Raw genomic sequence first — 72089 nt, 5'->3', positions numbered from 1 at the left:
TCACCCCAGTGAAATCTTTGAAGGGCACTTTTTCTTTTCTTTTTTTTTCTTTTTTTTAAGCCTATGCTGCAGCGGCCATGAGAGATCAAATTTACTGCAACTTAAAAAACCCCAGCAAGTTGAAAAATGCTGCAACAGCACACAAAACGCAATAGAAGTTGAATAAAACACGACGGAAATGGGGGGAAAAAATCACAAAGCAAAATGTAAGTGTTTCTGGCGACACAATCCGGTCTTTAAGTCTGACGTCATTGACCATGTCTGGGCCCAAACTCCGCTGCAGGTCTCTAAGTCAACGTCAACGTCCAGGCATCCATGAAAACAGAAAACGGTTACATCGTAAGGGTTTAAAAACTGAACTTTAAAATTATTAGCGGTAATAAAAACCGAGAGAAGCCGACAGTGATCACTAGGGGCTTGTTGAGATTAAATAGAACAAGATACAAAGCATTAAAACATGTTAAAAACACAACAGACTACTTTGGGCCCGGAAGCAGAATTTGTCACGTCATCACATAAAGACCGGATAAGTTGAGGGACCAGCTACGGAACCAATGACTGTAGAAAACAGTCAAAAAACTGACAGAAACAAAGTCATGCAAAGGATTGTGCTGAGCTCAAAAGAAGCAGCGTAGTCATCCGTGTTGTGAGGGAGAAAAATAATTAATTAATGTGCGTTTTGATTGCAGTTTCATATAATGCTGGTGATTCATGTTAGCTATTAGCTGTTTACTGTTAGCTTGTCACTTCCGCAATCATTCCATTGTGTTGTCGTCTCACCAAAAACACGCCTGTTTTCTGGGATTTTTTAAAATTTCTTTTATTTTGTTCTGTTTCTGGTGTTCTTTTCCCCATTTCTGTTGCGTTGTGTGTTTTTTGTGTTCTTTTGCAGCATTTTTCTATTTGCTGTTTTTTTTTTTTTTTTTCTAAAGTTGCAGTCCAATTGACCTCTCAGGGCAACCAGCCTATACTAATGCTGCAGTTTAAATGTTGTTGTTGTTTTTTGTTGTTTTTATCAAATTGAAGGATGCAAAGTAGTTCAGACTGGCAGCACAATCAGACAGCACAGTCCAATGACATAATTTGACCGCTTGCTCACAGCACAGCTTGTGTAATGATATTTTTGCTGTGCTCCTTGATATTCGGTGGCCCAGCTAGTCGAATCAGCCCTTGGCCTCTACCTTGTATTGTATTGTTTCCTCATTAGCTAGCATACATGTTATGAGTAAATGTCTTTGCTGTCTTGTGGTGTTGTTTATGTGCTTGTCAGTATGTGTAAGGTGCCAGCTATGTCATTGTTCTGCTGCTGATCTAATTGTTGCATCTAAATTTCGATCACGCATTTGATAGTATTTAAATACAAAATAATGGATTTATTTGACAGATCTCTGCACTATTCTCCAGCCTGTTGTTTAATCTAAACTGCCTAGCTCCCGTTTCAGTTTACTGTGCACTTTTGCGCCAGTATACTCAGCTGTACTCACCCGCTGCCAACCTAAAGCTTGTATCCCCCACGCTGATGTCATCTGCTGCGTATCAACGCGACATGAAGCAACACGAGATGAAAGTGTCTCTTCCAAGCCATGAGGTTTTGCAGATTTCACATGCATAAGTTAATAATTATCTGCTGGATAGCTGACTCCATAAGTTAGGTAGGGATTCAACAGAAACATGGGCTCGCTGTGCTCTGCTAAACACAAGTCAGCATTTCGTCACTTTAAACGCTAAAATTGATCATAAACTGGAAAGTTGGAAAATGAAGGTAATATCAGGATTTCAGCCCTCGGTAAAAGGTTTCTGTTCTCCTTTGAAGCAGCATAAAGGAAAAACAGACAGATACTGGAGGTTGAATGTGGATATTTTAAAATATATTTAAAAGATTTTGTATTCTTCAATGCAGTTTTGCAGTCGTGCATTGTGTGAACATTTGTACGTTTTATCTGGCAGCTGCTCCAAGTAAGTAGAAGATAAAATATGAATTGCTAGAGTTGTAAAATTCTCAAGGGTGTTGAGTGTTTATATTGTTTGATAAACACATTGCATTCTGTGAAAGAGTACTTAAATGCACAATTGTACTAAATTCAGTAATCACATTACAGTTACAATAATGTCATTACTTGTGGTTCAAAACCTTTTCGTTCTGCCCACTTGTGCTGCAGTTAGCTTCAGTTCGTGTGCAGGGAGGAGGACAATGCTGGAGCAGTCGACGACATTTGACGAGTGTGGATTTGGACATTACTTTTATTTTTATTGCACAAAAGAACAAGAGCGTGATGGTAAAGTGCAAACTGAAAGGAAAGAAACAACTGCTTTATTCTAGTTACACAAAATCAGCACTTTGCAAGCATCTGCAATGAAAAATGCTAACGGAAAACTAATCAGGATCCTAGAGTGACATTAAAGCTGAGCCACGGCTGAGCAGACGAGGCCTGATTTTCGACAGGTAGCAAAGTCATTGATGAGCAGTCAGGCTTGTAGCCTCCAATTCTACCTTCACCTGTTTTTGTTTTGTTTACAGTAGAATCAGTGGCGATCACTTTGAAGTCTCATGGGCTGGTTTTCAGCTTCATACTGTCGGCTTCGTGTTCAAACGTAAAGGTTTATATTGCTACACTGAAATGTGACAGTGTATTTCAGGCCACGTTACAGAGTAATGCAAAAGTAATGTAATGAGTGGTGTTTCTCCAAATTACTGTAACATATAATGTGTAATGCATTCTGTTTTTAGATTAACAACCTCAACACTGTTGATCAGCCTCCATGGGTACGATGAGTTTTTAAAATCTTCTTTTTTAAATATTGTAACTCTTGTCTGGTAATTCTGGTAAAGCTAAATCATTCAGGTCAAATCATTATTATTCAGCTCTTGAGTTAACTGCTTTTGTCAAATCAAGATTGTTTGACAAATAAAAAATCTGCCACACAGCAAGTCCAACAATCTTAAAGTCTAAGTGAGAGTGGCATCAAGTCATAAAAGCGAGTTCCAGTTTATTTAAACAGCATGTCCTGGGGGAACTGACTGTGTTTTATATGGATTAATTCATCATCAGTAGCCTAGAACTCAACATGTCCTTGAATAAAGAAGCCCCGACTTTTCACAAACATTTTTGAAGAGTTTTAGTCTGTTTTATTTGTATATGCTGCTTATGTTTAAGTTCAGTTGTTGAACAGCTTCATGTCTGCATGAAATGACACTTCCGAAGTAACGTGATTGATATTTTTCCTTCCTTAATTGGTGTACATGCTTATATGTATGCTCAGCCCTTTGCATGTGCAAAAAGCTGTGAATGTGCATCTATGTGTTGTTAGATGTGTATGTTTGTGTGAGAGAGTGTGTGTGTGGGCGCGGGGCTGAAATTAAAGAGGCCCCGGGATGAATATGTAGAGCAGATGTAGCAGCCAAGCTCAAAGGCTCACGCCTGGAGCCTATTTGACGCTGTAGGAAATGTTGTCTCTGACAGAAGGAAAAGAGACTGCTGGGTCACCAGGTTGAACTAATAACTGGGATCTTCAAAATGATATAAACATATACAGAAGTATAAATGCTTGACCCTTCCAGAGGAGCGTTTCTTTTTAACAGTATAATGGAGGCTGTTGCCATAAGTCTGGGAGTGCACTTTTACGACTTCCCCATTTAATTTCTGCTCCTAACATAAAGGCATTTGTAATATAATAAATGCCAGCAACTTCTAGGGGGAAAATCTATAATTCACTCCAGTTGGGTAATTTATTCCATTTGTTTAGTCACAAAGGGCTTTGGTCAAGATCAGAGACAACTGTCTTTCGAAAGCGAGCAGACTGGCCGGTGATCAGTCAGTTCCTCCGGAGCAAGAACGAGGCAAACGTTTCTCTGTAGTCTCAACAACGCCTCCAAACTCACGGGCCATTTCTGCATCATGAGGAAACTGTATGTCAGCATTTCATCTCAGGACTCCCACTCTCTCTTTTTCTCTCAACTCTCCATCTTTCTGTGGCTCCTTCCTTCTTGGATTCTTCTCTCTCAACTCTCAAAAAATACTCACACATGCCCATGAACAAGCTGGAAAAGAAACATCCACTAAAAAGTCTGTGAAATTAAACCTCAACACCACAACATATGCTAAGCAGCAAGAAAGACATGTTTGATTTAGCAGTTATGCATGCAGACAGTATAGCAGGAAACTGGTGGCTGTAGCCTAAAGGTTAGAAAAGCTGATTTGTGACCAGAAAGTTGCTGAAAGGCTGGAATGGCTGTCGGGCTGTCTCGTACCTTGTGTTTAACCCTCAACCAATCCAGCAGAGCTGCTTTGTGGCCAGCAGTTGATGACTTTGGATATTTTTGCAGCTTCTAGGTGTGAATGTGTGTAACTGTATAAATGAGAAACTGCTGCTGAAAAGCGCACGTGTGGCGCGTTGACTTTCAAAAATTAGACAAAGTCCGTCAACGGCGACAATGAAGGAAAGCGGAACAGAAGGTGCGCTAGCTAATAAACGCTAATTATAATGTCGATGATGGCCGGCGGTGCAGATTAACCAGTTAACAGCTAATATGATCCGATGGAACATAAAATATACTTTAACACGACATCTCACTGAAAAGCCTACTTGTACAATTATGTAGCCATGATTGGTAAAACAGTGTCCACCGCTACCCAGAAATATCTCAAGCAGCTGATGTAGCTGCTTTAGTTGTTACGTTAAAAGCAGCAGCTGTCAACTGTCAAGCTTGTAAATCTTTCCCCAGATGTTTTCTAAATTAAAAGTTTGGATTTAATGTTGTCCAGAGTTTTAGCTGTCTGTCTGAACCATAACCTAGACTGTGATTAGTGTTTTTTGGCAAACGAGCAGTAATGCAGCTTGAGCTCAGGTAGCTGCAAAAATACAGTGTTCAAGAACAAAGGTGTAAAAAAAGAAAAAAAGCTTATGTAATGAGAACAGCACCTGTGACTATGATAAACAATATGGAGTCAGTGGTAGCTTTTCTATGCCAAGAATAAATCAAGCGTAGTGTCAGATCAGGTAGTGGAGTTCCCAGTACCAGTCATCATCAGCTGATGGCTTAGTCTTCGCCTTTTGTACGCATCCACATGGTAAATTGTTAGCACTGTTGGCGCTATCTAATCTGTGTTAGCCCATTTGCAGTTCTGCAAGCCACTTTGTAATATGCACCTGCTGAAATTAATGACTGCTTTGTTGTCTATGGGGGATTTTGTTGCTGCCTTATCCCCAGACCATGACGGGGCCTCCACTGTGTTTCACAGATGAGTATAGGTACTCTCTGTTGTACCTCTTTCCTGACCTCCTCTGTACACACTGACAATAATTTCAACCAAAAATGTCAAATTTAGATTCATCACTTTACTTCACTCCCAGTTATTGTGTCTTTTCTCCTTCTTTAAAAATGGCTTCTTGACAGCCGCACTTCCACATTTCTGATGATGCTTCAATGAACAGCAGATCGTTGGCGTTTTTCATACATTCAGCTAAAGAAATGGGGACAAATTATGTGTGTTCTTTTTTTTCCAAGAGGCTTCCAGTAACAAAGTGCCTAAAGATACATTTTAAAATTGGTTCTTGGCTAAGTTGTTTGTTATGTGTGGACACAGCACTGATTCATCCTTTGAGTTAGGTGTCTTTTTTTCTGCTTAAATGATTCATGGGTCAGCGTTCAGTAGCTTACCAAACAAAAAACATTCCTCTGAAAATGGTCAGGTACAAGGACTGGCCTGAAAATGAGTGAAAAGGAGCCCATGTCTAAAGAAAAACTTTGAAAGACCTTCAGAAACCTTGGGAAACTCTTGCTGGAGACCACTTTTAAAAATTACAAGAAAGGCTGGCTCCTTGGTAACAAAATATGAATAAATGAGAGATACCTCAAGACTTTTGCACAGTATTGTAAAGTGCTGTTGTGAACACTATTAACTATTATTTGACCTCAGCTGTCTCCTGTTAGCTCTACACCTGTGTGTGAGGAGGAAAAGGGAGAAACTACTGTGACTGTAAATTACAGCAGTTTGAACTGACATGGAACTGGTCCACATAAATTAGATAAATGACACCAGCAAATTTTAATATTTTTATGTTGTGTGCCAGACCTTCCCAAAGTGTGGGGCCCGCCCCCCAGGGGGGGCGCGGAACCATTGCAGGGGGGGCGCAGGATGAAAAGGGGGGGAAGAAAAAATAAAACGCTTGGACACTGCTAGCACGGGGCGCCCACAGAAATGCAAAGCAGGAGATGAAGCATCGCTGAATATGTTTCCAAACCAACTTAATTCTAAGCCAAAGACTAGAAAATATGGTGAAGCAAATCTTCCCTTTGGTTTCACCTGCACAAGTGCCGAGGTAGGTCTCCCTGCAGAATTGGTTTTCCCTGCGTCTGGAGCAGCGCTGGGCTCTCCAAATCACGGACAAACAGGATCCTACAGCTGTTTATGTTTTTAAACCAAAACCATTTTACACAGAGAGGCATTTTTTGAAAAATGCATTGATAGCAATGTTGAATATTATTACACATACAGTAAAATAATCACACCGTGACGCCTCTGCCTTTCTAAATGGAGGGACAGTAACTGCCTGTGTATATGTAAGTGTGTAAAACCTGCAGATAGTCAGATTAACAGTATTTTGTCTCTATCTGCCATTCTGCAATTCATCTCATGTAAACAATAACGTGGCGCACAGCGTGACGTGAAAAAAGGCACATAACTTTGACGTTGCGTGACGAACTCTGTATTCCTCGTCCACACATAAACGCAAAAAAAAAGAGTTTAAAAAAAAATCTCAGTTTTCGGGGATTCGAAACGCCGTTTACGTGTGGACGAAACAGCTGCGTTTTCAAAAATACCCGTGCAGGTGCGGACGTAGCGTAAAAGAGTTAGTAGTTTATTTCCTTACTACCTGTAATTTATTGCAGATTACTTGTATTTGCTTAATTGTTTACTAAATGTTTGAGGTGCGAAATAAACCGCAATGGAGCAAAATATGGGTGTGTGTGGTTGGAGGATGTGGTTGTGCATGTGCGTGCGCGAGAAGGGGGGGGGGGCGTGAACATTTTTCTTGTAAAACAAAGGGGGGCCTAGCAAAAAAGGGGAACCACTGGATTAGTTGACCAATAAGTACCAAAAATTCAGTAAATTCATATTCTTGGATGTGTCTAATTCTTGCATTTTACGCTACAAAATGAGGAAAGGTGTTTAATTTGAGCCTGATTTTTGTCTTAAAATTTAAAAAAATGATTCCCATTATCTTCCTCAGAGTGAGGAATACAGATTACTAATTTAGGAATTAATCTGATTAATAATTCAGTATCTGTTCAGTAGTTCAGTACTTTCCAGATACCCACAGCTACGGTATTGCTCTGTACTCAAGACTGTTTCTTTTCTCAGCTCTTTTGGACAGTGGCATTGATGCCCCTGTGCTCAGTGACAGAAACTATTTTGAATGTGTCCTCCTGTCTTGATTGACTGTGTTTATTTTTTCAGTGCAAGACTCAAAACAAAGACAATGCAAGGAGATTCAGACTGGGACGTGGCATATTTGCAGAGGCCCTGAAGCACATTGTGGGATAAATTTGTTTGCACCTGTCTGTCTGTGTAGAGAGGGACAGGGACCAGAGCTGGGTGTTTTTCCAGAGTTTGTCACAGTAGGAAAAGTAAAACTTTTCCTGAGTGTAATCTGAATTGCTTTAAAACCTCGCTATAAATACAGCACTGCTCTACTAAAATGAAAGTGAATGGACTCATATGGCATCACTCTGTGTCTGTCTTATATCATGTATTTATCACTGACCAATTCCTTTAGAGCCCGTTTTACATCTTTCTGCAATTTGTAGCGTGGAACTTCAGCTATCTATTGAAACCATGTGTCTCATATTAAACACTTCCCTTCCACTTCAAATAAATCAGCCATAGTTGATGTTCTAACTTTATTGCAGCTGTATTAGGCTGCGTCATCTCTGTAGATATTCTTTTATTTCTTTGTTACGGCTCCTGTTTGGCTACACAGACACCCAAAAAGGTACACCCCTTGATTCTTCTTTATACATTCACCAAACTTTAATCTCCGGTTAAAGATATGTTATGCTTGAGTTGATTAAAAAAGAAAGCCCTTTCATACCCGTCACTGAGCATTGAAATAGTGGAAGGATCTATTTTAAGGAGCACTGTTTAGAAAGGGGCCGCCACAGCCCCAAGTAACCGCACCCTGCCCGTGTCCCATCTTACCCCAGAGTACCTAAGTCCTCCTGCTCTTCAACCTGCCCACCCTCCTCCCCTGCACTCCCGAAGCTCTGCTGATGCTTCTCTGTGATAAAATAATCTCAGAGGCGAGGGTCAGGCTGCAGGAGAGGATGACACGCCTCTGACTCTCCTCATCCATCCATGCCTTTCATTACTAATCCCCATGCAGCTTCATCTTCTGCAAAACCCCAACCTTATAGCCCCAGCCTCAGACTCAACCTCAGCCCAGGGCCCTGCAGCAGCCAGGCAGCCAGACCCCTTAGAGAGGCACAGGGTCTTTGTGTGGCTGCTTGTCTGCTCCCTATTATTCCCCCATTCAAGCTCCAAATCAAAGCCAGCTCACATATGAAATGCTTTTGAGGTTTAAAGCTTAACTATACTGCGAGTGCAACTACTGCAGCTACTATTACCGGCACGGCATGATGGATCAATACACATACATGTGTCCAGCTCTACGGAGCTATAGGGACAGTCATCCTACAGCAACTAATACCTCTAACATTAACACTGTCTTTGTGTTTCCAAAATAACTACCTTCCAGTCATCTAAGCTCTAATGTGGGCTAATATATTTTATTTTAATTAATAACTACTCCATCTTGTGGTGAGCCGTGATTACGCTGTACCTTTTTTTCCACTCTCAGTTTGACAAGTGGTCAGTCAAACGGAGCGCCAGAGGCCTGCAGACTTCAGAGTACAGAGGGACTTTTTGCAGCTCGATCTTTATTTAATCTAGCGCGAGTGGAAATGAAGTGACAGCTGCACCGCGCTCACATACTCCCCTAACAGTGATGATGGATGCTTTTTGATTCCCCTTTTTCTGATGTTCATTTTGCCACGGTGCCCTTTCAATAAATATTTTTAAGCCTGTCAGTTAATTCTGAAATTCCATCGATGAACTATGTTCGGAAAAATAAACAGGCCAGCCACAGCAGTTGGCCTGGATGGGGAAGTGTTATTTTGTTCGGACTATTGGCAGGGACTCTCCACAGAAATATTGCTTATTTTGCTTCATTTCAGATTCAAGCTTCTGACAGTTTATGTGAAAAACTGCAAAGCGGATTGCCATTTAAACACAACTGCTGTGCTCTGTAATTACAAGCTCCATTCACACAGGCTGATTGGGGCAGCCAGCCACAGAATGAGGATTGTTCTTGAGAGGCTTCTCGTTCCTAAGATCTATAACAAATTGTGGTCAAATTGCAATCAGAGGGGGGGTGGGACGGATAATTTTCCTCATTATATTAGTCATCTTATTTGTATCAGTCTCTGCTTGCTTTTCGAGGATTTAAACTAGAAACCTTGGAATTCCCAGGAGGGCAATTTGTTGGATAGAATTTGGGAAAACACTGTGGTGAAATTCAATGTCCGCTCTCTGTCATATTTCTTTATAAAGGATGTTGCGCTGTAGAAATGTTGACACAATCACCTCAAAAATGTCCTGCGTCAAAACTTGCAGCTTCGTAGGCTGGTTTAGACCCAATCATCAGTCTTTGCTTTAAAAGTCAAGAGTGGGCCAGTGGCCGTAGTGGCCCACAACCCACTGAGTGGGCTCAGTCAAAAATAGAATAGTACATTCCTAACCAATATAACAGCGGCACTGCACCATCACAAGACCGCAGTAAATGGCAAAATTATTGTGCATACTTTCTGAGGCACGCCTAAAAAACCCCACTGTGTCCACATGCACTCCCGCTAACATCAGGTAGCACTTAAGTGTCCTTCGCCCTAATGTATGACTAAACATGCTGCCCCTTCACCCAGCTACCCCTGATACGCAGAGAGGGACGCTGACATGTGCCTCACGGCCACCATAAAGATACCCGGGCTTTCAATAACAGGATATGGTCCGCATTTCTCATTTTGAAAATGTGCACAAACAGCCCTTTAAACTAAAACACAGCTTCTGTTTGATTTTAAAAAACAAAACAAAAAAAGGAAAGAGTCGCAAAGCAGCTGCCTTTCTTTTTTTTTTTTCTCGGAAACTTTGGCGTGTCGCTGAAGCCTTTTAAAAGTCTTCTCCACTCTAACACCAGAGTGGGAAAAACTCTTGTGTTGTAAAAATCAGGAATGTCGCTGCTATAATGAAGCAGCTCTCTGAAAAGACAGGACGGGAGAAAATTGAATTAATGTTAATATGGCCATTAGCTTACCACCCAGCAGGAGAAATATGGCAAACCTCAGCCGTTCATGCTACCGCTGTTAATCACTTTGTTACACTCCAAACTTTCATCTGCATAGTTTTGGCCTGCAGCAGGGGGAGAAGGCAAAACCCAGAGCTAAACCAGAGATCTGTCTGCAGCGTAGTCTGTCTTCCAACCACGCACTGAAAGCTCCTGGTGAACACACAAACTCTGCTGTGAGGTATCCTTGAAGAAAATATCCACTTACTTCACAGCAACACACAAAGGTGTGTCTGAAACTGGGCTGAAAAAAAAAAGGCTGACACACGCCATCACTCTAGCTGTGTCAGATATCCCTGCTCTTTCCAGTTCTCATGGGTGAGTGTATCTGGCAGTACTTGTTGACTCTTTGGGCAACAAAAAGGAGCAGTGACTTGGACCAAAGCTGTCAAACGTTTTAATTTAGTCTTGATGGAAAACTTCATCTCATGCAACAAATAAGTATTGCAGATTTTTATGTCGCTCGGGCTCTTATTTGTGAGAGAATTTATGGTCTAAATATTGACTTGAAATTGGTCTTTTAATTACCGTACCAGCCTGAAATAAACAGAAGCAGAAGCAATGAAATCAAGCATTTGGATGCAGTCACTGAGTGGAAGAGATGCAATCTTGTGCTCACATTACACAGATCCGAATCTCCCCGTGCCCTGTCGGCGTATTTGTATATATCCTGTGAATCATCTGTTGTCTTTCAGCTAGATCCACAGATTCATCTGACAATGGGAGTAGCATCAACATCAATGTATTCCAGATCTGGCAACCTGATAGCCTGCTTTTCTTCTCCCTGTAAACAGATCATCTATTCAAAGCTTCTACGTTTTACTTAAGACCAGCCCAGGCTCTGCGTGTCCGCTGACTGGTTCCACGTGTATGCAGGCGGCACTGACTCGTGTGTCTATGTGGTTGTGTATGCTCCAGCTCTGCTGAGAGGGTCATGAGTCACTAGAACACGGGCATGACTGATGCCTTCTCTGAGTCTTAGTCTAATTACTGTGAGGTGTTTGCGATTGCCCCAGTGACAATCCCGAGCTTGGCTGCTGTGTTGTTACAGCCCCGCCATGATGACATTGTCACAAAACCCAAGTCCGTAAGCTGTAATTGTGCAGGCTTCAAAAACACTGCGCTTCTCAGTCACTGCACACCTTGACGTTTGGATGTGCGTAGGTTGTGGCAAACAGCAATCCTGTCAACTGCCGTAGTAATTGCTGCTGAGTAATGTTCTTGCTTTGGCTCGGATCGCGAAAAAGCTCACCAATAAATCTGGAGGCCATTTTAGGACGTTCGGCTTTGAGTTCACATGGGAAAAAAGCAAAAAAAAAAAAAAAGCCCGACTACTATAAGCCAAAGAAATGGCAAAGTTGAAACCATACAACCTTAACAACATCAAATTAAAGCTCCCATCAAAAGTTGGCTCCCGTGGAAAGAGGGCGAGAAGGCACAAAGTTGGCCAACAAAGAAGCACAGTTGGAGGAAATACCCACACCACTGACTGCACAGAAGCACAGCCTCTAGTCATTTCCAATGCTTGCAAAGACAATGGGGATACGCTGAGGCTTAAGTAATAAGCCCAAAATGACTTCCAGAGCAGCAGGGCCTCCTCATTTCAGTGTGGCAGCGATGCGGGGAAATCAGAGCAACGCGAGCTGAGGGTTTCGCGAAGGATCAAAGATCGTGATTAGCCTACACTGTCCATCCACCATTATGGGTAGATCTGCCGCCGATGGCAACCATATGCCGGCCGGATTAACCTCTCCATCACAATCACTACCCAAGGGAGGAGGAGACGAAGACAAGAGAAAAGAACAAGAGATGGAGGGAAAGGGGAAGGAGAGGAAAGCAGAACAGAGAGGTGAGAGGAGCCAGAAGAGACGGGGGAGCGATGAGGAAGTGGAGAGGTAGAAAACATCAAATGTCAGTCATTGATGTGTGGCATAACACATGTGCCCAATATGCAGGAAGGCTTTTGGCAGGTTTCCCTGACCTATATAGTCCGGAAGTTAGAGAAACTGCAGGGCTCAAACAAGTCTTTCAACTTTTAAATGAGTCACAGTGGATGTGCTCTGTACTGCACATTTGGAATTTTAATAAAGCTGATACAACCGAACAGAGAAGCAGATTAATTTCTTAAGCTATTTTAAGGGGGTAGAGTCACCAATTTATTAACTAGTTTAACATTTCATTTAAAACTATACTGAAATGTAACTTCTCATAATCCTTAAAAGTTTTAAGTGAAAGTATTCTGCAGCAATTTATTTTCTGCCATTTTCTGCCTTTATTTCATGCAGAAGAAGACAGAACACAGGAAATGAAGGAGGGGAAAGTATATGAAACAAAGGTCCCAGCCAGATGTAGTTCATGGCCCAGAAGCGAGCCCCTAGGCCAGAGAGGAAAATTTACTTCCAGGGCGCCACACTTTATATTCTTTTATTTCAAAATGAGGTTTAGACTGTTAACAGGCATATACATGGAAAAAGTGGTTGAGCGACAAGCGTGTAAGGGGAGTTATTTATAGTACACAACTAACTGGAGATGGTACAGCCTGAAAAAGAGAGTGAATGGTCCCATTTTCAGTGTTGTGTTCATCCTACTCTTTAAAATTTGGGATTTAGGAGTTATTAGTGTATCAGTTCAGACAGATTGTGGAGATATTCACAGACAGGGTTGTGGTCAGACAGTGACAAAGTTTAATCAGCTGCATTTGCAGAAAAAGAAAATTAAGACCAGCAGTTTTGAAGAGATTGGCCTTGAATATTTTTCCAATAAAAAAGCTTTTATGTAACATTTGATCATTTGCATCTTTTATTTTACAGAACATTAGGACAATGTGAGTCATTAAACTGTTAAACTGAGTGCAACATCATCAGGGAGATGGGTTTTGGCGTTTATTTTTTGGTTTGTTTTTTCCAGGTTGTGGTCAGTTGTTAGGGCTGTGCGATATGACCAAAATCTCATATCCCGATATAAGACCTCTATCGTCCGATAACGATATAAATCACAAGAATTTAACATTTCCTGTAAATTCTGTGAATCTCGGGCAGCTCGACTTGCGGGAAGTGTTTCCAGCTGGGCGTCGTGGACCTGGAGTCGAGTGTTTTAACTGATGCATGAAACGATACATTTTTAGACATAAGTTGTAAAGGCCGCCCTTTTCTTTGTGAGTATTTATTACACAGCTTGCTGCGGGGAAAAGCCTGCTCTAACGTTTGAGTCTAAGGTTTATTTTTTAGCACCTGGCGGCTCTTTCTTAATTCTCATCCGTAAAAATCTGCATCTTTCACGTGATTCAGTTTATTTTGAAAAGTCTCAACAGGATCTTGAGCTTTATTGTGAAAGGTTTATGTGGAACATAAACAAGTGGACACGCAATGCTGTTATCATCGTTGTTGCTAAACACAACGCATAAAAACAGGCGCTTGTCCGTCCGTAGTGTGGTTATATTAAATATAAGAGAAAGAGAGAACTTTAAGAAATGAATATAGCCACTACAGTGACCATCAGAACCATGAACAAATATTGCTGTAAAGAGTTTATTTTGCGACACCACGAAACAAACGATAGCGTAAAATGAGACGATAGACGTTTTTATATCGTCATCCGATATATATCGTTATATCGAACAGCCCTATCAGTTGTTCAATTTTTATGGACTTTCTTGTGTTGATTTCTCAAACTCTTATTACCAGGCTGTGTATGGTTGCTATGTTGTTGCACAAAAGTGGTTTAAGTGATGAAATTTCAACTTTATTTTGTTTCTAAAATCTTTTTTTTTTTCAATCTCCTTAATGAAATAACCTTCCCAGCACTTACAGTGGTTCAACCTGGAAAGATTCTAAATCAGGCATTCCCAAAGTCAAGACTGCTGCGGCCCACTTAAAAACAAAGCCCACCTAGTCTTAAATGTTCAGTCTAATCAAAATACAAGAGGGAGTGATGTAGTTTCTTGAAATTTTTATTCGAAAAAGCATAAACAGCGCAGGTTGTTGGCTACAAGTTATCTATAAATTGCCAAGATCAATACGTGACCCAAGAACAGTACATTTAGGTCAGAATAAAAGTAATATCACTAACCATAAATACTTTTAAATAACTATGTAACTGTACATAATGATGTCATTTCTGTTTTCGACTGCAGCCCCACAGTTTGAGAATCAAAGGTAACAGGAATGGCTCAGAAACACAATTATCTAATGCTTAATGTACAATACTGCGGAGATGAGATTTTAACTAACAAAAACGCACTCCTGTAGAGTCCTCCAAAAACCCATGTTTCTCAATGCGAATGACATTGCGTGTCGATCTAATGCTGATTGGTTGAAAAATGGGGCGAAACAGGGAAGGGATCAACAGCTGAGTTCACCAGAAATGGGAGAAGTGTGAAAAACAAACAAACAAATCAACAAAAAAACATGAATACAGCATAAAAATACAGACAGTGGCTGAAGTGAACACTTTCCATTGCTTTTAACACCCAGTTTCACTTCAGCGCTTTGTAGGGCAATCCCTAGCTGCCAACAGACTGCCAGAACCCTGACCACCTCTGAACCATAATTTCCCCTTAAGTTACAGCTAATCAGTATATTCTTACTCAGTTTATTGACTTTGAGACTCACTGGCTTGTTTTCAAAAGTTTTATCCAGCAACGAATCCAGTGATTTCATCTCGCGTCTCTTGCTTGAAGACATTCCATTAGATTCATAATGAATATTAAGTTAGCTTTCACCAGTGTCCCTGACTGTGTTCACAGAGGAGGAGGCAGCAGTACGTTCAACCAGCTAATCCCTAACCGAACATGCACAGTCAGGTCCTTAATCATTTATTTTTTCACAGTAGATTTTACATCACAGAATCAAGATGTGATTTCAGCTATAATTCCAAGACTTTAAAAAACATGGCATGAACTATAAAGATTGCACCTCTTTGTATACATACAGTGGGGCAAAAAAGTATTTAGTCAGCCACCGATTGTGCAAGTTCCCCCACTTAAAATGATGACAGAGGTCAGTAATTTGCACCAGAGGTACACTTCAACTGTGAGAGACAGAATGTGAAAAAAAAATCCATGAATTCACATGGTAGGATTTGTAAAGAATTTATTCGTAAATTAGGGTGGAAAATAAGTATTTGGTCACCTCAAACAAGGAAAATCTCTGGCTCTCACAGACCTGTAACGTCTTCTGTAAGAAGCTTTTCTGTCCCCCACTCGTTACCTGTATGAATGGCACCTGTTTGAACTCATCATCTGTATAAAAGACACCTGTCCACAGCCTCAAACAGTCAGACTCCAAACTCCGCCATGGCCAAGACCAAAGAGCTTTCGAAGGACACCAGGAAAAGTATTGTAGACCTGCACCAGACTGGGAAGAGTGAATCTACAATAGGCAAGCAGCTTGGTGTGAAAAAATCAACTGTGGGAGCAATCATCAGAAAATGGAAGACATACAAGACCACTGATAATCTCCCTCGATCTGGGGCTCCACGCAAGATCTCATCGCGTGGGGTCAAAATGATCATGAGAACGGTGAGCAAAGATCCCAGAACCACACGGGGGGACCTGGTGAATGACCTGCAGAGAGCTGGGACCAAAGTAACAAAGGTCACCATCAGTAACACACTACAACGGCAGGGAATCAAATCCCGCAGTGCCAGACGTGTTCCGCTGCTGAAGCCAGTGCATGTCCAGGCCCGTCTGAAGTTTGCCAGAGAGCACATGGATGATACAGCAGAGGATTGGGAGAATGTCATGTGGTCAGATGAAACCAAAGTAGAACTTTTTGGTATAAACTCAACTCGTCCTGTTTGGAGGAAGAAGAATACTGAGTTGCATCCCAAGAACACCATACCTACTGTGAAGCATGGGGGTGGAAACATCATGCTATGGGGCTGTTTTTCTGCCAAGGGGACAGGACGACTGATCCGTGTTAAGGACAGAATGAATGGGGCCATGTATCGTGAGATTTTGAGCCAAAACCTCCTTCCATCAGTGAGAACTTTGAAGATGAAACGAGGCTGGGTCTTCCAACATGACAATGATCCAAAACACACCGCCCGGGCAACAAAGGAGTGGCTCCGTAAGAAGCATTTGAAAGTCCTGGAGTGGCCTAGCCAGTCTCCAGACCTCAACCCCATAGAAAATCTGTGGTGGGAGTTGAAAGTCCGTGTTGCTCGGCGACAGCCCCAAAACATCACTGCTCTCGAGAAGATCTGCATGGAGGAATGGGCCAAAATACCAGCTACTGTGTGTGCAAACCTGGTAAAGACCTATAGTAAACGTTTGACCTCTGTTATTGCCAACAAAGGTTATGTTACAAAGTATTGAGTTGTATTTTTGTTATTGACCAAATACTTATTTTCCACCCTGATTTACGAATAAATTCTTTACAAATCCTACCATGTGGATTCATGGATATTTTTTTTCACATTCTGTCTCTCACAGTTGAAGTGTACCTCTGGTGCAAATTACTGACCTCTGTCATCATTTTAGGTGGGGGAACTTGCACAATCGGTGGCTGACTAAATACTTTTTTGCCCCACTGTATAGTCCTGAAGTCCAGAACTCGTGGACCTCACCGAATGCTCTGTCAATCATTTTCTGCAGCCACCTCCAGTTGCTGCTTGTTTGTGGGTCTTTCTGCATTCAGTTTTGTATTTGATAACTGAAAAGTCTGCTTTATTGAACTGGGATCAGGTGACTGATTTAACCATTGAAGAATATCCGATTTATTTGCCTTGACAAACTCTTGGGTTGCATTTCAAGTATGCTTTTAAGCATTATCCATTTACTCTGTGAGTACTGTCCAGTTATGCAGCATGTGGCTGAGTCTGAGCAGGGAGAGTATCCCTGCACACTTCATCCTGCTACTTCTATCAACAGTCACATCATCAATAAACGCTAGTGGCCCGGTTCCACTGGCAACCGTACATGTCCATACAATAACACTGCCTCCACAATGGTTGAAAGATAATTCGGTATGCTTTAGATCGTGAGCCGTTCCTTTCGTTCTCCATACTTTTCTCCTCCCATCATTTTGGCACAAGTTAATCTTGGTTTCATGTGACTGAAGATTTTTTTTATTAATTTTTTTCCACAACTGTGTCCACAAAGTTTTTTTTTTTTGTTGTTTTTTTCTGGCAAAGTCTAATCTGGCCTTCCTGACCAGGAGTATAACCGGTGGTTTGCACCTTGTTGTAAAACCCCCTACATTTACATTCATGAAGGCGACTATTGATTGTAGACCTTCACAATTCATACCTACCTCCTGGAAAGTGTTCTTGACTTGGTTAGATGATTTTGATTTGAATGCTCCTTAGGCTTTTTTGTAATCTTTCTGACCACCTGTATCGACATACCTCATGTTGGGATTTATAGTGAACTGCTACCAAATTCAGGTTCAGCTCTTGGAATCAACTCCAGATCTTTTGTCTGCCTAATTTGTCATGGATTAGCAAAAGAAAAGACCTCACCTGGCCATGATACTGCTTGTCAGTCAGTTGTCTAATTACTTTTGAGCCTCTGAAAATGGAGCTTCAGTGTATGCATGGCTGTAATTGCCAACCAGTTAATTCTGTTATTTTGTCAAACCCTTTGAAAGCTTGTCCTTCAATCACATCATGATTGTTTTTTCTAAAATCCACTGTGGTTGTGTACAAAAGGACACACTCTGGACCTGGTCATCACCCATGGGCTGTCCACCAGCGTGTCCTCTGTTGTTGACTTGGCTGTCTCTGACCACTACTGTGTGTTTTTTAACATCACCGGTTTTATTCAGCGGAAGACCTCAGTGCGAACTGTGAGGAGGCGCTATCTAACCTCTGAAGTGGCTGCAAATTTTACCAGGGTTTTAGTCAAATGCCCCCCTGTGATTCTACCTGCACCCTGCGATTTGATTTTTAGTTATTTTAACAGCAAACTGAAGAAAAGCCTTGACTCCGTTGCTCCACTCACCACCAAAAAGATTAACGTAAAACATGCATCACCCTGGAGAAACGAAGAAGTCAAAAAACTCAAAAGAAATTGCAGGGCAGCAGAAAGGAGATGGAGGAAAAATAAAAATAATATCAACCATCAAATATTTTCCGAGCAACTTAAAATGTACAATAATACATTAAGGAAGTCAAGAAATTCATACTTCGCCAAAATAATCAGTATTAACAAAAATAATCCCAAGGTCCTCTTTTCCACCATAGATCATTTATTTAACCCTGATTTTAAAAGCTCCAAAAGAACCCCCACAGACTCGCTCTGTGAGCAGTTTGCAGACCACTTCAGGGGAAAGATCAGCGCCATCAGATCTGATATTTTATCTAATCGCGATATGATTGTAAACACATCTGAGGGCTCGATTGTACCTGAGGAGACACTGGACAGCTTTGTCCTGGTTAATGCTGAGAACTTTCAGAAGGTTTTCTCCACAGTGAGACCCACCACATGTCTTTTAGATCCAATCCCTTCTTCACTCTTTAAAACACTTTATGGATTTTTTGAGGCTGAGCTTTTATACATGATGAATTGCTCTCTTCAGTTGGGTGTCTTCCCTGCTGCCTTTAAAACGGCGGTGGTGAGGCCCCTTCTGAAGAAGAGCAATTTGGATTGTAATGATTTTAATAACTACAGACCTGTATCCAACTTACCATTTTTAAGTAAAGTCTTAGAAAAACTTGTTTTTACTCAGATTACTGATTTTCTCAATGATAGACAGATCCTGGAGATATTCCAGTCTGGATTTAGGGTGAACCACAGCACAGAGACGGCTCTCCTAAAGGTTTTAAATGATCTTAGATGTAACTGGGACGCCCAAAAGCTCTCAGTCCTGGTGCTACTGGATCTAAGCGCAGCCTTTGATACAGTAGACCACGCTATTCTTTTAAACAGACTAAAACACATGGTGGGCCTCTCTGGTGCTGTACACAACTGGTTCACTTCCTATCTCTCTGACAGATCTTTTATGGTGAGTATGGATACATGCTCCTCTAAGATCCATAAAATGACATGTGGTGTGCCTCAAGGGTCGGTTCTAGGCCCTGTACTTTTTAATTTGTATATGCTCCCTCTCGGCAGTGTCATCAGGAGGCATGGAGTGAACTTTCACAGTTACGCTGATGACACGCAGCTGTACATCTCCGTGTCTCCTGATGACACCAGACCAATGGATGCCCTTTTTAACTGTATCTTGGATATAAGATCTTGGATGGCAGAAAACTTTTTACAGCTTAACCAGGACAAAACTGAAGTTTTAATCGTCGGTCCTGAGGCTCAGAGAGAGAAACTCTTGTCTAAATTACAGGCATTTTCACTATGTCCTTCGCTACAAGTGAAAAACCTGGGTGTTATTTTTGACTCTGAGCTTGGTTTTATCCCACATGTTAAACATGTAACCAAAATTGGATTTTATCATCTAAAAAATATAGCCAGAGTCTGCCCTATTCTCTCTCGGGCCAACACGGAGATGCTGATGCATGCTTTTATTACCAGTCGCATTGATTACTGTAATGCCCTGCTCTCTGGTCTTCCTAAGAAGAATATTTCAACTTTACAACTCTTGCAAAACTCGGCAGCTCGTGTGCTGACGAAGACCAGAGGGCGGGCCCACATTACACCGGTTTTAGAATCGCTGCATTGGCTCCCCGTGTGTTTCAGGATCGATTTTAAAGTTCTTTTATTGGTTTTTAAATGTCTTAATGGTCTTGGGCCTTCTTATCTCTCAGATCTGCTTTTACCATACGAACCCTCGCGGACCCTGAGGTCCTCTGGTACTGGCCTTTTGATTGTCCCTAAAGTCAGGACACATACTCACGGAGAGGCAGCTTTTCAGTGGTATGGTCCTCGTCTGTGGAACAGCCTGCCGGAGGAGCTCAGGGCCGCAGAGAACGTACATGTTTTTAAGAACAGGCTCAAGACCCACCTTTTTAATTTAGCTTTTACTTAGCGTTTATTTATTTTTTTATGCTTATTTATTCTATCCTGTCATTCTATTATTAATTTAGGATTTACCTAATATTTTTAGATTTTATTCTTATTCATTTTTTAATCTTCTTACTCTATTTATATTTATATTGTATCCTGTTCTTATTTATTTTATCATTTTACCCTGTATATATTGTATTGCGTCATATCTCCAGTGTTTCCTCGGAGGGCGCTCTCTGCACCGGGGCTGTTATTGACCGTGGCTGCTGGGTCTCTGGGGTCCTCTCAGCCTGGTTGGGGGGGCTCCTTGGCCTCCCTCCTGCTGTGTGCCCAGCCCGGAGGCTGCGGTCTGTGACCGGCTCCCGGTGCAGACGGCTCTCTGTTATAATGTTTCCTCACTTGGCTCATGCGAGCCCAGCCCAATTTTTACTCTTTAAGTGTGCGCGTGTGTGTATGTGTGTGTGGGTGGGGGTGGGGGGATATATGTGTATTGAGAGTGTGGGGAGTGAGTTGGAGGGTGGGGTGGGCTGCTTTTAACTATGTAAAGCACTTTGTGCTACATTTTTTCTGTATGAAAAGTGCTTTATAAATAAAGATTGATTGATTGATTGATTGATTGAAAATAAGAAAAAGTGTGTCATTGTCCAAAAACAAATGGACTTAATTATATGTGCTGTGAATGTGTGTGCCCAGTAACTAGTCATTAATCCACACTGTTTGTCTGTGGAACTTGTTCTCCTTTGTTTGTACTCTAAATAATTTACATTTATTACTTGGTCTTGGCTCTTTTCACAAAGCACAGTTTCCAACAGTGACTTGTATGTATGTATGTCCAAAGATCAAACCAAATACCCCTCTGTGTACTGCACATTGTTTCCTTAACATACATGCCACCAAAAGTGAAGAAATCCTACATATGTTAGTCAGTTGTTTGTCTCTCTCTATCGTCTGTCTCCCTCACTCACTCGCCTAATTCTGTGCCTGTTCCAAATTACTCAGATGAACCGATGAGTCCTAAGGCTTAATGGGGCTCTGCTCGCTTTCATCAGCAGCGAGCCCAGTCATCACTACTGAGTGGAAAGCCTATGTGAGCTTGACTGCTCAGGGAATAGGAGCAGGATTAAGTGATATCATATTGTTTAGCAGGGGATCTCCCTCCCTTGGCAGCAGCCCTGATATTCAGTCATGCCTTCAATAGGTGGGTAGTCATCGTGCTTTCTGACTCGGCTCTGTATCTCCACTGGTGATATTTTATCTTGCAGCTGTCATGACAGTAAATTGAAATTAAAATGAAGGCGTTTGTTAGAAAGAGATGAGTCACTTGTATATCATACAGGCACATTCATGCAGTTATGTGACACACAATGAGCATCTGCTGTAGTCCATCTTTCTCTCCTCCAGCTGAGAATGAGCCTGGGTGGGACATCCTTATTCCCTGAGGCCTGTTTTTTTATATCTGGTGAAGGCTCTAGTTTATGGTTTATACATTTTCTGTGTTGAAAAAATTACTCTTGTTTGAAGTAATTGCTCCAGTGACTTAAGGGCCCTGTTAAGTTTCTCAACACTGAGATCATGTTTGCACATCAGCTTACAGTGAAACCTAGATGAACTTACTGTTGCACAGAGATGCTTTAGGGAAACCTGGCCCTGGTTATAAGAGCCGGTCAGAGAAGATACCTGCTGCTGCTGCTTTCGAGACTTTATAATAGCGGTTCGCACTTAGCCTCGGATGACTCCCCCGTGGCATTTTTGTACTCGCACCAAAAGATAATGTCAATTTTAGAGCCCTGACACTATGAAACCTGAACTCCCTGCAGCCTTGCAGTAATGTGCAAGATCACGTCTTGCTGAATTAGGTTTTATGCTTAAATAATACAACATATGACATATATCATTCATTTTGAGTTTTCCCCAAAATAAATGAAACGTAGTGATACGGCGCCTGAAACAACACAAAGACATTGCAGTTGTATTAGAGCAATGGATATTTGTGAATGGGGCGGTGGGCTCGTGTGAATGAGCAGACCCTTGTGTCCACCATTCCTCTCTAATTGGGTGCAACAGATTCAATATAAACGTCACGGCCTTCCATATAATCCTGCCCATTAAAATAAGAACCACCATTACTGAACTCTAATGTAATAAATGTTATGAATGCAAACAGTTCTGAATGTCAAATGTCATTTTTCATGGCCACCCAAGTTTCTGCATGTTATGAAACATTTAGGAAGGTTCACAGAGGATTATCAGAATCCCACAGTGCTTTTCTCCATTTTACACACACAGAAATGGTAAGAGTGGAGGTATGGTCGCAGAATTTAAAAAGGGAATGCATTACCAACAACTGGGGTGGTGATGGTGTGTCTTTTAAACTGAAACATGACTTTGCCACAAAAACAAAAAAGTGCTTTGTCTGGTAGAGTCTAACCAATATAGGATTAGGACCAGTATTTGGTTTTGTTTTTTTTTTATATAGATAAAAATAGAAAACAGTGAACATTATTTGCAGCTTGCAGACACCAGTGTGTATTAGAGCAAATGGCATTTTCCATCCCTCTTTTTCAGTGAGCTACTATTAAAGCTAAATCAAAGCACTTCCATAATAATAAAGTAACTCCCTTTTTGGGCACTAAAAAGGACGCTCTCGTTCTCAGACATGTTTGGTCTTCTGTTATTTTGTGTTAGCGAACATCACGTTGCTATAACACTGATATGATGGTACGACACTTTTTGATGAATCACATAGATTTTATACCAGTGCCATTCTGGACTATATGGTATCGTACAGCTCATTTAATATGATGCTGATTTTTATATCAATGACTATTTGAGAATAATGAATTGGTAATTTCATCTTGATGTAACTGTTAAATGCCTGTTCAGGCTACATCTCATGTTTTTTTCCAGTGACACCTGACCTGAATAAAAGAATAAATAAATAGAATAAACATGAATAAAAATATTAAAGATATTGATGACAATTTAAAACATTTCTAAATCAGCTTAGCAATAACAGAATTTAAAATGCCTTATTGAGTGTCGTGAAAACAGCATATGAAATTTCATATGAGATTAAAGTGGTTCAGTATAGTACAGTATGGCGCAAAGTGTAGCAAACAATGCAGTATAGTGGGGGAGGAGGAGGGGGGTATTTGTGTGTTAATTGTTGTGTTAATTGTTGTGTGTGCATGGTTTAAATAAATAGGTTTGTTTTATTTTATTATATTAAAAATGAACAGGTAAATCTAATTAAATGAACAGGGACTATTTTCTAGCACTGAACACATGTATTAATACTTGTTTTAATACTTTTGCATAATGTTCGTCTTAATGGAGAAATTACACTAAGCCAATGTGTGAATGTGTTAAAACCCTTTTTAGAAGTGCATTTATTTGGCCCCCACAGATTGTCTCGTATCAACACCTGAAAATAAAAACTAGCTTTAATGCTTTTTAAACCAAGCCTGACGTGGTAGGTAAGAGTACCACATTTTAGAGTGAAAAAGCAGAACTCATATATATTAATTCATTCTCCTCATGCTGTAACTTTAGTCGTGCCTCGTGGAAATGTCTATTCCTGTGGTTGGTTATCCAAGAGACAACACAAAAAGACACTTTAGATCATTTCATCAAATTTCATGACATGGAGAAAAATACAACAAGACAAATATTATTTTTAAGGTTATGACAGTTGACAGTAACTGTGATATATGAAGTGCGATGTGTGAGTTAGAAACTTCTTCGGTTCTCAAATAGAGCAAGGAGTCTTCCAGAGGAAACAGCTTTAAGGATGAAGTGTTCCTTCAATCTATTTTGAGTGCAAGTTGGTTCATTTAATATGCTGGAAAATCACATTTTCTATGCTGGTCCGCAGCATAAAAGTCAAAGAGAGGAAGCTTTAGAATTCCAAATAAAGACTGAGGTGGATTTTGTCTTTAATGTCTCATTTCTGTTATTTCAGTGGGATCAAATGGTAATATTTCACTAGAGCAGGAGTCGGTAAACATTACAGCAAATATGTACATTGGATAGGCTGGAATGCCTCTTCAAATGTAGGTTTTGGTGAACTTCACAATCTTAAAAGATCTCCTCCAGTAAAGAAAAGCTTATAGTTAATTGTGAGGCAGTGATGTCTGTGCAGACATAAAAATGTTTCTTCCCCACCCCGACTCTTTAGGGAAGACAGCAAGGGGAAAAACTGTAAATCTCTCATATGCAAGACATTCAACAGTTTAGTCACCCTTTGAAATTTGCCTTGATGAGCAGTAATTGCTGTGCAGACCCTTCCATCTTTTGCACACTTTCATGTCCCCTCAGTGGGTCTTGAATCATGGCATCTCGTGGTCTCCTAAACGACCCTTGGAGTGTCTGAAAAGACCACCAAAAGTGCAAAACTTTGGCACCCAAGAAAGTCCTATGGTGTGCCCATTAAATCATCTAACCCTATTCCCATCTCAATATAGCCACGTATTTTGGAACAAGATAAATATTTGACCAATATATACTGTAGGTGTAGCTCTGGGCTCGGGCCAAAAACACCACTGTCAAAACATGAGTGAAAGAGAAGCATTCACAAGTCGCTGATTATTGCAGGTGCTGTGTCTCCGATAAGGCAGGATATTGATTTTATTAGAGTGGCAGAACTCTAATTACCTCCTGAACAAAACAGCCAGCACTGACCTAAAGCCATGAAGTCGGTCTTTGTATTTTGACTGCTTATTGATACAAATTAGGTCCTTACAAATAACATCTAGAAAATATTCCTGGTGTTTGCCTTCTTGAAATCTGCTGGCCGAAGCACTGTTTGCTAATGAAAAAGAAAAATAATTGCAGACTAAATGTCCTTGGTCTCCAAAGAAACGTTGCCTACATTCAGAGCTTTTCCTTCAATTACAAACTATTTCAAATACATCACATATAATGTGGAAAAAATAAACACTGATAATTTGTTGAGAGATAATTTTGAAATGTTTACGGTATCTCAGTTACATAATGCCTTTTGGGTTGAGGTCCAATTGGAGAGACACTGCTGGCTTTCATTAGCAGCAGGCATTTTTCTCCATCATATTGAGCGATGCTGCCAGAAATCTGTGCTTCTGAAAACATTGCAGAGCCCTGCCAACAAGTAACCCCCCCTCACGCCCCCTTCCCATTCCCGGCGCAGCCAGAGCGGGGCCAGTTTGCTGAAAGGCAGCACAGGCAGTGTGGCACTTCTCCAAGCCTGGCCACTTTGGAAATCGCCACACGCAAGTGCTGGCCTCCCTGACGGTGGCGTGATGGGGTCACCTCTGGGGCCTGGGGTGTGTAAACACACATGACCCAAGACAAACTTTCACAATTCCGCCAGGTGTGCAAACAAGAGGCCGCAAAAATACCCGGAAAAGTCTGACCATGCAAAAACAATATAAGTGCCTCTGATGAACTCCTACAAATACAGGGGGAGAGGCAGAAAGGCTGACCGACCCTGGGTGGAACTGTTGTCAGAGCATGTTAGCGCTGCACATACAAATTCGTCACGTATTAGAGAATCAGAGAGTCTGATGGGTTTGACGAAAGGCTTACCTGTCCTGATTGGTCACCAATGTGGAGCTCATCCAGCCCACCCAGTCAGCTGAGAAAACCCTCATCTTCACAGAAAAAGAGAAACAGGAAAAGCATACTTTTTTTTTTTCATTTTTATTCTTTTTTTAGAAGGGTAGATTAAATCTGAGCGCGTCTACTTTTTGCCTCGTCTCTAAAATTCTAGCTCAGTAAACCTCCCCAAGTGGCTAATGGTCTCCTTTAATGCCTTAAGCCTTTATAGTGTTTTTTCTTCCACGGCCTGCACTACAGATCCAATCCACCCTGTCCTGATCCATTGTCTCCTGGGCCGGTGAGTCCTGGAGCTGACCTTTGTGGGGAGTCTTCCAGGCACCACATGTTGGTTTTGTGTTCATATGAACTCTACTCGCTTGAGCTGTTGGGCCTATGGCACCAAGTCTGAAGGACACAGCAAAACAAGGATTTAACTGCAACCAGATGCAGCAATGTCCTCCCATATCATCTGTTATGCTTTGTGTCAGATCTTCCTCAGATAGCCACACTGCCAGTTGAAGGGGACATGTGTTTGTTTGCCAGGGACTATCGAAGCACTGCAGCATATTCCCCAATATGTTTTAATTCTGGCTGCCAGTTAATGCCCGACCGTAAACGTAACATCTGGATTTGGTGAATGTGTTTCTTTTTAATTGGTTATTCCAGAATTATTCATTAACGACACACGGTGTAACGACAAACAGATAATTCTCTTTAAACTGCCGTAAATCTTTGCCATCACAACATGCAATTTGAGCCGACCAATTTCTACTTATAATGATATCATTGTTACAGCTTACCTCCGCTCACCCCTACTGCTAGACATTGAGTGAGCACGTAGCAGCCTGCTGGTTATACTATTAGCAACACAGATGAGAGATGTCTGCATGTCTGTAAAGTCAACCTGTAATTATCATGGCGGTATATCCCCAGGCAAGAGACTAAGTCAGATTTATAGATTTATTCTGTCTTCAAATTAGCATCATGCCTCGGATTCCAGCATTTCATCTCACAGGCTGCAGGAATGTTTTGAGAGTAAGAAAAGGGAGTCATTGTAATTCACAGCTACACATCCCAAAACCACCAACTGCAAAATAGGGCTGTAGAGGCAACATTATGTGAGTGTCGAGTTCAAAGCACACATATTAGAAACCTCATTTAACTGTGGCTGTACCCTTCAAAAGTTTGGATCAGTTTAAGGCTGCGGGGATAAAAAGGGTTTGTAGCTTTGTGCATCGTTTGGAAATAAAGACGGCGCTCTTACAGCAGGCAGAAACGTACGAGGAAAATGAAACTGCATTAGGCTCTTTTTGCCAGTTTAGATCTCATGAATGATTTTTCATGCTGCATGCAAATATGTTGCTACCACAAGGCTCCATTCACAGATGGCACCAACTATCAACATCAAAAACATGCACTGCATGTCACGCTTTGTGTGTTTGTGTTTGAACACGTGCAGATGTTTACTTTGGGTTTTTAATCCTAGATTTGGACAAACCATATCAGTATATTTTTAGATTGACGCCACTGAATTACTAATGACCTTATAAGGTAGTGTTAATAGTAGCAAATTTGTTTCAAACATGAAAAACAAGACATCCTAGTGGTAACTTTTTAACTGTATTTACTCTTGGTACACTGCTACATAATTTAACTTGCAAATCTTATTTGTTTACATATAATATAAAGATTTCCTGTCGCACACTTTGTTGCATGGACTCTTTCTAACTTTCTTGCTGTCGCTTAAAACCTGCTTTGAGTTACAACAAAGCATATTGGAACGTGTTTCGTGCTGTCTATACTGTATGCATTCCTGTGTATTCCACTACGCTCTTAAATAAGCGAAATTCCTACATGTATTATAATCATAACATGATAGGTGCTTTCTGTTTGAAGTGAAGTGTTTTCTCCACGAGGAGTAAATACATTCCTCAGTTGGCTTGTCCTGGATTGATCTCTGCTGACTCAGAAGGAGGATTGCATACCTACCAAACATCTAATAGACAATGCCCCGGGGGTTACCGCTGTGCACGTACAGTCGGCTTTGTGTGGAGAACAATGTTTACAGTTCAGCCCAGTCCTTGGGGTAGAAACACAGACACTCATTTGTACTGGGTTTCAGCAGACTTTAGCATAATACTGTCAGCAAGACGGAAACATTAATCTTACAAGAGATGCAGGTGATAAATATCACCTTTTAAATCCCGAAACCGAAACAGTGCTCATTGTTCTACTGTTTTATTGTTAATAAAATAGGAAAATGTGTACAATCCTAAACACCATGACAGCGTTCTTTTTGTCGTTATAAATCTAGGTTAGCGTGGCTTTGGAGTAGCCCCATATGATTTGAATTTGATATTCTGATATAAATAAGATGTAAGGCCATAAACTATGGTACAGTTGTGTGATTATCCTAAGACAATGCCGCCAGTGAACTCTGGGAGCTGGCCTGTGTGCCTGTGCTCCAGGCTGTATTATGACTGGTTCAAGTCAGCGTCCTGCTCGTACATCTTTCTAAAATTATACACCACAAGGAAGAAAAGCGGCCACTTCTAACAATGTCAAAAATTCAGATTTAGACCTCCCTACGCCTCCCCCCGTTTTTTTTTTTTGTTTTTTTTTATCTTGTTATTGTCTTACACGGGGACTGAAAGACGAGTCACAGCGTTATGAAATCATGTGATGAGGGCAATTATCCATCACAAAAGCCCCACAAAAATAAAAAAGAAAAAAATAACCCACCGGCTGGAGAAGACAACAGAGCCTTTTGTTTGCTGCATTGTCAGTGACACAGCACCGAACTCCTCCTCATAATAGCTTGTTTCTCTAGAGCACTGTCTGCCTTTATCAGGCACACTTTGTTCTCCTCAACAAGTAAACTGAGTTTGTGAGAGTCATAATCGGCAGCTCATCTGAAAGCTCATTCAGGTTGGGATTGGCTGTTGTCACCCCCAGATTTGAGTCACGGCCAGCGCAGAGTTAATTTATTCTTCCTAGCGCACGAGATGAATGACACACAGTCATTTCTGTTATTGACATTTGCCTGGAGTGACGACATCATGTGACCGGGGGCGTCATGTGACTCCCGGGCCTTGTTGCCGTACAGTTGTATCATCGGTGCATTGTAATTATAATGCTGACTTAGCAGTTCAGCCACTTGAACTCTGTCAACCTTGGCCTTAGCAGCAATAGTAAAATCTCTCAGCTGTTGACAACTGACCACACAATGACAGGGTTTCAGGCGGCCGCAACTATACTGTACCGGTCTCAGTGGACGCGGACTGTAGAGAAAATCTGAATAGAGTAGAAGCAGGAGCATCACCAAGGTCCTCAGTCATGGTCTTTGGTCTGAAGAAGCTGCTGTAAGTTTCATTTCAGGCCTCAGCGGCAGGACCTGTCCTCACCTTTAACACAGCATGGCATATATAAACCAGACAGCAGGATTTGTGGAGGACCAGTATGCTTTTCATACAAAAAGCACCATGAAGTTTCACAGAGGTGGAGAAATAGCGGGAGACTGGTATGCACGCCAGAGTAAGGAAGATATATATAAGTCAAACTCCATCTACTTAGCACACAAATTAAACCAACTTGTCAGTGAACATTTAGAAATCATCGCTTGGGTCTCAGCGGGCCTCGCTGTTTGAACTGCAGTGTAGGTAGGCACTGTTTATCCTGGACTGGCCCTTGATTAAAATGAGGAATGGAAGAAGGGGGGAAAAAAAGAAGAAATGGCTCAGTCTCTCGGTGGTCAGCCACAGCCTCCTCATCGCAGCCTCCACCAGTGATCTGACTTTCTCCTTTTTTGCAATTTTATGTAATCACAACTCCAAGAGCTATTTTTAATGTGTGTTTAGGTTGTGCGCGCGCCATTCGATATTAAACATTTCCCCTTATTACTTAAAGGCCGACTTTATTTTCCCTCATAGCTGTGACTCCAAAAACAGCTGTCCAGACACCACAAGAAAGGTCCTTAAGTCACTGGAAGATGTAGATACCGCTGCTGGACTCCAAAAGAAAAATATCTACTTTTCATTAAGATTATACCATACCGTACTTCACCAAACAATTCACAAAGAACATCAACATCCTCTTGGCGAAACGGCGTGATAGATTAAGTTTTTCACTTCCATGAGTTTTGGATCCCGTTGAAGCGAACCTCTGCGTGGCGCTCGCTTTATTCTGTTGCTTCAGGTCACTGTTCTGCCTCAGCAGCAGCGTAAGGGGATATTTACGTTCACACCAGTGGCACGGTGGCCAACAGAAGCTGATTGCAAGTGGTGTTTGTTTCCAACGAAAGCACGTTAATTCGGGCCCGGCCGCAGTGTAAACTACCTTGGCGTTTTACAGATGTCGCCTGTTAAAGTGAATCACTGTACCTGCCTGTTTGCCCGACCGGGCCGTTCTGATGCCTCGCCAGAGAGAGTACACAACACGAGCCAACGGGGCTATTAATAAGCCCTTCCTTTTCTAATACTGTAATCCGTCCGTGTGTGTAATGTCTCGCTCCGGGCTAATTATGTCACGTCATTTTTAGCTTTCGCGACGAGACGAATACAGACAGCCTCTGCCGGAGTTCATTTTAACCCATCTTAGGTATCATTATCCCCCAATATTTTTCAGAAATAATTTTCTTTGAAAACAGTCATCTGCGAAGGTCATCTGCTGTGACAGAGCGAGGAAACAGCAGCACTGCATTACACACATGCTGCGTTAATAGCATGTGTCGTTTTTTAAGCGCGCTCCAACACACGATACCTCTATTATGTGTCTGCGAGAGCTTGTGATAACAAAGCGAGTCCATTTGAAGGTGTGTGGTCCTGAGTGGTAGAAGAGGGAAAGTGCCTGGCAGGGTGGGCCATCAACCACAGTCCTCGGGGCAGACCTTGGCCAGAGCTCAGAGTATGGCCAAGCTCTTCAGCGCCGCACACAAGTATAGCAAGCTTAGTGTACGGCCACCAGTGGAGAACCAGTAATGAATGAAATATTATATTCCACATTATATTTCAGCCTTTAACATTATTACCTGCACATAAAATCTCTCTCTTTTTTTTTTTTTGACAGCAAGATGTACAAATGTTACAGAATAAAGCTTCAAACTGTTAGCACACCCCCAAGCGACGAGGTATAGTTAAGTATTTCCTTTTACTGCATTTATACATTTATACATAGGCCTGGATGTGCAAAATATATAAATATATATATAAAAACAGTGTTTTTATGAGCTCTAAATACCAGCATGGATGGGTTTTGCCGTGTTTGGCTCTTCTCTCGTCAACATAATTTCCAAAGAAAAATTCTTCCAATCAAGCCGACTTAAATCTGAAGAATAGCTTTTCAAGTGAGCTTTGCTGAACTGCACAAAGTTCCAAAAACAATTCTTATACCAACAAAGTCAGAACCTTTCATTTGGATGTCTTCTGGATTTGATCTAGAGGGAGTTAAATCTTCAGATTTGAAGACCAGCAGTTTCAGTGCTGGAAAAGTGCACAGTGGTTTTTCATAAGGTGTGTGAACCTCTGACCTGACAGCGAGATGGGCCGACTTCAACGAATCTTTGCTGCTGTATCGGGGGGGGGCGGGCATCTGCAAAGTTGAAATCTGTGCAGCCCGGACAGAATTCATGCAAGATATCTGACACTACAGCATCATCACAGTTCAGATTTTCGCCATCAAGGTTGTTTATCACATGCCGTGCCACCCAAGAAGTTATGTTTCTTGCCATGTGAGTGGGGCTTGACATTTATGCTTTACTTTTCGTTCCATGTTTTAGATTCAATCACGATATGCAAATTATATCCCCATCAAACTGCATGCAATTTACTGTGGCTCAGCAGCACTCGGTGGTGCTGGACTCTGTCCTAAAGTTTAATACTTCTGACGGAAAAGCATCCATTTGCAGTAACCCTAAAAATGTTTATACATAACCTTAAATATTATTCTTGAAATACTTAAAGTATCGAGCACTAAACTGATCCAGATCTGCAAGCGTCTGTCTTTGCTGCTGCACTGCTGTGATCTGAAACTTAGAACGTCTAACAACTGCAGAAGGCTGCTTCTGGGGGTTTTAAATATTTTCTATTTCGAGTGAATGTAAACTGCACGGATGACACGATCGATTAAATCTCGCCACGGAAACAGGTACTGTCTGTGATAGTCGGTGTGTTTGCAGGATCTGAATGGCCCTTCCCTAAGGATACTGTAACATGCGCTGCAACTCAAGAGGCATGTTCTTGTTTTAGACAGCAAATATTTACAAAGCACCGCGCCAAGGAAAATGTTTCGCTGTACGAAAATAAGGTCGGTGGCAAAGACTTGTGGAAATGCTGTTGTGCCTCTCGGGGAGGGGGAGTGGTGTTATAATTTATGTTTGACATATTAGTAGTAGTATTTGAAACAAAAAGGGCTCAGACTCAATTGCTAGAATATGACAGTATGCTTAGTTTTTACACAGTAGTGTTAATTGATTTGTTGACTGTGTGTTTAGGTCTTTTTTTGAGATACAGTGATACATTTGTTTATTGTGGACTTTGGCTTTGATCTAAATTTTTCATGACTGTTGCTTAAGCATGGTATTTAAATGCTATTTTATGTTTTTTTAAAAACACCCAAATTTTAATGTGCTGTCTATTTTTTATATAGTATTTAAAAGCAGACTGTTAAATAAAAAAAACACTTATTCTAATTTGTTTCTAAAATGTGTATCTGTGTGTATAGAGAGTGATTTTCTCCTGCCAAACCAGGAGCAGTATGGATACATTACAATCGACACATACATTATTAGCAGGGCCTGAATTATATATTATTTTTCTTAAATCACAAGTAGCATGAACAACCCACAGAACCCAGTGTCATTGGATCATTGGAGCTTCTTTGTATCATTTCTATTAAGAAACACCCCCAATAATCTTCACTCACAACAAGAGTATTTTCCATAGTAGCTGGACGTAGTATCTCTTAATATGTTTATTGCTTCTTTTTGTTTCTTTGTAGGTTTAATGAATGAATGTGGTGAGCCACATAAATAAAAGTTGACTGTTCTCCAGTGTGTATTGGCACAGGTAACAATGCCTAGGTAGAATATTAAAAGAAACTGTCACATAAAAGCAAAATTACCTACATGAATGGCTATCATCTCATAAATTATAAGCATTTGATAGGTTTATTCTAACGGCTAATTAAAGGGAGAACGTTTCAACTGGCAAAAACAACTCCTAAGACAGAAAGACAAAAGGCTGAGGAGCTGCTCGACTCTTTGCTGCTTAGTCACACATGCCTGCTGGCAAATGAAAGAATGATTAAGATACTGTTAACACTTTCAACCTGACTGAACTGCCAGCTTCATTCCACACATTCCTCTGCTTCTCCTCTAACACCCCGTCTGCGTTTTTGTGATGTGTTGTAACAAACACCTGTGATCAGGGATCAAAAGACAAACCGTGCTGAGATGTGCGAGGGTGTGGGAATCGGTGTGTGTGTGTGTGTGTGTGGGGAGCGTGTGATGATTCACTGTTAATTGTCGAGACCTGCCTGCTCTGCGCTACAGGTTGGCAGGCCGTTCTTGGCAGGGTGATAGTATGTGTGTCTCCTGTTAGAAGACATCTCTTTTACAGGAAAGACAGGTGGCCATGATCTATGGCCTCTTACGGGAATCGCCCCCCTGACTGCTGCTTCAGTGAGAGCCAATGAAAGCTCAGTATAAGCTTGGATGCATACATGCACATGCACAAACACGGCTATTACGGTAATAACGCGGTGACATAACTACTGTTTGTGACACAGCAACGTGCAAGGAGTGAGAAAGAACAAATTCAGGCTGCACCGAGACGACTCTTCAGAAACGCTCCTCGGTAAATAAGCAGAGCGTCACACCACCTCCGCTTTCCCTTCACACACATGCGCTCGTCCAGCTTTTTCCTCTCTTCCCCAATTCTTTCTGTTGCAGACAAACACACGCGCGTACACACCCAGTCTCACACCACCACCAGCCAGCCAGCCATTCACTCCTCACTCACACCCTCAAATCTTACCAAGCTGAGCTCTCCCTGCTCAGAGGCAGACAGGAGCAGCACGGCAGCCTGCTAAAGGAGTTGAGGGAAGGAGCAGCAGTGTCAGGGAGAGAGAGAGTTTGAGGAGAGAGAGTGAGGAGGGAGGGGGATGAAAGAGTGAAGGGAGACCAACCCAAGAGAGAGCACTGCTCCCCATATGCTGAGGAGGCATGGGCGGTTGAACAAGCTGCCCCCACTGAAGCCTCCTGACTCATGGGAGCGTCAGACCCCGATCCCCAGAGAGCCTGGAAATGCTGCCGAACCACGCGCAAGAGAGGAGGGGAGCCAGAGAGTAGAGGAAAAAAAAGTCCAAGGAGAGGAGAGGGAAGAAAGCCACAACGGTAGGCTGTCCCAACTCAACTGCTGTGCCGTGATGACGTCAGAGGGCATGTGACCCAGGCTCTCCAGTGACGGCACATGGAGGGCAGGAAAGAGACGAGTTTTAAAGCTGGTGCCTTTTGGGTTGTGTGAGGGCTCTGCTCGCCTCCCAAACAACCACAGAACCACAGACGTGCGGCTCGGGGTTGGTGTTTGAGGGCAACCTGGAGTGTAAATGGTTAATCGTCGCGGGCCAGCACCAGTCACAAGGACGGCGCTAAGCGAGTAAGTACGTTCCAACCACACTCGCCAAGCAAGCAAGTCCGACACCATCTGATCTATCCGCAAAGGCGATATTTGTCTCTGCAATTTTTTTTTCCTCTATAAAACCAGACCTGGTTGTTACTTGTGGTCATCCAAATAGTTGATACGTAAAAGCATGTCTTGTGGATGGCTTTTCCATTTTTTTTTCTTCATGACATGCTGCGTGCTCTTGGTTTAGGACGTGTCAAGGGTCAAGGAAACCACAGAAGAACAAAAGTGGGGCTTGCTGCAACCAGAGGCAGCTATGGCATCTAACAGCCTTTTCAGCACAGTGACACCATGTCAGCAAAACTTCTTCTGGGGTGAGTACCACTTTCCTGCTCCCTGTTGTGTCTGGATTGGGTTGGGGGGCTCGGGTCACAGGAAGGACTTGGGGTAAGGTGGTGAGGCTTGGGTGGTGGAATTAATGGGGTTCGAGGAAAGCGGGCGAAGATGTTGGAACTGGTCTGATGTTTTGGGTCCAGACGAGTGGAGGGGATCAGCTGAGGTCATGGAGGACCCCGCTGTCAAGGTCCAAGCTTTTGTGGCGGACAAAACACCCAACTATCATCAAGGCTTTTTCTCTTTTTTCTTTGTGCACCCAAAAAAAAACCAACAAGAAAAGAAAATCTGCCCATAGAGATTCCAGTATTTATTCTATGTGATGTTTATAAATATTTTCCAAAGAGGGAGATGATATGTTTGTGCAACATACCCTTAGATTTACAAAGCGATGCCATTGCGGAACCAAAAACAAAGGCACGGGTGATATTTTTGACAGACGTAAACAGACGCTGCACAAGGGAGTTTACAGTGGAGCATTGGAACAAGATGTGGGGGGATTACTGGGCTGTGTGTGTTGGGCGCCTGTGCTTGCGCATAGAGAAGAAGTATTGATTAGTTTGCCAAGAAAGATCTGTAATCGCTTCCTGAAATTGTTTAGTTGCGCTGCTGTCGTTAATTAATCGGTGTCGATTTCTGCAGGCTCCAGGGAGCATTTACTCGACAGACATAAATCCAGATTGAACACGAAGTTGATCCATGCTGACTTCCTTTCTATGAATTCGGTGCTTAAGTCTGTAATGATTAATGTAAACGTATCACAGTGATTGTGTTTGACTTTATTTACTTCTACACAAACGGATAAAAAGATGAAATGTCTTTCGTGTGTGTAAGAAGCTCTTAATTTGCACTTTTACAACCAAAGAAATAATTACGTTATTCTTAATGTGATGATCTAATATCTAATAATATATATTCTTAATATCATATCTTCCAAATAAATACAAGATTGTGCCTCCTTCCTGAAGTGGATCTATATGGAAGTAGAAGCAAAACAAATCCAAAAACCTGTGAACGGTAGCAGTGACAACCTAATGATTTTCAACTACCTGTGAAGGCCAGCTTGCGTTCTCCAGGCTGCAGCCTGTGTTTTGGGTTTGCTCTATTGTACTGTGACAGCTTCTTTACACAGTCTAATTCAATCAGCAAAATAAATGGTTTACAAGATGAATTTTCAAATTTAAACAAACATTTTCCTTCCCTTGCGACACAAGAAATAGACAGGCTCAGCTTAATAGACGACCTCCTCCTCTCCCCCCCCCCCAACCCGCCGCCCTCCTGCCTCCCGCTCCGGTCCATAGCCTCCCGCTCGTCTTGTCCAAATCAAATGTTTAAAAGATGTTTTTAAGAAGTCGCTCGGTGGTCAGACACAGCTGTTCTTCTGGGCTCCCGCTCCGCACAGAAGCAGGGTGGCTCCTAATACACTCTGAAAGCTGGGAGAGAGTGAGCGTCTTCTACCAATCACCACCACCTATTACCATGTTAACCTCCTGACCTTTCGCCGTGTCTCGGGGGGGGAGGGCGGTGGAGGGGGTCGGAGCGCAGGAGAAGGAGAGGAGAGGAGCAGCAGTGCAGGAAATTGAAAGCACGCCGTGGGAGAGGCAGACGGTGAAGAGAGAAGAGCAGATGTGTGCAGATGCTCAGGTAGAGAAGACACCCCATAAGGATGATAATCCCTGATCAGTTCTCAGACATCAAGGTTTGCTGATTGATGCCGTGCCACGCCTCATTGACTTTGCCCCTGTTTATGAACATCTGGGTAGTAAATCTGTCAGTGCAACCACAAAAAGCCCCCCTGACGGCACGGTGTGATTTTGCAAGACCACCAGTTCTTTCTGTTGTATTTATAATTCTGAATAAATAAATGTAGTGTACTGTGCTGCATCTGAACTGGCAAAAAATTAGGAATGGCACCCTGGATATTTTTTTGCTTTAGCCAAACAAAAAAAGGAAGGGGAAAAAGTAACGTTGAACTCATTTGACTTGCATAAGAACGTAAAACGTGGATTTTGTGGCATAAATATTTACATCTGTAAGCATCCTTATCAGTTCCTGTGAACTTAAAATGCATGAAGTGGATATAAAGAGAGCTGGAGCGTTGACTTTTGTTGATTTTACATATTTTCTTCAAGTCCCCCCGCTCCCGTGTTTCTCCTGGATCATTTTGCCCAGCGTCAGCCGGTTTGCCGAGAGCACAAAATACTGTTTTTGTAGTTAGAAAGCCACATTACTCCATCCGTCTGTATATTTGTGTTCATTAAGGACATTTTTAATTTAGAGTCGAGCCTACATTCCCGTGCAGCGATAAATTGAGCTGACTTGAGGGAACGGGCAAATATTCCAAATTAAAGTAGAGGGGGCTCATTAAAATTTGTCTTGGCATTTACATGAGGCAATTTTAATTTAATTGCTTTGAATACATTTTTTTTATAACTCCTCATACTGGCAGATCAGATGGAGAGGGCAGAATAATCTTCAACATGTGTGGCACCCACTCAGCCACCGTGCCTCTCCGGGGAACATTTAAGTGCCTCTTTTCTCTATTACAAACTTAATTACATATAGACAATTAAGTCATGGGAGCAATTATCGTTCGGCAAAGCCGTGCAGTCGCAGTCGAGAGGGGGGGGAAAAAGGAGTGCTTACACACAGACGGACCCGAATCAACAACATCAAAAGAAAGAAAGCGGGGACGATGTGGGTAAATATCTGAAAACTCCAGGCGGAAAACTTTCCCCCCGAAGAAAATCTCGGATAATTTGCAGGGAAACCGTATATATGTATTTGAGAAAGGGAGCTTCTGTTGCATAAGTGTTGCCTTAGATCTAACCACAGGCCTGCTTCTTGGAGACGTCTTAAAAGTGAACCAGACATCCCACCGCACCACCACCACCACCTCCCACCCGTTCGCCTCACCCCTCCCACCCCCTCATCCACCCGTGGAGAGACGTGAAGCCCACTCATCAATAGGTAATTTGAAAATGCCGGGGGATGGGTCGGGGGAGTGGGGGGAGGACGATGTGAGGGCTTCACTGGCTGCTACTGTGCAGCGGAGACTCTTCCCTTAACTCCAGGCTCAAAGGAACTCTATTTAGCATCGCTTAATTGTACCTCTGAGGCAAACATGCTATTTAATCCCAGCAGGGTCATATTGATGGAGTAAAATAGCGCTGTTTGTGTTTGCGAGCTGCGCCAGCTATTAGAACTTATTAGTGCTGATGGTTTACATTAGCCTACATGATTCCTCGGGGTAATCAGGGAGTGTTAATGTGATCGGGGTTTAATCAAAGATAGATTAATTGGTGTGTAATTCTCTCAAATGTACTGTGAATGTGAGGCTGATTGTGCCCAAAAATAGACTTTAGGCTGTTATTAAAGTCTAAATGAAAGCGTCGTGGGAATAACGTAAGCTGTGATTTTTACGGTCTGAAAATCGAGTGTGATGTGAAAGTTGTGGAGAGTTTTCTGTCATTTTAAAAAATAATAAAGGGTTGATATACTTTACTAAAGGGGAACGAACGTTGAGAAAGCCTCTGCTGCTTTCTGAAATTATAAATGCGGTGTCTTTGCTGTGAATCGCTGTGCTTTGTGATCTCGATGTGGTACAATGTCTGCTTCACTACTTTCAAAATAAAGCAGTGAAATGAGGGAGATTACTCTCATCTCTGTAATATGCAGACTGCAACAACAAATGTAGAACTCAGTGTAAATACTCACAGTGCACTGTATATTATCTCTTGTTCTGTCCTAATATTCAGTCGCTCTGGGGCTAATTACACTATTATGATAAGGTAACCTGCCAGCTGAGTGCTTATCGTAGGGTTCTGCCTATTCAAAGCATTGACATTAGACTCAAAAACAATCTCCTTAAAGGGCCAATAAACATTTGAACGCTTGCTTAAAAAAAGTGCTAACGCCTCGCTTGCTATAAATCAGTGCAAATGTTCAATATCCCGTTGGTGTTTTGGCGAGATGAGAGCCAAATTGGTGCGTATTTTTGGATAGCGTTGCAAACTCATTCTGCACATAGCTATGATTTTTAAATGCACCATAATTACCGGGTAGCTTAATGCCATTGCGTTAACCAGTGAAGCTTTTAAAGCGTCGCTGTGCTATTTTCACACTTAACAAGATCCTGCAGCCACTCATCCATTTCAATAGCATCAAGCTGGGTGAATTACCGTTATCCGATATAAGCCCTCAGAGAGGAAGTAACTACCTAACACTTTGAAAATTTGGTCTATCTTGGAACGGCTTCACCCTAATGAAACATAACACCAGTATTATAAAGCAGTCTGCTCTTTCTTTTCACATCCTCCATTTTTTTCTTCTTGGCATTTATGTTTTATTTTAGTTGTTTAAGTCAGAAGATGACTTAAAGCGGAGCTGATATGGCAAACCACAGGAAAGGCTTGAATAGCAGCGTTTCCCCCGTTGCCCCCCTTTCAAATAGGCCGAGGCGGCCTTGCTTCCACACTCCCGTGTTTCTATAACGGGGAAATATGGAGTGTTGAGCCTCCTGGATGTTTGGGTTCAGCGTGTAACGATGTGAGTGAGAGCGTGGCCACAGCATCTACACAAGGCCTTACCTGTTCTTCCCCGTGCCGGAGAAAAGGGCAGGTTTTTTTGGCTTGTTAGTTTAATCTTAAAGGAATGCGGTATCCCCTCCGACTCAGGCCAGACTCCTAAATATATAACCTTACTTTCCAGCACTAATGCACTGAAGCAATTCTGATTATTTAGTTGGTGTAACCTCTAACGCGTAGGAGTGTCAACACAGACAGTCGGGATTGTGCTCAGTTTTTGAGGAGAAGGTGAAGAAGATGAGCAAAGGAGCATCAAAGAGGGCTGAGCTGACATCAGTGGAGCACCTTGTTACAACGTGTCCAGACATCAGTATCAGCGCTGACTTTCTCTCAAGTATTTTCCTTTTATCGCATAGCACTCTTATAAAAAACATTTAGGGACAAATTTGGTAACTTAAACAGATGTTTGGCATGTAGCAAAGTCGCTGAATAATGGCAGGTGGGTTTTGTAGTTTCTATTGTGCGTGCACATTAAAGGTGTGTGTGTGACAGGAGGATCTGTCTGCTTGATTAATGCTCTCGCTCAAACTGGCACCTGGAACCAATCCCCCCCTTCTGCCGCCCCCATGTGCACCGTGTGTGTGCATTCCACACAGTGGGACTTTAGAGGGACTGAGGGTGGGCGTTGAGCTGGAGGCGCAGATGGGACCGGGGGACTTGGAGCGGAAGAAAAGAAAGGTGTGCAGAGGAGGGAACAATAGACGGACGTGCATTGGAGGGTATAAGGGTGTCATTAATAGTGCACAGGCCCCATCTCCTAATTTGCTCAAATTACCTGCCCACACAGTGGGCCCCCTCTGCCAGTGCTGAGGTGTGAATACAACAGATCAAATACACCTGAAAATCAGAGAGCCCACCCACTCAGCGACGCCCACGCGAGGCTTTTAAGGTGGCCTGACAACTCTCGGTGCCTGTGCGTGGAAGAGAAGGGTCAAATGTTTACTCTTTCACGTTTCAGAAGGGAGTAAAAAGTGAGAAAATTAGAGAGAAAGAAGAAGACATTCGGAGGAAGAAAAAGAGTAAGTGAGACTGGGATATGATACAAAAGGAAGGATCAGTTTGCACTCAAGAGGCAAGTACAAAATTGACTCGTACAAACCACCTCCCATATGGCACTGTGGGGGCGGCTATTTACCCTCATTTACCTTCCTCGCCTCCCTTCATCCCTTCCTCCTTCTGCTTCTCCTTAAGTCGTCCCTTTATCCTTCCCCTCCCACCCACGCTTTCAGGAAAAGGTTGATGACAAACGTGATGGGCGGCGATGCTTTGGTCACCACAGTAATCAGAGTCACCAGCACCGTACCACCTGTGGCACACACAAGCTGGCATGGAGACTTATTCAGATGTGTGCAGAGACACTGAAATTAAATATCCCCCCGAGACACAAAAGGAGGCCCGGAGAGTGTGTGTAGGTGTGTGCAGTGGGCTGCAAGCCTTTGAACTTCGAGTAGTGTGTGTAGCTGATATTGACAAGTCCCCGGGGGGAGACGAGGGAAGCTAGAAAAAGGTAGCTCTCATTTGTAAAGTGGCCTCCAGAGAGAAAGAGAGGAAAAAAAATACTCCTCAGCTCCCCCACCCCCACTGCTAGGATTTATTAGGAGTGTAGTATAGATAATATACTTACGCCTAAGGCAACCTATGAAGTACCTGTTCACTTCCTGTTAATCTGCGTGCACGTTGGAAGCTATTTGCTCGTCACACATCGCTTTGAAACTGATGACTGGTCGCTCGTGGACATTGCAGGCGGCAGTTGCCTAGGTGACCGTTTAATGTATATGTATATGTTATTCAATGGTATTCTTCACTTTTACTGGTAGTCACCTGGAAGTTGAGAAAAGTTTAGCTTGGGTCCTGCCCACCTTCCAGCACCTGTGGGGGGTTTTTCGCCCAAAGTCGCTTCACGTTCGATTCTTTGGTCGCCGCATCGCAACCGACTGCTTTCAGTACTCATGGAGCGTCAGCGCCATTATGCAGAAACTGACCGTAGTTAGAGGGCGCTCGCGAGAGTGTCCTCAACTGACTAGAACAAATGAAGCCAAAATATATATACACCTGCTTTTAAACCAAAAAGCTCCAATTGGATTAAAGTTTTTATAAATACATTTACATTTAAAGTCAGTTTAATGCCTGATTAAGACGTTACAATACTGAATTTTGCCAATATTTTTTTTCCGCATTCTGCTAATATATGCTGATTACCAAGTTAAAACCCACGGGTTCCACCTCCGTTAAACGAACCAGTTTTCAAAGAGTTTCCACAGCGTTTAGTTACATCAGTACACGAACTTGCACAAGGAGCAGCGAGCGTGGCGTTCGAAATCGATGTTACCAGGTGGCTGTTGCTAGAAACTCACTGGCGTCGCTTGTTTTGTGCATGAGATCGAGATTGCAAATTGTTTAATTTTTGTTCTGGTTACAAGTGACAAAAAGTGACTTTTTTTTTTTCCACAATTACCAGTTTTCCCCTTGGAACAGCGATGACCTGTGTAGAAGTACGCGGTGTGTATATATTTGATTTATAAATAATTAAATGATTTAAAGGTCCAAACCAAAATCATGTATAATTACTACATTTCAGCTGGGCATTCAGCAATTCACAGAGTTTGTAAGTTGTATTTAGAAGTAAGAGATAAGAGAAATAAATTAAGTCTCAGATCCAAGTCTCTGTCTAATGATATTTATTACTAAGTGCAAGATCTCATAATCATATATCATAAGTGTATGATCACTTATTACATTTTAATCTTTGTCTCATAAATGCTAAAAATGATAAAGTGGAACTACTCAGGTTTTCTGTCTTATAGTTTCTCAGACTTTCTAAAGTCTGCGTGACTCTTGCTTGTGGAAAAAAAGCAAAGGTGGGAAAGTTTCGAACAATTTCTGCTGGAACAGCAGTGCAGAAATCCCCTACGTTACATTTCAGGTTGTTTCAAAGGACTTTCCTGTGACATCTTTTTGAGAACATAGCTGCTGTGTTTACGTTGATCCCTGAGCTGTTCCAGTTTACACACATTCAATCCGATCACGGCGCTCCGACAAGCAGCAGCGTCTGATCAAAGTCTATATACATACATGGTGTCTGATCCTCACCGGAGCAGGCTCGAATCCTGTCACTCACCCAGACAGCTGCTCCCTTACAGTCGTCTGTAGTTCATTTTGTTGTCGCAGTTAAAAGTTTTCCTTCAGCTGTTGCTCTGTTCAGCCCGTTTGGTGTCTTTCCCCAAAGGAAACAGACCAATAACAGGCCTTTTCCACTTCACTTCTCCTGATGCTGAACGAGCAAAGGAGGATCCCAGAGGAGCTGGAATATTTTATTAGAGTGATATTTTGAAAGTTGCTCTCCTCGGTGTTTCTTCCTCTCTCATGATGAAATTTTAGGATGCTGCAACAACTCAGCGTGTGTGTGTGTGTGTGTGTGTGTGTGTGTGTGTGTGTGTGTGTGTGTGTGTGTGTGTGTGCATGCGTGTGAAAGAAAACAGCTCACACAGGGAGCAAAGACAATTCAAAGTTACAGCTAAATGACAGGCTGGGAGCTCTGGTCTTTTGAATTGCATTGTTTTCTTTTTATTCCTGCTTTGGAGGAGGGTTGGTGGGGGTGAAAAAAGCCCAAATGGGACACAAAGCGAGCAGTTTAGTCTCAGGAGAATTACCCTCAGCACAAACAAAAATAGCAGTCATTTTTTGCTGACAAACCCTTTTTAATGCAAGGGTGCTTTTTTAGCAAAGTTTGGCTCTTTTTTTGTTTTCTTATTTATGACAAAGCTGCCATTTCAGAATAGAAGGAGTAGTGAATGTATATTCTTGCATTGATTTACTGTAGCTTTAAGATGCACGAGGAAGAAAGGACAGGGAGGGTTGTTGAAAGTTCTTCAGCTTAGTCGGGGCCCTGGTTCTTTGAAAAATAAGCACAGTGGGAATTTTGAGGAAACTGATCATTCACATAGCATTTATAACGCTCACACACGACCTGTTCACGGACCTATTCTTGTCACTTTCACATGAATTCTTCATTACGCACAGAATTACACCTCCACACTTTTTTTTATGCACACACCACCAGACAGATACGCCCTTTTCCTGCAGGACCCTGCAGATGCAGCAGAAACAGTAGAGTTGGTCTCTCTGGTAAACAAACAGTGAGAGGCTGCTGGGAGTCTTCACTGGGCCTCCAAATTATAGTCTGGTTAACCAGAGTCTCCGAGCCAGCCCGTTTACTGCTACACACATGCACGCATAAGGTACACACACATGCACATGAGCACATGTGCACATGACCTATGCACACTAAAGGCATTATAGAAGCACACTTTAAAACCCATATACAATCAGGTTCTAATGGGAGCTTGTCTGTGCTACAGTTGAGCTAAGGGTAAAAGGTTTTATAGACATAAGAGAGGCTGAAAGGGAAGCACACCCTAAGGGCTCATAATAAATATTACCCAATCATCAGGCTCACAGTGTGAGGCTATTACTGATGAAAAAGAATCCCTTGCAATGTAAACACAGGCTTAATGTTTACAGCTTCTAACCCTGTGTATCACTTTTATGATTCTAAGGTTTTCTTTCCTTCTGCAAGTTGGTTTGTGTAACCTGAAGTATGCTTCGAGGAGCCTTATGATAAGGCCCTGTGTTTTGTAGATATTCGATGTGAATGTATACGTTTGCCTTCTTAGTAGGAGCAGTGCAAAAACAGGGTTTCATTTGTAATAGGCTTCCATAAAACGTATCTGAGTGAGAGGAGCTTCTTTAATTGCCTGTAAATGAGTTCTGCAACTACTGGGGACAGTTTTAAGCCTCTTGAGGATGCAAGAGTGTATCAGGGTGATCTATGGTGCCATAAAATCCGGTTCAAATATTTAAGTTGATCAGTTCTCTCAAAATTATTCGCCGTAAATCTCGTGTTTCCAGAGTGACAGCGTATTCCGAGCGGACAATTTAATTGTCAGTTCGAAACCACATCCCAGCAGCCCCGTTGCCAGAGAGAGATTTTTTTTATAAGTGTGTGACGTTCACATTCTCAGCTTTGCCATAATGCAACACCGCAGAATAGATTGTGTTTGAAGGACAGTGTTTCACAATGTGATTGATGCTCCCTGTGGGACCCAGCAGTTGATGAGACTCTGTTTAGGACTCGAGTTAGGCGCTATAAGGCTGGCGTCATCAGAGTCTCAGCTTGGGGAAGAGAAGTCCTCGTCCTGGAATAACAGGCAACGTTTCTGAGTGTATGTGGAAAATACAGGGTCACAGGTCGAATAATCAGACAATAGTCGTTTATCTTCTGGTAAATTTCCCTTTGCTTTGATGATGCTTTCTTTCGCTGAACCCTTTTTTCCGAAGATGACTGGAATTGATTTTGTCTAAGGACATCTCAGGCTGGAAGCTATGAAAGTGAACTCCATCCACCCGGCTCTTTTTCTCCGCACCCCCACCTCTCTGTGACTCATTTCTGACCAGTAGCCTAATAGTCTCGGTGTAATTATAGGCTAAGGTTTTAGGCAAAAGCCAATCTCTGAGTGAGCTGCATCAGCCGTGACAGATTCAACTTAACTCTTTAAGTCATTTAGCAACATCTCATCCTACACGTCAAAAGCCAAGGCGTCCCGGGGCCATTTTGACATCTGAATGGTTTGGAATTTAAACTGGTGTGTACTGCTCCAGGTTGTGGAGTTCAGACTCAGTGTTTTGGAGCTGCTCCGAGCTGGACTGCGATCAGGAAGAGATCAGGAAAAAAAAAGCGAGATCCAAACACTCTCGACGCACACCGACTGCAGTGGCTTGCTCGCGCTGCCTGCCCATTACTGTTGTTTTCATTTTCTCTTTATCTGATTGGCTATTGTCTCGGCACTGGACATATTCACTTGACTGACAGTTTTGATGTCGATTATCTCCCAAAAAGGAGGAAGCGAATTGATGCCAGAACTTTGTCCTAAGCTTTTCTACACGAGCTTTAAAAGTCCATCCATGACAGCCAAGCAAAATAAACGGTATATTTAATACAAATTCTAAAGCTCCCAAACAAGAAATGTATATGGGACATATCCAGGCGTGGGCTTACTCGATCTATGGCTAGATGTTTATGTCTGTGTGCAATTGAGCATCCATGACAGAATTTTCCCCCCTCCATCTGGACCTCTTCTACACCCCCGTACCTCAATTTGGACCCAGTTCCCTTGGACATTCCTCCACCCCACCTCTGTGTATATACATACATGCATACATCCTCCTGTCTCCTTCCTTTTCCTCCCCTGTTTCCAGCCACTGCCTTTCCATCCTTACCTTCCTCTACACTCAGCTGAAAGGGTGGAAATGGGCAAGTGATAGCCAATACCCCCCCTGCGAGTGCTAGTCTGGGCTGCAGGCTGTTTGCCTCTTGCCATGAAGTCACTCTATCTATCTCGCCTGTGCGTCCATACCTCACATAAATCATCCTCAATCGTGCTACACGGACGGGGAGAACAGAGAGAAATCTCCCCCTGTAAATCTGGTATTAGTTTTACCTCGCATAATGAACACAGGGCTAAACGGCCTGGATACATGAGAACAGCATGTCTTGCAGATGTACTATAAATATTTTGATACTAGCCGGCTAGTTTGCAGAGGGGAAGTAGACCAGTGAAATACACAGAGGAAGGGAAAAGTGTAAAGTGGAATGTTGGCCTAGCCCGAGTGTCTGTATTGTCTTTAGCACCTACAGAAGGTCCCGGTCCAAGAAAAACGCTCTTTACAGGGTTCCTGTTCCCAGCAGTGGTCCAGTACCACTCCTGGATACGCTGCGTTGCCTTCAAGCCAATCTGTCAAACTGGTCTCCAAGGAGAGGGGCTCATTGTTTGATTAATAGCAGGATCAGACCTGATTGAGTGATAGACGGTTTAAAGGGGAAACCAGCACAGCTTTAAGGACATTCTGGGACCAAGTCTGGGAAAAGCTGCTCCAGCTAGAGTTTGATTGGTGAAACGGCTGAATTAAAGTGAAAGACTAATAATAGCATAGCTAATGATACACAAGCTGCATGGCGAGGGGTTGCCCAGATATGCTTGATGGCTTTGAGAGTGTTCTTTTGCAAGCAATGTAAAGACAAACTGTGAAATGCCTACAAACACTTGCATGTAAAAGTGGAAAAACTGAAGTACCCCTTTTTGGCATGTTTTTGGCTTCAGCCACAGGCACTGTCACCCTACCCCATCAAAGAGCCAAACACCCACCCACACACACGCACATACAGAAAACCTACAAATACACTCTTCCACATGCACGGTTTAAGCGAAGTGACAGCAGGTGGTGTGTGACACGTCAACATCTGAAGGTTCCCTGGCAGACGCAGAAAGAGTTCTCAGCTCTGCGCCCCACTCAGATCTATCATTGGGACTCTTTAATGGCAGCCTTCGTCACATATTGCTGCTTTATTTTCTCCTCTCCATCTTCCAGCCCACAGAAGTTCCTTTTTTGTTCCTATTTTTAAGTACAAGTGATCTCAATTAGGGACCTCCGTGAAGGCAGTAGGCGGCAGACAGTCAGAGCAATAAGAGCAGAGAGGAAATTGTCTTTATACCCCTCCCACCCTCCCTCCCTCTTTACCCTCCTGCCACAAGCAGTGAGCAGCCGCCCCCTCCATGTCTCCATCTCTTTCCACGCTGCTCCGTGCCATTTCAAAAACTGAGCAAAAATATCAGACAACTTTCTGTACCCCTCAGCGAAGCGCATGTATACATATGTAAGACTTCGAGGGCGCAGTCGCCGGTCCGGCTTTCTCAGAGTTTAATGTATTTTGGGTTTGCTCTCTGTGAAGGCAGTTGCATAGAGACACGCACAAACACACACTCACACACCACAGAACGTGCTGTCCTCGTCCTAACAGTTTACAGTGATGTCACGGCCTCGATCACAAACAGTCATTAAGGGCTTAGCTATGATCTGGGATCAGCGCTGGGATGTGAGTCGCTGAGGTTGTGTCGATGAGGTCACAAGGAACAAAGTTTCTGTCCGTCGTCATCCTCCTCTGCTGGCTAACTAACCGGCCCACTAGTTTAGTTGGTTCTGCAGCTACATGCCTGTTCTCCGGATCGGTTTGGTCGATTGGATCGTGTGCTGGATCTCTGGCTGCTTTGTTGCAGAGCCTGGTGGGCTCTCTGATTGGCTTGCTGGCAGGCCATTTGGCTGGTGGCCTGCCAAACATGGAAACATCCCGTTAGAGCTGAAAAAGCCTGGGCCTCGTCACTGCGCTCCTCTAGAAGGCTATAATTAAGTGTCTTGAAAAATGCAGCACTGTGAAATGGAGTCTTAATCCCGAGTCTTAAGTGGCTGTGCTTTTCCTCTTGGATGAGAGTACAGTATATGCTTATGAAGAAGCGAAAGAGTGAGGCTATATGACCGTAATGTTACAAATTATTTTTCTAAGAAAGCTAAAAGTGAGCGTATTTTCATAGTTGGTTGTTTCCTGCTTAAACTGGAAAGTTTACACACATTTCTAGCTGAAACACTGAGCCCTGTGTCTTGTCATCTTCCTTAATGAGGTGTTGTTCACAGCGAGGATACGCGCGCCTCGTAAGTACGTGTCTGAATGCGTCCCTTTGAATGTCAAACAGCGAGGGAGATGTGAAGGTCACAGACGCGCCGGGAGAAGCTTTTGCGCAGTTCGTTTGCTGACAACATTATAGGCGGTGGATGTGTGCACATATTAGCGGTTCACACACTCTTTGTCATTCCAAGTGGGAACGAGAACAGAAACTTTTATTACTCGCTTGATATCTCGACAGGAAAATTAGTCAAGAGAATGTCAGCTAAGTTTGATTTTTATTGAAAACAAATAATTGAAACTGAGCTGCCGAAATACAATATTACCATAAATCATAAAACGCACATCCTGCTCGATGTGCTATACTGTGGTTCCTCACTGTTAGTGACTTCTCCTACTGTGCAGTGACTCCAAGCCAGTGTAACACAGTAGATGAATAATACCAGAGCTGAGAGAGACGATCCAGCTGTGCACCAGGCAAGCAGCAGAACCACTGAAAAGCTAAACGGCTTTATGCTAGATTCATTACTACATCATATGAAATCAGTTTATGCTGAGGAGGATCAGCGGAGTATCCTTAAAAGGCCAATTCTGCCCGAAACCTTCCAGCATTCGCATTTAATCAAAAGTTGTCGGGTTCCTAAAATGTTATTTTGGTAGGCATGGTATGTTCTTTTTTTATTGAACGGATTATTCTGGCACATTAACGCCATCTTTCCGTCACATCTCTGGAACATCAAACATTTTGAACTTGTGCAGATTTTGCCCAATACCTCTGAATGACAGAGAGCCAGACGGTAAAAAGCCCTCGCGCTGTACGAGTGTGGACCGTATCCTGTAGGGAGCTGGAAGACAGATGCTGGATGTGCAGCGGAGAAGCAAAGCGGAGTCAGATGGGACAAACACTCTTTGATGAGCTGAGCTTGTCAGAGTTTAAAGCACGGCTAGGTAGGGAGGGGGGGGGGGCTGTTTGGGGCCCTGGGGTTGGGCCGGGAAAATTACGTTGCCTCTGATGGGACAATAACAGAGTGCAGCAAATCTAAATTTAGGCATGATTAGTTTGACTTAGAAAAGTTGGTGAGTTTGTGTAATGTTCTCATTAAAGGGTCTGTTATTCATAGAACGTGCACATTGACAGTTCCACTTCAAATTTAAGTCAGGATTTAAAGTAATAAGGCTGATTTGGCTGATGGCATGAAATTGGCCCCCCTCCTTTAAATTTCCTAAACTAGATTCCACTACAACATTAAGGGTGTTTTCCACATTACTCTACATTTACTCAACGATAAAAAAGCGATATTATCAGAGCTGAAACTTAACTCTGTTGGGATAACCGGCTCCATGGTTCCTGCAAGTCCATGTTTATCACTATTACAGATTTAATTACTACTATTCACATTTATCCATCCATGAATTGTTAGATGATCTTTGAGAATGTTGGACAATGTGAACCATATTTCTGGTGTTTGGGGCACACAGAAGGGAAGCGTAACTCAATCACTCGCCCCCCCCTCCTCCGTCCACATGACGAGGTGCCAGATGCGTGTCAGTGCTTTCAGACATTATATATATATATTCCTCCCACATCCTCACACTCACACACAACTTAATAGACATGTATATGTGCACACATACTTGCTTGTGAAACTTAAGAACTTGACTTATTTCAAGCGCTCGGGCTGTAGTGTACAGTGAATTACATTATTTCTCTTACAACACTGCAATCTTTAGCAAAGTATATAAAACTGCATCTAACTTTACAACATAAAAACAAGCTACAAAGGCTCTGACTGGATCCAAATAACCCAACAGCTGTGCCTCCCACTTGTCCCATTTATTTTGAAACAGGCCTGGAGTATCAAAGCTCTTTGTCTTAAAGACTCACTGCAATAAAAGCCTGTTTGGGAGCAATGGAAATGGAACACAGAGTGGCAGTACACATGCTGATGTGTGATGTGGCATCCAGAAAAGTCTCATTGGGAGACCGATGGGTAATCAGGGCTGAGGGTGGGGTGGGTGATGAGTGCCGGCTGAGATATAGAGGCTCACAGAGGGTAAATGATGCCCTCTACAGTAGACACAAGAGGGACAAGCTAAGTAGGCCCTCTCACTGTTTTCAGTGCAGCAGGCATAAAGAGTATGTCAGCCATAAAAGTTAAAGTGTGATTTTTATTTATTTTAATTTATTTGTTCTGTTTTGTTATGATGTAAGGATGTATGTAGCACTTTTTGTTTTGTTTTTAAAAAAAAATAAGGCTTTTAAAAAATGCATGATTTTTATGTCATGAGTTGCAGATCTACTATTTTTGTTGTGTTAAATATTCTTGAGAATTATTTTCATTCATTTTCTGAGTTTCAAAAAACAGCAGCTGCGAAAATAAAAACCGCAAGTGCCGAAAAATCAACTGAAGGTTTCAGCATTTCTAAAGCTGAAAAGTGGCTCCTGTGAGAGTTCCTCTGTTGTAAATTACCGGGTTATCTTTAAGGATGCATACATGTGTAAGCAGTGTTTTGCTGTTGGCTGACATTGAGCTGGTTTTTACAATTTGATACACTGTTGGCTAAATTTACAGCCGTTTGGCGTTTTTGTGTCTCACACATTCTGCAATTAAATAAGAAAACGGGTTAAATAATGTAGTGTTGTAGTAAAGTACAATAAGTGTGTCAAAGTAGGAAATAAAAGCTGCGTCAAATGGACTACTCGGTATGTGATCTCGTTTTGAAATATGCAAATACATTTTAAGTTGTGCGTAATTACGCAAGGAGTCTCATTTTGGTGCTGCTTATATAGATAGATCGTTTATTTTCGGTCTATGTGTAATAAAACGACCGTGTAATAGATTTAACAAGTTGTATGAGGCACAGAAACTGTTGAAGTTGGATTTTCCATAAATGCCTTTCCCAAACGCGCAGTCGGTTCACAGGGCGGCCACGTGGATGGATAAACATAAATTAAAGCCCCTGTAAAGTAGAATACCTGTACACCTGCACAACAGCTCTCCCCTGTGACCGAGTGAAACTCTACCCCTGCGCCTCTACCTGACTCACCGCTCTCCGGTGACTCACTCACTCCTATACCTTATGGAGTGTAACTCGCTTCTCGCCGCGGCTCGGCTCTCTCTGAACGCGTCTGTGAGCCGTTTACGGTCAGGACACGGCGGTAACACTACACGGTCTGATGGACTGATGTGCGCGTTGCTGACTGAAAATGAGCACCTCCGCTGTTAGGAGCGCGCTGATGGTCCAGGGGAGCGGTAACATGTCGGTACGTACGGTATAGGCTGTGAGCAAACTTTGAAATGTAGGTAAGAGACAGGCGTGAAACGCAGCTCCACGTGTCTTTCATGAAGTTATGGCCATTTACAGGGAGATCTGTCCGGCAGTCTATATAGGCGTGATAGATTATGGCGGAGGGAATGCATCTGACTCCAGACACCACGTGTTGGAGTCGCATCAGCGCAATAATTGCTGGGCGCTCGAGCTATATAAACCACAAAAAGCCTGAGCACGGGAAACCCCGGCCTCCAAACACTAACCGCATTTACGGCTACAAAACCGGGATTCGTTTTTCCGCCTCCTTCATCTCACCGGCGATAGTTTTTTTTCTCTTCAAACGTCTTTAAACCTTTTTTTTTTTAACCCTACACAAAATCAGCGGCACGGCCGGAAGACTTAACAGAAAAATATGTTGAATTTGCAGGCGTCGCGGGATTGTAAATAACCCTGTAAAGTATTGTTAAAGCTTATCCCTTTGACTTTGAAAGGTTTTTTTGTGTGTACATAGCCTGCGGACTTTCAGAAAGCCTTTCAGTTTGGCACAAAGACTTCAATGACGCACCTGGAGCTGCGCTTTGACTTTTCACTAAAGGGAGACAGACAAAAAACTTTTCGTTTTTTGAGCATCTGGGTCTGCTGTTCCATTTTAGACGTGCTTTTTTTGTAATTGTATAGCCTATTACGAGCTCGGACATTTATTTGATGTTATTTATATCCGCACATGAGCAACTACGCCAGCGTTATGGCACATGGACTCTTCCACCGAGGAGTTTGAAAAAGAAAGAAAGAAAAAAAAGAACTTGTCATTTAAAGCATCATCAACTTTTTTAAGGGTTGTTTTTCTTGCTGGAGAAGTCTATTTTATGTCGTTTGAAGGCGACCACTAAAGTTTGTAGTGGAGAGGGTTTTGAAACGCGGTGTGCGCTCACTCGAGTCCCATTTTCCATTGGCAGGCGCGCTGAGGTTCAGCGAGCAGCGGCGCACGCTCCTGAGTTTCTCCCTGTGTGAGAGAGAGAAAGAAAGAGAGCAGCCGGAGAGCCTTTGGTGCCTTTTCTGATAATCCACGCTGTTGTGATGCGAATTCCCGTAGATCCCAGCGCCAGTCGGAGGTTCAGTCCGCCGTCCAGTAGCCTCCAGCCGGTCCCAGGAAAGATGAACGATGTGAGCTCTCCAGCCGGGCAGCCGGACGCAGCGGCGGCGGTGCCAAGACTGCGCCCCCACGAAAACCGCAGTATGGCCGAGATCATCGCGGACCACCCGGCCGAGCTAGTGAGGACCGACAGCCCCAACTTTCTCTGCTCGGTCCTGCCCTCCCACTGGCGGTGCAACAAGACTCTACCCGTCGCTTTTAAGGTGAGTCCCGACTCAGCGCTGCGCTGCTGAACGAATAAAGCGACTTTTGATGGCTATCATGGCTCACTGCTAGAAAAAAAACTACCAAATGAAGCCCAAAGCTGATTTTGAACAACAATAAACGCGTCATCTTTCTCTGAAGACATTTTAACAACGTTAGATGAGGAGAAGTTCAGATTTTTAAAAACCTTCTCTCACTCGATTATTTACCTCTTTATCTCTTAAGCTTTTTCTTTGAGTTTCCAAGCCTTAATGGCTATTAATGTAAACATGCAGAATCCGGAAGTTATTACTGTGACATTAAAAATAAATTATAGTCAGGAAATGCATAAAAAAATAATATTATTGAAGTTTAAGGGCATTAGTCTGACGGTTTTAATTGTAGGAAAATGAGTCAGCGTCTGGAAGAAAGGAGCCACATGTGCATATTGTTTTCATCTTGCGTTTAAAATAAATCATTATAATATTTATTTCCGAGAATCAGAAAATGTTGTGAATTAGTTTAATACAATACACAAGCCTTTTAAAGCAACTTCCCATCCAGTGAAATAAGCAACAAAGACTTCATTGTATTGGATATTTCTCTTTTTGACAATTTGCATCAAATGTGACAATTATTTAATAAACATTACAGCATGTTGTCTACATTTAGTTAGTCTGTACATTTTCATTTTCCTCAAGCTTTTAATACTCCGAATCAGAAAAATATATTTCTAATGCTCCAAAGAATAATGCTTTTGTGTATTTGGCCTATTTTTGTTCCTTTTTTTCTCTTTGTTTTTGGCTTGCATGATATTGCAAAGAAAAGCCTCTGTTAATTACTTGACAGGTATTATTTAAACGGCAGATCAAAGACACTCTCAAGTGGAAATTTGTAGCTACAGCCAAATCAAATGTGACACTTTTTAAATATAAGTGTTATTTAACCGTTCTTATAACTACAGCTCTGTAATTATTCCACTTCTGTGGCCTTACTTATCCTCTTTCATCTGCATCCAAGAATCTAAATGATAACACGAGGCCTTGGCGCTTTTGTTTTGAAAGACTGCATTTTACATGATTCAACTGAGGACATTCATCATGATATCAGGCTGCTTCGAGGCATTAAAATTAAATCCATTTATCAACCTAATTTGTAGGAGGATGGCAGGATGTAAAATGATGAGTCTAGACAAGCTTTGAATAGTCAAAACTGAGAAGACGATAATGTTTTTGTTTTTCCACAGCTTCTGATATTTAAAGTAAAATCTTTCCCCCCACAGGAGCAGTGGAATATAATGTAGCTTACGTCAGATTGAAATTTTGAAAGGAGAACTTTTGTGCTTCTAACAGGTGGTAGCCCTGGGAGATATACCTGATGGGACCGTTGTCACCGTAATGGCGGGCAACGATGAGAACTACTCCGCTGAGCTGCGGAACGCCTCAGGTGTGATGAAGAACCAAGTAGCACGTTTCAATGACCTCCGTTTTGTGGGCCGCAGCGGCAGAGGTGAGGCCTGGAACTTTCTCTGTGCTCCTTTCACTACAACACAGTAGTAGCTATTAGGTTCAGTGGTGTGGATTAGTGGCCACATTCACTACGTGGCAACCACATAATGATCTCTCTGACTCCAGACTCAAATCCCACCACCCATCTCGCAGAGCCCGAGTGGTGAAGCGTGTTGCTCCCCCCTTTCTTTCCCTTGAAACGATACTTCTCGATATGTTTTTCTATCCTTTAATCCAGACGAGTTGCTTTTTCGTACTTGTGATTTTTAGATTGAGAAACAAACTGTGCAAAGATAGAAATGCGCAGCTCTCCAGTGTCAGCCACATTAAAAAGCGAGAATCTGATAACAAGAAATACTTATCAAACTCACAGGCTTTTTTTTTTTTTCTTCCTTTTCACCTGATATGACCCAGCTCAGTTCAGGCTCATAAACATGTTGGGTGGTGCTGCAGCTCTACGGCTGATCACTCTCTGCGCATATCTTCACGCTGTCAGGCAGAGAAGCGCGCCTATTAAGTCCAATGGCATTCTTCAAATGTTTGGCATCACGAAAGTGACTATTTGCATCATTTACTGTCATGTCGGTAAATCATGTACGTTTGGGTCTCCTGATGTGCTCTTGCACTCGCCGTGCTTTCTGTAACTATTTTATTTTTTGTACAAATCTCACAGAAAAAAAGTCGCCTGTCGTAAGTTGATGGTGATAAGTGCTGTCAGCAGCTCCACCAGCAACTTTTCCTCCCGGTTTCCTTCTCTGTTGTAGCTGTCAAAAAGGGGAGGAAGCAGAGCAGTCAGGAGGGCCGAGGAGTGACAGAGTTTTAAGAGGAGACAACGAGGCATTTGGGTTTGACCTGTTGCCACAGAGACCTTGCGTGCGTCCCTTTGCTGTAACAAAGAATCTAGTAACAGGAAGTGACATAGGAGCCAGGGGAGATCAGACTACGAGGTGTCTGAAATGAATACCCTGCAATGACAGATAAGTACAAGCGAAGTGAACTGATAGGATGTTAGATAGCTGAAAGTCATGCACGGGAGAATAAGAGAGAGAGAACAAAGATGCACAAGGATTGATGGTTACAGGGCTGACGTGGTGCCTCTGTATGATGATAGCACAGATGCACAGGACGGCTAGTTCAGAGGTCTCAGATATCGCTGATAACATCATTAAAATTAATAGCGTCATAGCGTACAACCTTACCTTGACAGGAAGCACGAACAGGATCACAATTAAGAGATGACAGCAGCTTTAACAGCAGTGAAGCAGGAACACAATGCACAAGATGCCCCACTGTATCATAGATCATCAGTATGTGTCACTTTATTTATATGTAACAATATATCAACAAAGTCAAAGGTCCGTACCAGTATTTTGGTGATGTACCGGTGCATCCTTAGTATCCACTGTGTTGAGCTAGTGATATCATTTGTTTATCCTTACTGTCAGCTAATAATTTCAACTCTTAACCCTAGCTAGCATTAGTTTATGTGTTCCAGTTATTTAGAAATTCCTTTTAGTTGCTATTTTCTACAGTTTATCCATGAATTGTGGTCAATTTTTATGTTGAAACTGTTCACAACCACTTAAGTCATTAATTGATTGCAATCATAGAGCTAATCTTTCCAAATACCACACCTGATATCGTTGAAGTAACCCTCTGGGGTTCTTGGTCGGGAACACCCACATGCACCTTGAAACGGGTATGAGGGACGCCTGTTGCATCTCCTCTGTCTGACTGCTATCTGATCTTTGAAAAGCATGTTTACACTTAGCTGGGGCTCAGAATGGAAGAGGGGATGGCACACACAGGTGTATGGATGAATAGACAGGGGCTCGGATGAGTTGCTACCCCCGCTTCCTGTTTCCAACGTGTAGCCATGGTTACTCATTGCGTCTGCATACCTCAGATATTACTGTTCCTGCTGACTTGGCTGTTGGACTCTGATTCATAGCATTCCTCATCCATGCACATAGGGACGCATACACTTGCACAGACAAACACTCAACCCCAAGGCAGCAACTGCTGGGGATTATCGAGAAAGGAAGTGACTATTAAAATGCCTCTCGCCCACTCACAAAGCATTAGAAATTCTGGATAACACGATACTGGCTCCTGCAGTCAGTCTTCCATTTAGACTCTGCCAAAGGACCTAAATAGACCCTCTCAAACAGCCAATGTTGTCTGTTGTTAATCCTCTCGAAGTCGTTTCTTCCCCAGTTTGTATTGGCTATTATGTGATCACAACCACACTTGTGACTTGGGGATGTTGTAGAGATGAATACTAGCCATTGTCTCAATTGTCATTTGATGTTGCTTGATGTCACTACAGGCAAGAGCTTCACTCTGACAATCACAGTATTCACCAACCCGCCACAAGTGGCCACTTACCACCGAGCCATAAAGGTCACCGTGGACGGACCTCGTGAGCCCAGGAGTGAGTACCAATGCACGCACAAGCAGTACAGTATGAAAATAAGTGCACACACACAAGGAAGCATCCTAAGTCTTCTTTCAATTTGCCAATTTGCAAGCTTTCAAATATGGGATTCTACTTTTTCATTAGAATAAGTAGAATCCCATCGTGTTATGTGGGATCAGATTCTAGCTCATATATGTGATGATGATAATATCAGGGAGCTAACTGTGGAAAATACTTCTCAACTTTTACATAGTTCTTCACCTATTCTTGATATGCAAACTCAGTGGAGTGCCCTTTAACTGAGCTATGTGTCCAGCCAGCAAACAGAGTCGAACGTCCGGCTTAAATGATGACACTAATAAAACGAGGAAATTAACAAAAAAGAAAAGGTTTACAGGAAAAGGTTCTAAATTGTGTTAATTAGCAATCACTTAAAGACTTCTCACAAAGCAGTCTAGCCTCCCATGTGACACTTTGAGAGACAGAAGAGAAATAAAATGTGAGGCAACGTATTCCTCAGAGGGTACGCGGGGTAGCAGAGTGCTAGCATCAGCTCATTTTAATGGGCCATATAAAAACAACTGAGGAGGGAAAAAAAAACTTTACTATAGCCAACAGTGCCAACTGGTCTGGCATGCAGCTGTTTCCACAACCCTCCTCCCTATTCATAAAAAAAAAAGCATATTCTCATCTCATGGCGTCTCAATGAACAATATCACATCGCAAACAACTCACCCCGCCTGTCCTGTCACATATGGCACCAGGACACACAGAGACACAGAGGAGCCAGGAGACACTAGGATTAGTACCACCATCAGTCTCTCGTTGTAGGAAACCTGCCTGTGGTGCCAAAAAATGCCTCACACACTCGACATTCAGCGCTCATCAACATGCGCCCTGAAACAAAGGCATATGCTTGTCCTCAAACGCACATGTACTCACGCTCACGCCCACTTTTCCCCACCATCCGTTCTCGCTCTCGAGCCATCTTGTTTGATCAAAAGCATTTCCTGTGCATCTGCTGTCCCACCCCCCCGGATGACTTTCAAACAAGTCCTGTTATTTGGTGGCGAGCAGATGGGAGTCGGAAGTGAATTTGTTTAGAAAAGCTCGGTGCGGCCTCAGCAGAGCTGCCGTCTTAGATTTGTGTCCAGAAGCCTGAACACACGAGAAGCGAGTCTTTAAGCTAGAGACCTGATCAGGTGAGGGTACACTGGCACAAGACTTCACTCTCACAGGCATTGTTTTTTCTTCTATTTAGCCTGAGTAAAAAAACATAAAGCTAGAGTTTGCATGTTCCAACTTCAGTCTCAGGACAGTAATTTAAGCAATAAAGACTATGTCATCATGCATAACCCCTGAACTTCTTTCCTTTGCTGCTAAGTGGTCAGAATTACAGTGGTGGTGTAATTTACCCAGAAACTACAGCCAGAACACGTCTCCCTCTCAGGGGTCATTAAGTCGAGGTCGGAGGGTGGCAAAACACACATGTGCCCTCTCCACAGAGCCTCCCCCTCCTCCAGGTTTTCAGCGCAGAGACTCTGAGCTGAGAGCAGTGACTGTCTCCAAAACTGTGATTCTATCTGTGAACGCTTCATTGAGACGCTGGGAGGGGGTATGGGGGGGCTTTGTTGGCCATTACGGCTCTATTTTGTGTTAAACGAGTGGATAATTAGGAGGCCTGTGGTATAGCCAGGCCCCACCAGGGAGGGTTGCACTCAGAGATGGAACAGTAGGCTATCTTAAAGTTGACATACACTAGCCCTTTGTGGCCCTCCTCTTTGAAAACACTGTAGGGCATTTTTTGTTTGTTTGTTTTCCTCCTGGAAAATAAGTTGACAATAGCAGAAGATTTCAGCCGGTTCCTGACATAAAAGTTCAAATGTCCAAATATTCTTTATGCTTCTGTTAACTTTTTTTCTAACCGTATAATTGCTTGCCTGGTTGTGGGTGTCTCATTCAGGAAGTAGATTTTGTGTTAACTTGTTTGATGCTCCTTATGGTAGCCATATGAGTGTTCCTGAGGGATGTCATTTTCCCAGCGCTCCCTTGTCTAATATCAGTAGGACCACCCCTGTGACTCAGTAAGGCACACATCTCTGAACTGTGGACCCGAGCCTTAGTTAATTAATTGCGTGGTCGGTGACGAAAATCAGCGAGGCCCAAGTATAAAGATCTGTATAATTTTCCTCAGAGGTTTACAGTGTGCGTGTGTGTGTGTGTGTGTGTGTGTGTGTGTGTGTGTGTGTGTATGGTAAGTGGTTAGTCAGGTCCCTCTGGCCACTGTGTCATTAGCGGGAGGCTAACTTGGTTTTTGTGGCTCGTATTGTGCTTAATCGCTTGACAGCTCTTGGTTAACCTGTGGTTTAGCCACCGCACAGACGACTCATCGACTGTGTGTATACATGCGCCCGTGTGTGCTCTCACATGCAGATGTGCGTATCCGTTTGCTCACGTGCGTTTCTCGCAGCGCCTGTGTCTGCTGGTGTGCCCCCACATGACATGGTTTGCAGAATGTGTGTTATTGGTGTCATTAGTCTAGTGTAGCCACAGTGCTGATTTGGAGCAGAGCTAATAGGTCTCATTAAATGTCATTTTGAGCTAATAGACAGGGAGTGGTTGTTTAAACCAATATGCTTTTATAGGTGGTTCTGTCTCCTTTCAGCTGCTCCTGACGGTGGCTGTGGCCAGCTGAGACAAACTTCCTGAGTGATAATAGCCGAGCCGTATTAACGCAATATACAAGCCTTTCTGTCCAAACCCACTATTCTCATTATAGTTAATTGATGACAGACAAGCACAGAGGGTGACAAAAACCATTGTGGCATTACACATACTGTGTCTTGCTGTGGCGTAACACGGTGGTTATTTCTCATAACTTGGTGTGTGTGCGCGAATGTTGTGTGTCAGCAGTGGAGGTTAGCGGTCAGGCCCGTCTCTGCACTATGGGGTTTGAAGCCGTATGGTCTCGGGGGTTCTGGGCATGGGGACGGGGTCGTGTTTTGGTTCAGGTTTGGTCAGGGTGTTAACAAGTCTGGTGAAGAAGCCATGGTACTTACAAGCCTGCAGACAATATTAGTGGTTCAGGAGACCTGTCTGCCAAGCCAAACTCGTGCAACACACACACACTCTCACACACACTTAGATGCACAATACTTCCATATGGAGTTATGCTTCTCTATGTACTTGATGATAATAACTTAACTTGCAGCTACTTGGTGCTTTGCAGAGTAAAACTGAAGACAAGAGTGTGTGCATATTTTCAATAATATTATGAAATAAATGATTTTAAAAAACATTTTTACAAATATATATATATATATATATACCCCCAAAACAGGAAAATCAACGCTGGCTTTCCTAACCAGGAATTCCAAAGCTGGGGAGTCCTCACGGCAAAAGTTCCATCATTGTTTTCACAAATCTGGATTAGGAATATCCAGAATAAAAAGCTGCTTACTCTAATATATATAATTTGATTATTTCTCTTGGACAAGATAATCTTCATTAAAACCTCGTACGTTTCAGTTTAGCTGGAAAAAGATGACTCAGGACTTTGGCATTAGGAGTGGTGCATGATTGATAGGGAAACAAAAACATGTCACTTAATTTGCAGTGTTACTACTTGGTGAGATTTTGTTGTGGAGCTTATTAAATTAATGAGTTTAAACTGAATGAGTGATACTTAATTTACAGTAAAGAACACGGAGAAAATAACAGCCAACAAAAGAGTTGCTATTTTGTAATAAAATGAACTGACACTTTATTAAAACTGAAAATAAAGCGATCGCAGACACACTCTGACACAGATTTGCTGCTCTTTCATTTTTAGTGGTTTCTTTTCTTTATCACCTTATTGTGATTCCTGTGGGCAGCTTGTGTCAATATTGCTGTGTTGTGAGCTTCTCTGTGATTGGTTCTTGTCTGGCACACTCTCAGCTGGGTTAATACGCAAAATGTAGTGCCTACTGTTGGATATAATGATACAAAAAAATGCCTCCAAACATTTATATATTACACACCTACAAATGCCATTGCAGGGGCTTGTACAGTAAGTGCTAAAGTGCCATTTGCATTAAACCGTTAAATTCAAATGATGTCAGACAGATACCATTTAATATCCTTGAATTATGTTCAGGAATGAAGCCCTCTACGTGTCTGGATTATTGTACCCTTTCAGTTACTGCCTTAAGCAGTAACTGAAGCAGTGTTCTTTTGTTCATCATCCAAGTAATTAAAGAGGATTTCAGAAGATTCACCTATCGGCTACAGCCACACTTGAAACAGCTTTTACAATGGTAGCTGAACAAATAAAAGTCATCCAAACATCAGGAGGGAAAAAAAGGCAATGAAATGAACGATGAACAGAGTAGGAAGGTGGGGAAAAGGGCAGAGGGAAAAAAGAAAAGAAATACTTCAGGCTTTTCTAGAGGCGGCCAGTCACTTGAATGTCTTATGAAGTCCCTTGAAGACGTGCCAAGGCGTCTAAAGAACAAAATAATCCAGTGGGAGGGAGAGACAAAGAAGACAACAGAAGAATGGAGAGCGAGAAAGGGAGGCAGAAGTGAATCATAAGGAGATATAAAGATAACGAAACAGAGTCTGGGTTTGTTTGGCCCCGAGATGCGACAAAAACATCTCAGATGGATTTGTTCTCCCCTGTTCTGAATCAAAAGACGTTAATGCAGAGAGGTGCAGAAGGAGCCTGTCTGAAAGCCACACATGAGCTAAACTCTGTGTGTGTGTGTGTGTGTGTGTGCGTTTGGTGGGTGGCGTGTGTGTGCGCGCTGGTGCTCTTTAAACTTTGTACAGTATTGTACAAATGTGTATAAAGTGTGTTTGCATTCAATAAATGTATCGCCTTTGGGAATTTTGTGTGCGCGTGTGTGTGTGTGCCCCCTTCCCTTGCCTGGCTAGCTTCCTCCGGGCTGGAACGCATGGACCACACAGACGGCTGGCAGCGCTCCACGACAGCCTGGCTCCCCCTTTCCCTCTTTCTCCTTCACTCCTTTGCTCGCTGCCTCGTCTCCTACACCTCCTCTCTCCTCTCTTTTTTCACCTCATCATCGTTTCCCTCTTTTCCCCCCTTCAGTTCTGTTTTTATTCTCTGCTCTCTTCTTTTTCTCTTCTCCCCACCTCGTCTCCCTTTATACCAGACCCCCATGGTAGACGTGCGTTTGGCTGTCACCCACTAAGCCACGCTTTGCCAGCTTCAGATTGCAACGTGAAATAATTCATTGTTTCTGACCACTCACAAAAACAACATGGCCACTGTGAAAGCTCCAAATAAAAAAGTGAAATATGGAACCAGCGTATTCATTCATCCAGTTTACTGTTCCACCGTGAGATGACTGACACACACAAACACAGACGGGCTGATTCAACCCAGGCTCCATGAGTATTGGGGGAGAGGTGGGGGGTCTGAATCAGCCCCAGTGATACATTCACCCAGGCTCTCCTGGTGATCATAAACCAGACTGAAGGGCTTAGAGGGCACGATGTGACACCAAATATATAAATTATTCCATTTATTCAGGATTTTCTGTTGCTCTGCATTTTCCTCAGATTTTACTTAGTCAGGCTTGAGGTAGGAGAATTTCCCACTGATGTTTCTGTGGTGACACTTGAAACTTGATAAGTTCGAGGAGGAGGAGGAGCTTTAAATGAACAGATCAGCGTTCTAAAAATACACTTCTTGATAGGCAATGACAGTCGATTCCAGCCTCGGGCGTAGGCTATAGCCAGGAGTAATGATGGTAATCTGGGATCAGTTCAAAATGTCCAGTCCATTGAAATTGCATGCCTCTTTGCTTATCAATTACTTCAAACGGTGCTAGCAAGTTTTTCAGACAGCTGTGCATTACGCAATAATATCAGCTCATTGCAGACTCACACCTGACTCACTTGTAGACTCTTATTTTCCAACTATTCTCAGTGTTTCCAACAGATTTAAGCTGGGAGGATGGGAGGATCCTCCCCCCTCTGGTCTATATGACCCTGCCGCTGCTAGGGAAAGAATTTTATCCAGATATGATTGTTGAAGGATGACCCAGGTCAGTTCAGTTTCTACTTTTCATAAAGCCAGAAACCACCACTGTTTCCAGAGTGAAAACTACAATTATCTAAACAAAAGAGAAGTGAACTTGATTCAGAGAGTCCGGTGACTCGCAGAAACATCCTTGAAATACTCCTACTACGTGTCAAATATTTGCCTGATTGCTGACATCTGAATTCCCTACAAAGGTGTGTCCTGCAGCTTCTTCTTTTGACTTGTTGAATTGTACTGGAGCTGCTGTCTGCGACAGTTATGTTAAGCGCACAATTTGATGGCTTTGGTGTAGCGGTTGTGGCCTACTAACTATTCAGCAGGGGTCCTAACCTGGCCGTCATTCATTGCATCATTCACAGGTTAGAACCTGAAGCTCTAGTCAAGTCATTTTCACATTTTTATTAACTCTCAAATCCAAAAGTTCATAACAGTAATCTGTTACAGTATTCTTGTTAATGCTGTGGTAATATGTCTAAGCTCTGAACTTGTTTGGCTAAGGTTTATAATTATTCTGCAAACATTACAGTGAAAGCAATAACTCAATAACCAGCCTGCTCTAACAGGCTTTAAAGTATATAGGACCACAATGGTTACTAGATTGTTTTTATGGGGGGGAAAACAATAACATCTCCCACACTTATTTTTTTTTACAGATTACACCATGGAATTAGATTTAGTTAAGATTCTTTGCTGTAAAATGTTTTAATTTATGGGGGGGAAAACACCAGGTCCCCTGTTTAGACTGCAGCTACTGTAGGTAGTCTTTGTTCTGCTTTGCTGCGTCGGTGAGTTTACCATTGCAGCAGAGCAGATCTGCTGGTTCTGTTTAGATTGGGCCTCCTGTCATCCTGTCAGACGGAGCCACCCACATCTGAGGATGCGATGAAGAGTAGCTGAATCATATCGAGGGCTGTCATAATAGCAACCCGGCCATAACGCCAGCCAGATATGAGAAGAGCTGGGGTGCGCTAATTAGCAGAGACTGAACTGGCACATCAATAAAATCTGTCTCTAGCTTGGAGACATTATCTAAGATAAGCATAAAGACCTGTGACTGTCACCACCTCCTGCATGCACTAATTATTATATTATATCTTGTTTTTTAATCCGTACAAAATTCGTTAACACTGCACGCAGCCTAGCTTAGCTTAGCTTAGCCTAGCATAGCTGTTTCACCAGTGTCCTGTGTTTGATAAGCTTTGTTGTCTGCCTGTAATTTCATGTGTACATACATTTGCTATAAAAATTCATAAAAAAGGCACAAAATTCTTCAAACATTTCTAATATTTTAACTATTGAAGCTCCTGAAGCTTTTTTAAAAGGACATTGATACACCACACGATGCAAAATCCCTACACAAACCACTATCCGGCTAAAAGAAATGTATACGGTATTTGAGGGATATTCCCAGCCAGGACATAACAGCCAACCATTAGTCAAAGATCTCTGTGCTCAGGCTCAGATTCAATCTAATGCTGCCATTAATTATGGAAGACTTATATTGTGTTTGCCTACTTGCTCTTACTAACTGTTATCAGATCAGCAGGGGTGAGCTGGATCCAGACTTATTTCTCTGGAACGGCTGAAATAATACTATCCTAGGATCAGCGTGCAACCGTGCGAGTTGAGATACTATCTATAGAGGTGTTATCTAATCATTCTAAATCTTAGTTTGTGTGTGTGACTAAGTGTGTAGTGGCTGAGTGCAAACACGCATGATTGCGCATGCAGTAGGAGTGTGTATCCATACATCCTTTTGTTTTTTCTGCGTTTCTGGTGTTTCCGTGTGTGTGCGAGTTGTTCACATCTGGTCTGAATCTGTCCATGTTTCCGGGCGCTGGCTGGGCAGGGAAGTGGCAGGCGCTATCGAAAATCTCCGCTGTTTTCACAGGGATGATGGGAATCTCAGGGACTTTCCCTACGGCAGTGAAATCATCCGCCTTTCCCGCTCCTTTAAATACCCCCGGCTCATTCCTCCGCCCTGCTAGGGTTCCGATAAAACAGCTGAGACATCTTGTGTTTGGCAACAGTTGTCCTCTAAAAGGTGTAATTAACTCATGAAAAACTGTATTTACTGTCAAGGCCTGCTAAACTAATGGACTTGAGGTCTGGCTGGTTGGAGTGTAAATTGGACCTTAATGTGGTGGTTGACATGCAGCATTCCTATAGGAGGAAAAAATACAAAGGCTTCCTTTAAAACGGAGTGTCATCCATAGATTTGTTGACATTTACGGTGGCTGAGGATGGAAGCTGAATGAAACTGTAACAGAAGTGAAGTTAGCTTGTTGTATGTCGTGTCAGTATAATTTTTATCTTCTTAAACATCTGTCTATATTTTAGGATCGTCGACAAATATGTTGAAATCCTAAAGTCTCCCTAACTGTTTCACCATTCAGCACTCCTCACAGAACCTGCGTCGCCTAACCAGCCCAGAGCTCTTAATTTACTGGTCATCAGGGTCTCTCCCTCGCCGGCGTTGCCTCCCTGCTCGCGCCTGTCCCCCTCTGTCTCCCATCATCCCCCTATGGTCTCCCATTGCTATTTATTCCCATCACTAGGAAACAGGCTGTGCACAAAGCCTGCTCTGTGTCCCGAGGCTTTTTTAGAATAGAAACTGGGTCTGTTGAAAATGGAAACGCTATGATTGACTGGGCGCAGCTTGCACAGAGAGACGAGGAATGCCAGCGAGAGGCACAAATTATCTGCAGGAACGATGGGGAAATATTATTAATGAAATATGGGCTTGAATTATATTATAAAGTCTTCAATAAGCTGAGGTCTTTTAGTAGCCGCTATTATTCTCCTTTCCAGAGCAGCTAGAGGAGACCGATGATGAGATTGTCTATTTATTTTGAGCTGGATGATGCCAGTCCGGTAACGTCATTGTAATAAAAATCATGGTCTGTCTGACTGTCACTGGCTGCCTTCTTTTTTTCTCTGCCGCCATTCTCGAGTCTCAATTTCATTGCACCACTGTTTGGTATTAAAGTTCCAAGCAGTTGTTCCAGAGTAAATTAATTTGTTGTGAGAGAGTCACATGGTTTGTAGCAGCATAACTGAGGCTGAAATAATGCTTTGTTGCAGTAGTGGAAAAATGTTCGACTGTTATGGGCGGTTTCTAAAAGAATTTCTGTCTTAGTTGAATAAATACAAAACGACAAACTTAGATAATCAGCACAAACAGGAAAGATGGATACGACATGCAGCGGAGCCCCTCAGCTGGGATGTCATCGGTACACATAGTTAGGCTGGAATTTTTCTTTGATCTCTCTAATGATGCCTTAGTGATGATTCTTTTTAAAGCTCTTTTTTGTTCGCCCTCTCCTGTGCACCCACCCGGTGTTATAAGAGTATTGGCAGGCCTTTGTTCCCAGCTCAGGCAGCAGTCAGGTTAGGCAGGATTCTGAAGTAGCGCGCTGTTTCTGCCTGAGCCAGCTGGAGCCCTGCCAAGCACAGCAGGAGTTTCTACTCTGTTTGATATTTACTTTACCGCCTTTACAGGAGAACTAGTGCAAGACCAGACAGACACACTGACACAGGACTGTGTCGGTGTTAAAGAGAACTCTGTGTGTGTGTGTGTGTGCGTGCGTGCGTGCGTGCGTGCGTGCGTGCGTGCGTGCGTCCAGGCCTCTCTTTCTACCCCACCTTTACTAAACTATAATCTACACCTGTGGGCCCTGGGCAGGTTTTGCACTGGTTCCCACTACAAGGCCAAACGGACTGCTAAGACAGGCTCGGACATCATCTTGCGTGGATATGTGTTTGTATGTTGGAGGAGTGTAGAGTTACCAGGCTGAGAGAGTGGAATAGAATCGGGGATATAAAGGGTGTAAAATTATTGGTAAAGGAATGCAGGAAGAGAAAATGCATAATATATTTGGCATAGGTTATGACTCCTGTGGGGATAATGGGGCAATGGCGTGAGAGCTTGTGTTTACTAGTGGAAGAAGCCTCAGGTTAAAAATTAACATACATCAGAACATCTCTTTTTATTCCCATGACTTTGTTACTTATCAGGGTCTGGGACACCATTCCCAGATGCGCCTGCACCTCCTCCTCGTTTGGGGTACAAACTGTGTTTATCGGGAAGTGAGCCTCTAAGGTTCAGGAGCAGCAAACAACCTAAGAGTTGAACGTTGCCCAGAACTTTTCTTTCACAGTGATAAAAATATTCTTTGCTGGCAACATCGGAGCACTTACAGTCAGTGTTTAAATGGGTGTTTCGCTACTGCCTGCGTCCCGTCAATATAACAGTGCTTTGTTTTGTTTTTCTGTGTCTGCAGGGCATCGTCAGAAGCTCGAGGATCCTCCCAAAACTGGTCTGTTCTCCGACCGCCTCAGCGAGCTAGAGAGGATGAGGGTGAGGGTCGCGGTTCCGACACAAGCTCCCCGGCCAGCTCTCAACACGGCGGCCAACTCCTTCAACCCACAGGGACAGACGCAGATAACAGGTGAGCCGCCAAGGACAGCTTATACAAACCTCCTGGTGTTGATGGAGAATCCAGGTGCTGGAAGCGTCCAGGAAGTGTGCATGCACAGAATCTCTTAGCATGCTGTTCCGTATCTGATCTTAAACCTCTGCGATTTTATAGTTCCTTGTTATAAGTTTCAAATACAAATATTTTGCTGTTGCCCAAGCTTTGTGTGTGTATGTGTCATCTAGGATACCAAAACCCTCCTTGTGCTGAACATGATATGATCATACTCTGCTGTCATCCTGCAAAATTGAGTTGCCAAAATTCCATATTGTATTTTAAAAACGAGTCTTCTTATTTTCACGTGGGAAGAAATCCTCACACAGACATACATGCTTTGAACTGTGGATGCACACAAGGAAAGGAAGGTTTTAAAGGAGTTAGCGGGCATTTTTATTTTAAAAATTTGACGTTTTTCACATCGCTTCCCTTCCAAGAAAGTATAACCAAGTTGACGCATGGAATAGGCGCGTGTCCAACACGTGCCATGCTTTTTCTGGACAGGTGGGCTGAGTCACAAACCGAGCACCGTTTACTGTATGTAAGGTGAAATATTAAACCCCAATTGGAGCCTCAGACACATCCTGAGCCACAAAACACCAAGCACGGTGCCTCTGAGATCATCTGTCTTTCTCTGCTCCATCACTCTATCAATCTTAGAAGGTAACAAAATCTCTCACAGTTTGGGATGGCTGCTACCCGATCACCCAAATCTCTGGAGGCACGTCACACGTCGTCATTTAGCTCTTAGTTAATCTCTGTCACGGTTTTGTGTTGCGACTCGATGGATCGTTGAGGGCACGGTTTCGCAGCAAAGCAGTGCGGGGGTGACAATTGTACACTGGACTGAAAGTACCACGTGAGTTAACTGCCAAACAGGTGCTGCTTGATTGATAAGATTGTTTGGTTTCTTTGGGTTTTTTGGCATGCCTCCTCACCTTCTGTGATCTGACAAAAACAGTGAAAGAAATCACTTGAAAGTGAACAATCAAATAGTTTAGTTTTGTCATGCACACATAAACACGCGCACACATATACTTTCTGTCTCAATCAGCTTCCATTCTGAGTCCTTGTTGCCGCACAGACACAATGATAAAGTGTTGTGGTTGTCTGCCGGTGTGTTTACACCGTGGCTGAGTGCCAGCGAGGCTCTCTGAGCCTCAGCTGCGAGCACACAGTTTTACAAGGCAAACAGGAAGATCTTCTCTCTAAAAGGTAAACATTAGAAGTCTTATTATTAAAAAATGTTGCATAACATGCCCGAGTGATATTTAACCCTAAACACAGGCGCGGAGAAGCATAGCGACGGATCAAGTCCACAGCTCGTTGTGTTATTGTTGCCAACCTTCCTGCCCCCCCCTTCCAAAAGAAATCTGAATATTTGAACAAGCTTGTGGGCCAGTGGTAATTCTTTCGTTCTTCCTTTCTTTTCCTGTCTTGTGTTTTCTTTATACGTCTTTCTGTAATCTTCCCCCCCTCTTTCCCACTTCCATTTCTGTCCTCTCTCCCTCCGTTTCTCCCCTTCAGACCCTCGTCAGTCCCAGTCCTCTCCTCCCTGGTCGTACGAACAGACGTATCCGTCCTACCTGAGTCCCATGGCGTCCCCCTCGGTCCACTCCACCACCCCCCTCTCCTCCAGCCGAGCCACAGGTCTGCCTGCCATCAGTGACGTGCCTAGACGATTGCCAGGTACTGTCAGGGTCATTTAATCTGCTACAAGTAATTTAGTTTACAACATTTTACAACAAGTTTGCAGCATTTTTCTTACAGCGAGAAAGAGGGGGTAGGGGTGGAGAGACAGGCACACACGCACTTTCACACTGTGAAAAGCAGAAACGTATACAAAGAGGGGAGAAAAAACTATGAGCTACTATTTAAGAGAGAATAATTCAGCAAAGCAAGCTCATTCTCAGGCGAACGTGAGGAATGAGGCCATATTGTCCAACCATCTCTCCAGAGAGCGCTTTGCTTGATGTTTTTCAAACAGTCGAGGGAAAAAAACAACTATTGTTTCCTTTTTTCTTTTTTTTCCAAGCTCAGAGCCTTTGATCCCAGAGGAGCATGGGTAATAACAGGCCCAGGGATAATAACAGGCTCGTGACTGACAAATAAAGTGTCTTTACAGCGATGTGCCACTCTCTCAAGGCATTCTGGGTAATTGCATTAGCCAGTCTGTTTGCAGTAACGGCAGCATCTGTGTTCCAATTTGTCCCCGTTTTTCCCCCAATGTAAGAGCTCCTTTAAAATCCCTGCATGCCGCCAGACGAGTTTCTGCCCTGTACACCTGTTTGACTCACTGCCACCAGTTTTTTTCTACACTACTTTTTGTTTCTGTTTCCTTGTGCTAACATACTACACCCTCCTCTGTGTGCATGTGTGTGTGTGTGTGTGTGCCCCGAGCGAGGGTGAGTGATTAAGCGATGCAGCCATGTGACTCTGCATTAGAAAGGGTTTAAAATCCCGCCAGCTGCCCTGTCAACTTTGATTAGTTTGGTCGCTCACTTCAGCTTTCATCTAGCGAGCGTTGGTCTTTGTTCTCAAAGCGCGAGCACCAACACGGGGGCAAAAACTCGCCTCCCCACTTTTACCCAGTCGCACACCTCAAGCGCTTAATGCCTCCTAAGCGATGTGACTAAGGCTCTCAGATCTCCAGAGATCATGTTGACACCTCGCCAGGCGGCTGTGTAACCGTATCCAGCCGCAGAACATACCGACGAGCACGAGCAGAAGCTGATATGGATGCTGTATCGGGGTTCCGCCCTCCCTTAAGCGGTCCGGCTCGTGTGTCAAAATGTTACATTTGCTCAGAAGCGATCGCAAAAAAAGTTCATCAGTCAAGTCAAACACCTCATTCGGAAGCAACGCCCCCGAGTTTTGTAACATCCTTCCAAACATTCAGACGTTTACACTCTGGTTTTATTTAGGCTGATAAAGTTCGATCTGGCCCATCATCACAGGGCCTCTTTGAGCACAAAAATAGGTCCTGAAGTTAAAAGCAGGGGTTTTATTGAACAGCGCCGGTCACGTCTGAGATCACACTGCCCCTCTGCAACAGAGAGACAATCGCCTACTATTTCTATTAGAATCAAACGGATCTCGGGGGGGAAAGAGGAAGTTTAAAGGCCTTAATTAGCAGCATATGCTATCTGACGCTGCAGCGACAAACCCGGCTTCGCAATCCCTCCCTGCACATAAACACTGCGCCCACCTCCCCTCCTCTTCCCCACCACCCCCTGTCCTCTCGCAGCAGACATGGTGACACAGAAGACGCCTGGTGATTTATGATAAGAGCGCCATGGCTGGACTAAACCGCTGAGAGGGAGACGGGGAGAGAGGGGAGGGGAGGACCTCCTATTCTCCTTAAACTCTTCGCCCAGCGCGAAGCTCGCCGCAGCCAGTTAGTGGTTTTTTGGGTATTTTTTAAAGGGATGAAGCGAAAAGAGGAACGAAGGGTGAGATGGAGCAGCTCCTTCTCATCCCCCCCTCCCCACACACACACACACTCCTCCCGCGCGCGCTTGCACGGACGCACACTCACACGGATACATACACACACAGGCTGGAGCCGATGGGAGGCGAGGAGAGGAGCCACATCAGAGCTCAGCCCTGCCTCATTATGGATCTCATGGAAACTGTTTCTGCTCAAAGTGTTTCCACATGTGCAGCTCCTGATTCATCCCAACTGCTTCTTTTTTTTATGTGCATACAGTATTCACACACATACAGCTCCCCCCACCACCCCCACACGCACGCACAGATATATTTGCATGCATAAACAGTTGCACAGATGCACATAAACATGCACCAACACACTCACAGGAACATAAATATGCAAAGGTGTAAACATGCTTGCACGCGACTTTGCTGATGTGCGTTTGGTAACTTCATGGAAACCGAATAGCAGCAGCTGGAAAAAAATCTGACTGAAGTTCATCGATATATCATTATTAATATTGATAGATGAAGGCTGCTCCGCAGCCGTGCCCGCAAAATCTATTAGCTTCTTCAGATTGGTTCATAGACAATTCAGTTTACTGCTGTTTAATTTCTCAAGAGACGTATTCGTTAAATTCAATTACTCTACAAGACAAAGTGCTAAATGGTTTAATAGTCCAAACCACATTCAGCGCAATCACAACTGACAAGCTGATGTGTGATTATTTAGGTTCCGTAATAAATCCTTCCTGTCGACGTCATAAAACACCGACGAAATTCACGTGTTTGTGCGTTTTGTGTTTTCACCTTTCAGGTTCCTCTGACCTGAGCCCATTCCCCGGTCAGTTCGAGCGCCAGTTCCCGAGCCTCTCCTCCCTCACAGAGAGCCGTTTCTCCAGCCCTCGGATGCACTACCCGGCAACCTTCACCTACACCCCGCCCGTCACCTCAGCCATGTCGCTGGGCAGCGCCCACTACCACACCTACCTTCCCCCTCCGTACCCGGGCTCCACCCAGAGTCAGAGCGGACCCTTCCAGACCAGCAGTACGCCCTATCTGTACTACGGGACGTCCTCCAACACGTACCAGTTCTCCATGGTTCCCGGCGGGGACCGCTCGCCGTCCCGGATGATCCCGCCTTGCACTAGCGCCTCCACGGGCACATCCCTGGTGAACCCTAACCTGCCCAGCCAGACAGAGGGAGGGGTGGACGGCGACGGAAGCCACAGTAACTCCCCAACTGTACTCAACCCCGGAGGCCGCATGGATGAAGCAGTCTGGAGGCCATATTGAAGAAGGCAGAGAGATAAGAAGTCAACTGATGTCATGGTTTGAAAGCACAAAACCTTTTCTTTCTTTCTTTTTTTAAATAAAAAGGGGATTTTTGAGCTTACATCAGCTGTCTCTACCTTTGGAAATTAAGGTTGAGATTAAAAAAGAGGGAGAGAGCAAGAGAGACCAAACGTGTGTGGACTTGTCCTCCTGGAATGTGTTTAGACCGTGGCGCTACAAAGGGAGTCCGTTTCAAAGCAATAATGAAAAAGACAGTTTTGGTTTACTAGGCCCAAGTGGATGAGACATTATTTCAGTTTTATTCTATTCCACAAAGCTA

The 72089-nt window shown here is 43.1% G+C and overlaps 1 protein-coding gene across 2 annotated transcripts; it reads left to right on the top strand.

Annotated features, from left to right (window-relative positions):
- Nucleotides 1-34807: 34807 nt before the first annotated feature.
- runx2b (RUNX family transcription factor 2b) lies at nt 34808-71770 on the top strand. 2 transcript variants are annotated; one of them, XM_085373437.1, is made up of 7 exons: nt 34808-34865; nt 52349-52611; nt 53944-54100; nt 56429-56533; nt 66851-67018; nt 68570-68731; nt 71292-71770. In XM_085373437.1, exons 1-7 carry the CDS (start codon nt 34808-34810, stop codon nt 71768-71770), a joined length of 1392 nt encoding a protein of 463 aa, XP_085229563.1. The 2 variants fall into 2 exon arrangements, with proteins under 2 accessions (XP_085229563.1, XP_085229564.1); XM_085373438.1 differs by lacking the exons at nt 34808-34865; nt 68570-68731 and having other exon boundaries at nt 52333-52611.
- The last annotated feature ends 319 nt before the right edge of the window (nt 71771-72089 follow it).

This window comes from Diplotaxodon limnothrissa, linkage group LG15, assembly GCF_057381915.1.
Source record: "Diplotaxodon limnothrissa isolate DT_005_m linkage group LG15, D_limnothrissa_male_GT1.1, whole genome shotgun sequence".
Lineage (NCBI taxonomy): Eukaryota > Metazoa > Chordata > Actinopteri > Cichliformes > Cichlidae > Diplotaxodon > Diplotaxodon limnothrissa.
The sequence above is the reverse complement of the archived record's forward strand: the minus strand, read 5'-3'. Positions and strand labels throughout refer to the sequence as shown.

Coding starts and splice junctions, on each gene's coding strand:
- runx2b (XM_085373437.1), top strand. CDS start 34,808: ATGGCATCTAACAGCCTTTTCAGCACAGTGACACCATGTCAGCAAAAC. Junction 54,101..56,428: donor TGTGGGCCGCAGCGGCAGAG/GTGAGGCCTGGA, acceptor ATGTCACTACAG/GCAAGAGCTTCACTCTGACA. Junction 68,732..71,291: donor CGTGCCTAGACGATTGCCAG/GTACTGTCAGGG, acceptor TTCACCTTTCAG/GTTCCTCTGACCTGAGCCCA.